This window comes from Metopolophium dirhodum, chromosome 5, assembly GCF_019925205.1.
Source record: "Metopolophium dirhodum isolate CAU chromosome 5, ASM1992520v1, whole genome shotgun sequence".
Taxonomy (NCBI): Eukaryota; Metazoa; Arthropoda; class Insecta; order Hemiptera; family Aphididae; genus Metopolophium; species Metopolophium dirhodum.
Window position 1 is genome coordinate 33,045,377 of NC_083564.1, and position 72,089 is coordinate 33,117,465.

A 72,089-nucleotide genomic window follows, 5' to 3' on the forward strand; every position below is an offset into this window, starting at 1 on the left:
GTTCTGAGCATATTGTTTACCTTTCTTTTAGTAACAGAATCCAATTGAGTGCGACAGCTTGTTAGCTCTTTTTCACATCGATTTGTATTTTTTATTTCCTCAGAAAAACGACTTCTTTCTTCTAGTAATTGTTTTCTGAAAAAAGATTCAACTAATTATTATTATTTTTAAATATAAATATACCTAAATTGTGTAGATCAAGCTTAGGCTTGATAAGGACAATTAAATGTTCAACTGGCTGAACTTGAATTGAAATAAGGCCTTCAGGGGGTGTAAAAAAACAAGCATTTAGAAAAATTTCAAATTTTATTTTTTTTGGTATACCTACGCATATTATAGTAAGCTACTAACTTTTTTAAAAAAAAAAAAACACCAATTTTTCTACAAATTCAGACTATATTGTTAAGTTTTTTTTTCAAGTTATAAAATTGTTAACTAAATTTCTACTTAATCTAAATTAAGTAGAAATTTAAAAATAACCGTTTTAAAACCATTATTTGTATTTTTAATTTTACGTTTTACGAGACAAAATTAAATTATTTGTAGGTAAATTATAATAATTATCACAAATTTGTTTATTTATATTTTGTTATTTGAACAGAATAAGTGTTTATTTATGTATTTTTTGTGTACAAGTAGTAATTTAACAATATCGGTAATATCTTAACTATAAAATGAACATTGATAACATTTTGTCAAAAATAGTAATAACCATAATCTATAGAAAAAATTAAATTTAAAGAAAGCAATTAGTATTGTGGATGAGTATACCAAAAGACAAAAGGGTGAAAACTAAAAAGTTTGAAAATATGTTAAAAGATGTATATTTTGGTACTCCGTTAAAAATCCTAACCTAAAAATACCCGATATATGTTTAAAAAGTTTTCTTCTTTTTTTTCTAATTAAGTTTTTTGCTAGAAATTTTCTAGAAATTTGATTGGGGATTAGGGAAGAAGTACAATATTTGAACCAGCGACAAGACATTAAAACACTGTTGCATTATCCCACTCTGCTATACTTTACCACTGTTTTTACATAAGCTATAAAATTAATTATAAATTATTATATATTTCTTTAACATGATATGAAAGCAGGGAAAGTTCTTGGGTCTAGAAAATTTCCAGGGGGGAAATGAGGCAGTAGTATTTTGCATTTACATATACATCTCACTTTTTTTCAGCTGATAGGTACATGAGAACTAATTATATGTGTTATAAACCTCTTCATACCTAAGACTTTATATGGAATAATTTTAATTTATTATAAAAGTAAAATGTTTTAGTCACGACCATGACTATTAGAGTCACTACATATTCACACATTTACATGGAGCAACCCGCCACTGTTTGGTAGTAAAATGTTAATGTTTTACATATTTTTTTTTTTTTTTCAGTAATTTAGTTAATATACATGTATACATTTTTCTATACATATTAAATACCAACAATGAACTCTGAATAAGTAATAAAAATATTAAATGTATACTATCGATTGTTATTGAATAGTATATGCTAAAATAATTTTAAATAATAAAAATACGTACTCAAGCAGAATCACTGTTGAATTCAGTCCTTGTATTTGGCTTTCAGAAATAGCTGTACTATTTTTTATTCTGTTAAATTCTTCTTCTATGGATTCTTTTACTATAGACATGGATATAAGTTCTTCATTACGTTTTAATAAATATTCTTGAAGTTCCTAAGTGAATCCAGCATATAACACATTTGATTAAAGAAAATATATTACTACCTATTTGCTTAAAAACTATACTAACCGCTACTGAACTGGGTAAATTAATTTCTTCATTTTGTAATTGTACAGAAAACTTCATGTGTTTCTCTTTTAAATTATGATTTTCTTCTTCTAAACTACAAACACAATTCATAAAATTATAAAAAATATTGTATATTTTCAATTTGTTTTAGTGTAACAATACTTCAATATACGTTGCTTCATTTTAGCACCATTTTCTGTACAGAGTTTAATTTCTTTCTGAAAATCTATCACTGTCTGTTCATATTGTAGTTTAAGATCACTAAGCACTTCGTGTGATTGATCTGAGAAACTTTTCAATTCTTGTACCTACAGAATCCATTAAAATTAGTAATCTAATATATTTATTATTTAACAATTATTAAATTTAAAGTTACCTTGTTTTTGTGTTCATCTAATTTTTCATTCCATTTTTCTTCCATCTCCTTTCGATAAATTGTCTCTTTATCATGTTCATCTTTAAGCTTGTCCATTGACAAAAGACGTTTATCCACTTCATTTATCCTTTCTTGCATTTCTTCTATGCGAACTTTGTATAATGAACATTGTTCACATTTTGCCATATTATTATCTACAACACAAATTAAAATATATAGTCATAAGTTATTCACAGCAATACAATAAATTATTAATATATACCAATTGATGTGTTTTGGGAGACAAAATCTCCAGTTGCTGAAGAATTAGACGATTCTTCTTGTAAATTACCTAAGAAAAAAAATTGTATGTATTAAATAATTTTGAATCTATATGGGTAATTTAGCAAATACTATAAGCAATAATACAGGACATTAGTAAACACAAATAAACAAATCATTTTTCGTCATAATAGCTTTGAGAAAATATTATAATAGTTTCCTATTTAACTCCTTATTATCATAATATGAACAAAATAGCAAAATATAAGCAAATAATAACAATTACTGAGGTCAATGAAAAAAATTTGTTTGTCACCCTTTTAGTACATATTAGTGTCACATATTATCATTTATCGTTAATAGTATTTGCTATTGGTTTACAAATACATACAAGCAGTCAGCTTTTCAACAACATTATCCTTTGATTCATTTAATTTAGTTTTATAGTAGCTGATATCTGTATCCATTTCACGAATTTTTTCTTTTAGTGCTTCAACTTCTTCTTTTAATGGATCCACTAGAGCTTTATACACATTATCTTCATCGTCCTGAGACTAGAATAAGTTGTTAAAAAAATAATTAAAATTTATCTATGTAATTTATTTGAAAAAAACATGTATGATTAACCTTTCTGTAATCGTCAGATTCAGTGCTAGAAGCAAGATTTGTCATTTTTCTAGCAATAGCAGAAAGAACTGTACCAGGTACATTACGTATTTGTTGCTGTGTTGATTCACTCAGTATATTATTTCCCTGCTGGCCAATTAGCATTTGATTGCGACAATTTTTTAGTTCATTTTCCAATTTTTCATTCATTGCTTTGTATATTTTAGTTTCATTTTCACGTCGCCTCGATTCTTCTAAAGTTTCTAAAAAAAGTAAATTTAAAAATAGTGAAAAATAAATTACTTTATTAAAAATATTACCAGCAACCACTTTATGCAATGATGAAATCTCTTCATTATATTTGCGGGTTTGTTCTTCAAACCGTCCTTCCATTTCAAGTTTAGTTACAGTATGCTGACTTTGTGATTCATCTAACTCGTCTTGTAACCTCTTCAATTCGGCTGAGAGAGTTGACATACGCTTGAGTTCCTCTAATAATTAAACTCATTACAAATATATCTTACAAACAATTATATATGAAATTAATGGAGAAATTAATGGCATATATACATATTATACAAAAATAAAGCAACAAAGCAATAACTGGTCACCTTCTTTTTGCAGTATAAACCCCTTCATTTTGGCGCGTTGCAAGCCAAACTCTTTTTTCTCCAATTTCAATTCGTCTATTTGTTTTAGAAGCAAGTCCAAAGTCAACGGACCTGTCGATATAAAGAGCGTGCAACACCAACATAAGCATTGATAACATTTATTTAAAAAAAAAAAAATTTAATTAAAAACAATAAAACCACCATAAAAATTAACACAAGTAGTAATTCAGTGTAAATGTGAAATTCTGTAGTTTAATACCTGTAAGTATTGAAAAATTAAACTAATGTGTACACACTGAATTGCTTGAACGATCGTGCAAAAAATGTGTCTGTAAAATATTGTAAAAATAACACACAGTGTGCAACAAACCAAAATATATAATACACATGGAAAGAGTTGTGTAGGTAGTTAGCAAATATGAAAAAAAAAGTACATACATATTATATAATATATATACATAATATGTATGTGTATAGGTGTAAACACATAAAAGAATGAACACAAAGAGGTAATAAGTCTGTGCGGCGTTAAAAAAATGTAGATTACCACAATTGTTGTCGTCGTCAACTGTTGGCTGCAATTCATGTCTCACGTCGTTCTCCATGGCTCAATGTACTGTATTCGGGCCTGACCAATCGTGCGGTGCACGTTAACTTAATGTGTTAACCGTGACGACTCACTCACGACAGTAGACTGAAAAAACATGGGGAAAAAAAACCGAAAATCAAATGAATGACGATCTGTTCAAACAAAACTGACTACCCACTGCACTCCACGTCCGTGTGCCATATGCCCACCTCATACCCTCCCCACCAAACAGCAAAGATGGTACTGTGGGACTACCAGGTGCCTAACTCACGACCATACATCATACTGCTTACCTGACAAAAATCGTTGGACAATCGTTTATGCTAAGGCGGCAGCGAACCGCATCCGACAGCGGAAGACATAATGTTGAGTTCGCACCGGTTGATCACCATGGGCGAGACAAAATTCCTGAAAATTAGAGAACCGTGTCGTGCGTGGGTCCAAAACCGATTGTCTCCTCGTCGGTTGAACGATAGAACTGTTCACGGTGAACGAAATTAAAAAATATGTAGCAAATAACAATACCTCAATTGTTATGTATTAAATGTAATACCGTATGTAAGTAAATACTATAGTAAGTATGTCGAGTTTTTTTTTTCAACAAGTTTGTATCACAGATTAACTTAATTTTCATTTAATCTGTGTTTGTAACGTGATAACTGCCTAACATGGTAAGCTGATAAGGCGCACTATATTATTATCATAGACCTATTAAGAGGCCGTTGTGGTAAAATTGAAACGTGTGCAACGCTCAAGAGATGGCGTCGTTCGCCGTATCGCCGCCGTCGTGTCAGACCGTAATATTACGCCCATTGTCTACGCGACGGTGTCCGCACGTTGTAATCGCGGGAAAGGTACATAATTATATGAAAAAACCCTGTTAAAAGCTGTGCAGTTTTGCACTCCACCCAAATGTTTGATACAAAAAAGAAATATTAATACCCGTGTCGACGAGTTAAAATATTACTTTTACAATAGACAATAGCCCCATTATATTTCGATTTTGGTTTTTGGTGTAACTCTAAAACAAATGACCGTAAAATAGCTTGAAAATTTAATACAAGGCTCCTAACATATTTGTACAATGACATTTGTAAAATCTAAAAAAAAACCATTCATCATTTTTTTTTAATCATTTAAAGTTCAAATCTTGACAAAATACTTAAATTTCACGAAAATATGCAAACATTTTAAAATGTAGTGCAAGATTCCTCATAAGTTTGTACCTATAACTTATTCAAAAAAAAAAAAAAATGTGCGAAGTGAAAAAAAATTGTTATGAGCGTTTGAAGTTCAAATTTTTACAACATTGGATATTCACTCGATTTCTCAAGTAGCTATTTTATTATTTTGTTATAATTCAAAAATGAAAAACCGTAGACACTTGTAATTTATATCATATGTTTATTTTATCAATTTCTATATTTTCAAAAATTTTCAAAATATTTCGATATTTTATTTCTATAATTGTCAATAAAATTTTATTTGTTGGATAAAAATGCATGAAAATTTAATACAAGGCTCCTGATATATTGTTATTATAGTAGGTAGTTGAAAAATATTAAAAATACATTATATAATAATTAATAATTACATACACAATTTTTTTTTATAAGCATTTAAAGTTCGAATCTTGACAACATTTTTAATTTAATAATTATTTTGTAGTTAGTAAGAATAACGTTCTTAGTTGCTATTAAGTTGAAATTTAAAAATATTATTATAATATTGGCTGACCGGCAGATCGTCTCCACTCAGAATTAATTTTGGTGTACACTATACAATGATATATCATTGAATTCAGGCGCTAGAAATGAAAAGGGGGGGGGGGCGAGCGGACTAAGGCGTCGGCCGCGACGCAGCTGACCCGAGTTCGATACCTCGGTCGCGGGCGGTATTTTTCTTGGAGCAAGTCACGGTGTCCGGAGAACAAGTGCCGCCATCCCCCACCCGGGCATGGCAGGTGCCCAAATTAAAAATTCTGCCAAAAAAATTAAAAGGGTGAGTGGCTAGATAAAAAAAAGTACGATCGTCAATCACTCCTGAATGTCAATAATCAATATAATATAATGTTTTAAGTATAGTATTGCTTCTCTATAACCTATAATTATTTTATTTAATAATCTAAAAAATAAGGTAAGATTTTAAATACCAGCTAAGGGCTTTGGGCGTGGGGGATTCAGCCTATCCGCAACCCACGCCTAATTTAATTCAAATTTAACACCTTTCAATGGCTTTCATTACAGTGACCCACCTTTTTTCCTTAGACATTTTAAAACTACCGTGAACTTAAATTTTGATCTCTCGAATGCACCAACAAGATTCACTCTCCTACCACTAAATTGCATTGAGTATGTCAATAGAAAGCAAAAGCTAAATATTTCATCTTTCAAATTATTTTCTTTAAATTTATCCATCTGAATAATTATTAAATCTAAAATAAATTAAAATGTATCTTTAAATGATTAATCTGCTAGAACTAGACTAGACTGATGTGTTACCTGTGACATGTTTCCAAAACTATTATACTACTTAGTAGGTACCAACCCATACATCACGTCCACAGCAACAACCACCCACTACCCAAAAAAATTGGTTGGGCGACGGCTCGACCTGTACCCCGTGTTCACTGTTCACCAGCTTTTGTTTTTTTCTGATTAATCTCTCCTGCTTCAGCTAATGCCATTCTAGCCCTATCCGTTACAACTTCCAGACAGTTTTTAGTGGCCAACATCTCTTAACTAGTACTTTATACTTTATACTTTAGTACTTTACTAGTACTTTACTAGTACTAGTTTTTTGCTCATTATAGAACAAAACAAATCATCAAACAATATTTTGGAGTTTCTTGTGTATAGTATATCAGATATATACAGTATTGTAGAGCAATTTTATCATTTCCTTTATTTAATTTTTAAATTTCCATAGATAAATATACGCATACAAGAAATAACTCAAAACACTACTGGATACAAAATATTATTGGTAGATACCATGAACTATCTACAAAAAAAGATTTGTAGACCCAATTAATATTATAAATAAAATAACAAGTACAGTGGAAAATATGGTTTTATTTAATCTGCAAGGGGGAGACTTTTTTTTTTACCAGGACATAAAAAACAGATGTTTATAGCTTTAAGTTTGATAATAGGTTAATTGGTTCTAATAAACGTACATTTGTTATCCATGTTAAGCATGAGTCAAAAACAAAACACAAAAGTGAAACCTACTATACAAAGAGCAACTCCCTGTTTCCTCTTCTTGCAATCAGTAGTTAGCACTCTTATAGACCTATGAAATATTTATATTTTATACTAATATATCTGATATAACTTTTAACCATTCATTTATTGTAGAAAAGTTAGTACAAGACAATAATGAGTGTTTGGTAAAGTTGCTGTGATTATCTATTTATTTTGTCATAGATATCTTAGAGAAAAATACATATTGTCATAATGTCTCTAGTTCTAATTCTTTATGAACAATAATTACACCCTAATTAAAAAAATAAAATAAATAATAGATATCAAATTATAATATTGTTTATTATAATTATCATTTTTTGTTTTTTAATTATAACTTACAATAAGCATACAAAAACTAAACATTCCTAAAAAAAATAACATTTCATTGACCTATAGATTTTGTATAATAATATATAACTAATGTAAAAAACAAACTTGTAAAGTACTGATTCTATATTTTAACATAAAAAGTACATTGTTTATAATAATTTTGCAACTACTCTTTCAATTTTCATAAATCAGTTATCTTAATTACATTAAACCTGAAAACAAATAACAACAATTAGTGTACTCATCATAAATTATTAAAAATTGACATTACGGTTAGCTTCCTTGCATTGACGAATAGCCTCGTTAAATCCAGAACACAAAGAAATATCATCATTGTTTTGTGCACACTGCAAAAACTGTTTGACTTCAAAAGCACATGCTCCACCTTGCTGGCTACTCTGCTCCATTGGCATTACCGATGGTTGTTGAACTTGAGGCTGTACCTCATCCCGGGAACCACCACCCCCGAACATTCCAGTAACTGCATGACCAACAGTGTGACCCTAAAAAAATACATAAATTATTGTTATTAATTATATTTTTCCTGTAAAACTATAAGTATTAATTATAATACATACAATGGCAGAACCAACAGCAACACCTCCAGCAGTGGCAGCCATTTGGGCAAATAATCCTGGTTGTTGAGGTTGAGCTTGTGGCGCTTGTGCTACTTGTGTTGGTTGAGCTTGTGGCGCTGGTGCACGCTGTTGTGTTCTAGCAGGGACTGATGACCTAAAAATGTAATGCTCATTTAAATAATTATAAACATTGTTGAACTTAAAAATGATTAAGTATCGGCTTCAGAATTGCATTGTATAATTATTTTGAAATAACTAAAATATTAGGTACTATACTCGGTAATATAGGACAACTTGTAATTTTATTTCATATTCAATTAAATTATCACAGTGTATATAATTAACTATTAAGTTAATTTTAGATTAAGATGAGGTGACCAAAGTAAACAAAACATTGATTTACTTCACGTAATTGTAAAAAAAATATATATAAATTATTTACTGAATTAATGTAGGTGCCCAACCAAAAATTTTAAATATGTAATAGAATCATATTTATAAAAGGTAATAGGTAAGTACTAAGTACCTATATGGCTATATCAGGTTTAAATAAATATAATTAAATGAAAATGAAAATATGACACCTATATATTATATGAATGACCTCATTTAAGTTGCACAATGCTGTGCAAATTCTTATAATATACCTATGATGCCCATAGGATATAAATAAGGAAATAAAATATTGCCAACTTTTTTTTTTGGGACATAAACAAGAATCTAAACTAGAAAATCAATGTAGGTAGATAATGAAATCTATAAAGTTTTATACTCACTAATTAGGTACTTAATTGTTTATTTAATAAAAAATTAGGTACCTACAATAAAAAAATATGAATGGGCAGTACCTATCAATTTTCCGAATGATTAATGGGATATAATTCAGAATTACAATTGGTACAAGAACTATTATTGTTGATTGATACACATAAGTAGGTATAATTATGCGTCCATGTATTAATGCGCATAATGAAATAAGTTTTCACGGTAACCATATTACATGATTAAATATTACCTAATGATTTTAAAAAAAAGTTTAAAAGAAATTTAAATTGTTTGTATAAATTATTAATGTGTTGTCATTATTAACATATTTTATATAATACCTACCTACTTAAATTATTTTAAGGTATTTCATTCCAAAACTTATAATATTATGTAGAAACGTCAATACCAGTCACCCAGTCTGGCCTTTTCTCTATATTGTCGTCGATAGACAGTGCGATATACGATACAGCAGTTATAGGTATACAACCAGTTGTAATTGGTTATAAAGTTTTTCATCCAAATATGATAGGTTTATAAACATATTCAATTTTTATTACTTTTTTATTTAGTACCTATTTATTTATAACTGTTGACATACATCATTATTAATATATTACCCGATATATTATTATTCCCAAGATTATTCTTATAAAGTACCTATTTATATTTCAATTTAAAGTGTCATTTTCATTATAGCCAGTCACACCCTTAAAAAATGTACCAATTAATTTTGTGTCATTGATTAATATACATATTTGTTTTACTGTTTGTACATTAGTTATATTTAAAAAATGTAGGTTATTATTTTTACATGTAAGAAGTGTACCACAGAATAGATTAAATACATTCTAAGCATACTAATTTGATTCATTTCATAGTGGATTTTTTTTCAACTACCTCCACGCAACACAGAAGCACCAATGTAATGTTATAGGGTTGGCTATATAGAACTAAAGAAAGGTTAAATTTTTAACAAGTCTGATAAGGATAGATATTTATGAAACAGTGAAATAAATTCAACACCGATATCAGTCTATCACGCAGTGTTGGGTAGATTACTTTTGAAAATCAATAAAATTATGTTACATGTTACATGAAATATTTTTATTTCAAACACATTTGAGTTGCCAGACATAATTTTTATCACGTTACTTCAACATTCAAAAAGTAGAGTGTTACAAATAAAATTACCTTTTTAAAAAATTATTTCAAAATCAGTCCATAACGACTAATAAGTAGTAAGTATACCATTAATTATTATATGAATTGTATATGTATAAAAGTGTATGACATTGATGATGTAGGTACATTGTTAATTGTTTAATGTTATACATGAACAAAACTTGTAAGTACTAATTCCTGGGATCATTAATTGTTGATTATTATCTAAAACTTTCGGAATCGTAAATATATATTTTTAATTTTAAATATTTATCGAATATCCTAGCCCCTAGTTTTTGTCACACAAATAACATTCATAACTTATATTTTAATAACGTGGAAAATAACACGTTTTTCAAGAGGAAATTACTTTTAATGTATAACGAAATTACTACGGCGTTACTCCAAAAGTAATTTCGTACCAGTAATTAGTAATTTTCGTTACGTTACTAACCAACAACGAATTCACGTACATAATAATATACGTTATGGGTAACCTTGCCGGCGGGACATCCGACAAAGTGCAAAGTACGCGAAGGACTTACCTTCTGGGTGCGGGTGATGGAGAACGTCCACGTCTGGCCATTTCGTCGTTTGGTTTACACGAAATACAAACAAATTTCACAAAAAAAAAACGATTTTATGACTTGGGATTTAAAAAATTAGCGTGATGGCGCGACTTGATGCAATGCTGTAATACGGAATCGTACTGAAAAATGAGAATGGTGATAGGTTGAATATGTATTTTGGTTATGAAAAATTGTAAAAACGACTAATGTAGACAGAAAAAAAGTTTACGACGCGATTTGGGTATATTGGTGGGGCAAAACAAACAGCTGTGACGCAGTGCTTTATTTTCTAGAAGTTTCTCGGCCGTGGTATGAGTTATTATTGTTCTGTGTTGTCAGCTGCAGACGTGGTACTGACGTTCGAAACCTCTTTGTGTACGGCTGTTCAGCCGGTAAAAGACGCGCGCGCTCGTTCGTTATCAACTTTCAATTCTTATCAGTTATCAGCCGCAAGTTGCAACCGACGACGACGGCTACAACTACGTCCGAGATTAAACTGATTAAAGTGCCGAGCTTTTTCAATTTTTCCGCTCTGGATTCCGAGTTTCCGCCGTTTTCCTCGTCGGATTCCTGCCTCTTCCCCCGGTCAACCGTCAGCCATCGGCTGACCGACGTAAACACATCGCATCATCAATATTGCTCGGGACGGGTCCAGTGATCAGCCATCCGTCGAGCACGTGCCCCGTCCACGCGAGATTAAACTACGACCGAGACCAGACGATGACGCGGTCCGTTCGCTGAGAAAATGCCGCCGTTGCGCGATCGCACCAATAACGAGCGTCGTCCGCCGCGAACTCCGCCACCACTGTTGAGTGTAGCAACAGACGCATTTTAACCTTGGCCCGAGTTGTTGTGCCGTAATCTTTGACCCGCCCCGAGACCCGACTACGACCAGACCGCAATACGCACTGCGATGGAGTGCGCCAACCTAGACGAGTGTGTCGAGAACTGGGATTCGATAGCTGGTGACTACAAGACTCTCGAGGTACGTCGTGTGATTATATTTTTATAAGTGTCCACCTTGCACTCGCAAAAACAACAGAGACTGTCCACGGCTTCTTATGCCAATCGAGTTTGCTACGATACCACTATCAGTCCTTTCTACCCATTTCTTTTTCCTCCATCAATAGGTACTAGGTTATAATGTCTTCTCTGTGCTCAAAGACCGAAACCAAAGTTTGAATTCTGTCTATCGACCATCTCATAGACTTGCACTTAAATACTTAGGTATACCTATTTAGTATGATACAGATATGATAAAATTACATTTTAGCAGATTAAAATTCATTTAAAATATTGAATTGATTGTTATTGTAATTAATAGGTAATAGACGAGGTAATAGATGTAATGTATCATAATATAATTGATGTGTTGCACAAAAACATGATTTGTGTAATGGACCTTAATTTAATGGACTGATCATAGGTCATACTTTAATGTTTTTGGAACTATAACATTTCTATAGATCCTAGTTATAATAAAATACTTTTCATACATTCTAGATCAAGTAGTTAAATTAGAAAATTTGTCAAAAATAACATTAAAAACTATTTTGCTAAGTATGTACCTACCTATAATTACGACTTCTGGATCAGTCATATTATCACTTTCAAATTATTCTTATTGAATTTCAGTAATTTTTCTTTTTACTAAGTATATTTTTTTGTTTTATTTCATATAGTTAGTTTTAATATAGGCACAACCAACAGTTGTCAATTTTACATTGAAATAAAATTTTATCACATCAGATCCTTTTAAATTGTAATATTTTATAAATATATAATTAGATATACAATATAATGTATTTGGTTATCATTATCTATAGAATAATAACTATTATAGTAGAGGTTTCCTATGATCATTATTAATTAGTATGTAATAAATTAGGTAGGTGCAGTAAAGCACCGTAAAACATTGTATAATAATTATTTATTTTTATTTTTAGAATGTCAATAAAGAATATTTAGCCAAGGTAGAAGAGGTTAGTGATCTTCAAGGTCAATGTATGAAACAAGTCAGTCACCAAAAATATCGATTAAATTTTATTGCCAAATCTTTAAAAAAGTAATTGTAATTAAATTCTGTAATTTTCACAATAGTTAGTCTTATTTATTCTGGGTTATGATTGTTTAGTTTTGAAAATGATGAACGTCAAGACATCATACAACGGCTTTGGAAAGATATTAACCATCGTCGCCACCAACTGTCAGATATTGAACAATCACTACCCAAGCCCAACGGAACATACTTGAAAATTATACTGGGCAACGTAAATGTATCAATTTTGAATAAAGAAGACAAGTGCGATTATTTCAATTGAAAAATTCAATCATAGTTTGACAAATAAAATGTGTTACAGGTTTCGATATAAAGATGAATATGAAAAATTCAAATTGGTTCTTAGCATTATTGGCTTCTTTTTATCTCTATTGAATTTGGTGACTCATAGGCGTGGAATCGAATTGACCTTTTTGTTTCTTTTGGTCTGGTATTATTGTACATTGACAATACGCGAAAGCATATTGAAAGTAAATGGCTCTAAAATCAAAGGATGGTGGCGGGTACATCATTTTATATCTACTGTGGCTTCAGCCGTACTTCTTGTTTGGCCAAATTCCGAAACGTGGTTCATATTTAGGCCACAGTTCATGATTTTTAATGTAGTCATTAGTAAGTATTATATTCTTATTACATTTTTAGTAAATCCTAATTTTAATGTATTTCCAGGCGTAGTTCAATCATTCCAATTTGTATACCAGCAAGGAGTTCTATATAGACTAAAAGCATTAGGCGAACGTCATAACATGGATATTACCATTGAAGGATTCCATTCTTGGATGTGGCGTGGTCTTAGCTTTCTACTACCATTCTTGTATGTAGGATATATTTTCCAACTGTACAACGCATATACATTATATAAATTGTGTTATCATCCACATGCCACTTGGCAGGTTAGTAAAAACAATTAAATAACATTTTATATTCATCAGTTTAAATAATATCCTATAATAATCGATCTCTAACACAAATTTGTACACAATGTCTACCTTTTTTTTTCCTGTTTGAACTGACGACGCAGCGGGGACTGCTTTTGCATTCATCCGCGACGCCGCCATCGTTTATTTGAACAAAACACAATGTCCTCTTAAATCATATAACAGTATAACATTAATTAAGAAATTTTAAATTAAGTAAAATAAATATTATTAAAAAAAATTATAAAATAATATTTAATACCTAAATAAAAGAATTATTTTTATGACTCACTTAAAATGTAGTGTTTCATAATATTGACATACATTTTTTTTTATTAGATATTTTAGCATGATAAAATGTGACTAAGTATGAATACTATACGAGAGCTTGTCATAAAAATACCTATCTAAAAACAAATATTTATTTAACTGAGTATTTATCCATACAAAAGTGAAGTCAACAATAAAAAAATGTCTGATTAAATAATTTTTGAAATGCAAATATATTTTATAGGTTGTTGTTTATTATTTTTAAATATTACAAGTTGAAATTATAGGGCCTGTAAGCTCATGCATTTACATATCAATCTTCCTAAGTTGTATTTAATACCAGATGACAAAGAAATTAATTTCAAGGTGCCGTGGTTATATATGTGAAGTTTTATTTTGCATATTTAGAGGTCTTTCATTTTGTTCATTTGGCATAACTATGCATTTTTCTATTTTATTGGGCATATTCATAATTTTGATATTCCTATACCAATACGATTATATTAACGTGCATTTATATTTTTACTGAAATACTATGGAGAAAACAAAATTTGATGAAAATGCAATAATTTCTATTTTTTTAACTTTATAAAATGTATGGTAATTGTCTTAACGTAAAATAATAAAAAATATGTTTCAAAAATTGCTTATGGTTTCTTCTTTTTTTATTCTGCATTGATTTAGATTTGTAGTTTTTAAGTTCATATTTTTTCTGGTAAGTTTTAGAACATCTAAACTCCAAAGTAAGATACAAATTTGCTCCACACTTCCCTAATATCATATACATTTTTTTTTGCAAATTTTGCATATAATAGAGTTTTGTGCTATTTTGTTAACTCAAAATTGTAAAAAAAATACAGATGGCACAAAAGGTTCTATTTTCAATATTATTCTATCAATGTTGTATGATAAAAAAAAATTATCACCTGAACATTTGTATATTCTTTTTAGGTTCCTGTTTTGTCGGGACTATTTTTTATATTGTTCTTGGGAAACGCGGTTACTACTTCAATGGTCATTCCAGAAAAACTAAGAGAAGTAAAAATTAGACGAATTATTAAGGTAGTATTAAAAATATATTATACCAATATTCATGTCATATAATTAAATAATTATTTGCAGACGTATACTCGAAAAATGTCTGGCAATCGACTTGGAGCTGACCCCAAAAAAAGTGACTGAAAAATTAAGTAAGAATTATAATTTAAATCAATGTTTTCTTAGTCTCTTTTTTTTTTAATAGTTGTATTATTATTAATAAATAAATAATTTATAGGAATACATGGTGTAACATTTAGAATTTAGATTTTTTATTTAATACACCATCACACGTTACGTTTTAATGTTATGTATTTGTTTTAATATACCAATTTAATTTTTTATTCAAGGCGTTATTAAAAATCTATTATCAGAGTCCTTGTTATTCATTGTACACTAATAGAAGAGATTCCTTTGAAGCAGACGAGAACAAATTTGTACAAAGTATAATAAAAAATATTGAACAAGTTATTTCATTATAAGAAATTATATTGTTTATTAATTTAAATGTTAGAAAAAACTAACATTTTACTTCTTTTTGGGATCTTTCAAACCAGCTCCGGCATTAAATTTGAAAAATATAATATCCCCATCTTCAACGACGTAATTTCGGCCTTGTTGTCTATATTTTCCTGCAGCCTGAAATGAATAATGTAACATTGTATTTAGGTGTTAGTAGGTATATATAAATAAACATTTCATTAATTACTTTGCAAGCAGCTTCAGTTCCTTCATTTTTGAAATCTTCAAATTTCATTACTTCGGCCATAATGAATCCTTTCTCAAAATCTGTATGAATTCTTCCAGCTGCCTGGGGTGCTTTAAAACCTTTCTATAATCAGTAAAAAAAATTAAATAAAACTTAATTCTATGAATATTTTTTTATTTTGAATTTACTTGAATAGTCCAAGCTTTGACTTCGTCATGTCCAGCAGTGAAAAAATACTGTAATTGCAATGCTTTGTAACCTTGGATAATAATTTTGTCCAAAGCACTAATTAAAAAAATATTTATATAAAAATTAGTAAAAATAACTTTTTCAGAGATAGGTCTAACTTAATTTTATTTTTAAACTCAGAGAAAATATTAAAAATTTAAACATAACGAATAAGTAAAAATGAAAATTGTAGTATACACTTTTCACTAAAAAAATTATTTCCTGTCTCTTACTCAAACATTTTGATTTTGATTATGTATGAGTTTGATTTAAACCGCAATTTTTTTTTTTTAACTAACCTGGTAGCCTGAACTTCTTCCATGTATTTTTTGCGTTCTGGTTCTTCCATTTCAATAATTTTATTTTCAAAAACTCCACTAAATGGTATAATAATTGCACCAGGATCATTTTTATCAACCCATTCTTTAATTTTTATCAACCACTTGTTCTTTTTTCGAATATAATCTTTTTCAGATAGATTTACCAAATAAATGACTGGCTTTGTCGTGATGAACATATGTTTATTGAGAAATTCTATCTGAAAATAATAAAATTTATCAGTATTTTAAGTTATCCAAATTCTGGTTAATTGATAATTACATCAAGAGCGCTCCAATCACCAAACCTTATATGTTTCTTTTCATCGACTAGAATAGTTTTGATTTTTAGAAAGGTGTCCTGCAAATATAATTAAAGTGTTAAAATCATTTAAAACTGTGGCTGACTAGTTGCAAAAAATATACATATTCTGGTTTGAGTTTTTTATCTCCACCGCGTATAGCTAATTTTTCAAGTTTTTCCAAGTTGGCATGAAAATATTCCTCGTCTTTTAAACGTAACTCTTCATTGATAACTTCCATATCTTTAATAGGATTAACTTCACCCTCGATGTGAATTACATCCTCGGCTTCAAATGCACCTAGATATAACAACATATATTATTATTTAATAGCTTTTATGAGAAAAATTTTAATAACTATTACAATTTTTTCAGTATAAAAGATAACAAAGAATTGCAACTTGAAGACTTTTACAATTGTTAAAATGTATAGATGAAGAAACATGTTAAAATATTTTCATATAACAAAAAAAAAAAAATCAAATTAATATAGGTAATTAACATTGCACAATAATATACTTATATTTTATTTATTAATTGTTGATAGATACTATATAAAATAATAAATGTATGTTTAACAAAAATAATCATAGAAAAGAAATATATAAAAAAAAAACAATATTTTATATTTTGTTCTTGTAAAAATATTAAAAACTCATATCAATCATAATATTAAAATATGAACACAGTTCTAACATAGTAGGTATACAGTGTTTAAAAACAAATATATTCTTACTCTATACTGCATTCAAATCATAATCATGTATTTACTACTTAGTAAAATATTATACTTTAAAATGAATATCATGTTTTGTTTTATTTCAATTCTTTAAAAATGGTATTCTTTGTATCGTGAAATAGTAACAAGGAGTATACACTTTATTGGTAAGCTATAAGTTTCTAATTTTTAAGTAAGAAATTTACTATAACCAATAAATTATGCTAAATTTTTCTCTGTTATATCTATTATATTATTTGTATGAGTTTTAATTTTTTAAGAATTAAAATATACTGGTTAACAAAAATAACCTTAAATCTAAAACAAAAGCGAGTTTACAAAATTAAAAATTATTGATTGCGACGTGCAATACCATCATTTTTAGTTTCAGTCTAATTAGTATACAAATGTAAAATTGTAGGATTTAAAATTAAAATATGATTTTATTATTTAGATATTACCATGCTAATACTCATTTCCCTATTATTATTTGTATAACTTCCAATCATTGCTAAGATACCTCACAATAACCACCTAAATTATCAACACCTTTCGAAATAAACTTAGTTTAGAGCACTGGTTCTAGATCGTCTTACAATATTTTTAATTAAAATTAAACTTACGGCACAAATGGAATAGAGCATCGCACGCTTTTATGTGGGATAAAAAGGCGTTCCCAAGACCTTGGCCTTCCGCAGCTCCTTTGACTAGCCCAGCTATGTCTACAATGTTCAAAAATGCTGGGACTTTGCTGGAAAAAAATATAATATACAATCAAACATTTTGACAAGGCTAGGAAATTAATGACCTAGAAAAAGTGAATTTAAAAACTGGCCAAGAAAAAATCTAAACTTGATATGTAGATAAGATAAACCTATACAATACAATAGCTGGTGTCGAATATTGATGACAAGAAGGCCAACAGGTATTTAAGAAAGGAAACAACAAAAATGCACTTGAAATAATACTGTCAGAAAAAAAAAAATATTCAAATAGATTTTGAAATCCTGATGGTTGAATCCAATTTTGTACTAGGAATGATGTCCGAGAGGCTAGAAATCAAAAAGAAAAAAATTCTATCACTGTATATTATAATATAATGTTGTAAACTTATAATAAGTGTAACAAGTAGGATTCTGGGTAGTATACATCATTATGTTTATGTATATGGATAATGACGTCGTCTCTCGGGTGTATATTATAACGAGGAGAGTTGTTTAAAAGTATAAAACTAAATTAAAAACATAGTGGTATAGTTGTGTACCTACGACCTACCGGCTATTACGCGCCCGAAATTAAAATCCCGTTAACCCAAAGGGTGAATTACGAGGGGAAAATTTTTAAATTACAAAGCCCACCGGGAACGACCGTTGATTGGATTTTTTTCGTCCTCTGGAATTACACGTCAACGTTACGCGGATGGGGGTGGGTACAACCACAGCTACCGACCGAGATTTCCTCCCAATAAATCAGTGTAATACCCGACGGCAGCGGTGGTTGTGGGAACTGGGAAGCCATTCCGAAGGTATAGGACATAGGTATACATAGGTACACTTATTGCGCGATGTGAATGAAAACGAAGATTTTTCGACCTCATATTATATTAATATATCTTGCTGACCTTATTAATAGCCAAGTCACATTACGGGGGCCGGGGCTCGGTTTTTAGATTTTTACCCGGTCCGCCGTCCCCGCGGGCTTTAGTCCGGACTGCAGGGTACTTACGACCTACATATAGAAGGAGGTATAGGTACCTACGACCTGCCTGCCAGCCTCATATAATAATATTACAGAATGCTTTATTATAGCGCCGACAATATTTTTGGCACCGCCGTACCTACAGTAATTTGTAAACATGATTTAATGGGCTATTAAAGTTAATTGCGAGTGATCCGCCGGCTTCTGTTATGGATTGTAAGAACCGTAATTATTTTTATATAATTTAACCAACGAAAAATCGTACGCGCTTTTCGATAAATTTTACAAATATATGATTTACATTAACATTGTTTCAAACAATATCAAATATCCCAAACCATTAAAAAACTGATTTTAATTTATATTTTACCTACTATAAAAAAAAAATAGTCACTACCTAATGGTTACAGACTTTAACAGTGTTGCGCGTAAACAACTTTATTTGAATACTTCTTTTTTTTTGTTTTTACATTTAAATTCTAAACACAATTTAGTTAAAACATTTTATACATTTAAAAATTACAATATTTAATGGATTTTTGGTTAATGATTTGATATGGCTGGCCCTATATTAAATTAAAAGATTGTAATTTCAACTTAAAATGTAAGTACCTAGTTATGAATTTATTTTATTTCAGATATCTTACACAAAAATATTTAATAAGATTTAAATCATTAAAGAGGATGTCAGCGCACTATAAGCAAAACAGATTTGCGCAGAATTATTTTTTTTTTTTATGTTTTTAAGTAATCTTTGAGTAAAATCACCCATTACAAAAACGATAGAGAGTAATATTTTTGTCGGTATGACATATCGATTTGTCTAAATATTGTCTCAGAACAATTTAAACATAATTTAAATTTATAATACATTTTTTGTTTATTTTGAAAGTCAAAAAACAATAAAAAAAAATATATAAATGTGGCAGCTCGTGGTTTGGGCGGGACGATTGCACCCCCCACTAAAATTAATTAAATATTATTCTTAATAATTGTACATTTTTTTTATTAAAAATGCTCATTTTTAGACAGTAAAATAGTTATAAATTAAATAAATATGCGGTGTGCGAACATTAAATTTGTTTCTCTCAGATACCGGCTAGGAGCGTAATATTGGTACGCATGTACAGACGAGCGACGACGAGCCGTGTTTGGAAGCGTCGTCCGAGCAATATTCTGTACATCAGTATCGTTGCAATCGTGTGCGTGCGGGTACGTTAAACGTTTCAGATGCGTTCTTTTATGGCGATTGGCGGGTATTGGACGACCGGCAGCGTCGTAAAAGCAATAATATTCTGAATACGTATATAATAACTTATAAGCGAGGCACAGGTGGCGCAGCAATCGTACTGTGCGTGCGTGTTGTTTAAACTGCGATGTTGTAATATACGGGGGGGGGGGGGGTTGGACGACCGGCAACGTCGTCCATGCTCCATGCAGTAAAATATATTGATCATTGATCATAAATACTATAGTGTTATGATATAACTATATTGGTTAATTTATTTTTTAAATTAACAGCGTTGTCGGATGCTTATCGCTATTACTATTATTTTCATTATCATTTTCTTTATAGTAAGATGTATATTTTCATCATACACTCGTACGTCTTGTAAGTATAAAATATATTGTTCTTAATTTTAATTAGTTAAACATGTCGAATTCTGTTCATAATTTAATAAATATTAAATTTTCTTCATTATCGTTTGAACAAAAACTAACCATAAAAAACGATGGCAGGCCTTTGCCGGAATTAAAAGATTTAAAGACTAAATATAAAAAAGGAAAAAATGAATATTTTCGGAATTGTAATCCAGCATTATATCTCAAAAATGAATGGTTATGTGGATGTGAAATAAAACAAGCTCTTTTCTGTTTTCCTTGTTTACTTTTTGGTGGTGAAACAGCTTGGACTAAAATAGGAGTCACTGATTTGCAACATCTAAATGCAAAAATTGTTAAGCATGAAAATTCATTCAAACATATTCACAATGCGACAAACTTAAATTTGTTAGGCAAAGTTGATAAAAGACATCAAATTGATATTGGTTATAAAATAGGTATTCAACGCCATAACGAGTTAGTAGATAAAAATCGCTACGTTCTAGATAAAATTCTAAATTGTATTAAATGTTGTGGGAAACACGAATTACCAATACAAGATCACGATGAAAAACTATCTTCAAAAAATCAGGGCGTTTTTCGTGGAATTCTCGACCTTTGTACTGATTTAGACTCTAGTTTGAGTGATCATTTTAAAAAATCTACTGTTTTTAAAGGAACTTGCAAAACAATTCAAAATGATCTATTGGATTCTATTCTATCGGTATGTCGAAATAAAATAGTAAATGAAATTCAACAGTCAGAATTTATTTCCATAATTGTTAATGAAACCACTGATATTTCAAATATCTTTCAGTTGGTTTTTGTACTTAGATACGAAGTACAAGGTCGACCTGTTGAGCGTTTTTGGGGCTTTGAGAATCCAAATGGACATAATGCCGAAGCATTATCACAAACTATTTTTGGTTTAATTGATCCACTTATAGAAAAATCACCTAATAAATTGATTGCTCAGTCATACGATGGTGCAGCAGTTATGAGTGGCCAAGAAGCTGGTGTTAATGTGAAGATAAAAGAAAAGTACCCATTCGCCTATTTTATTCACTGCCACGCTCACCAATTGAATCTCATAATGATACAATCAATTTCAAAAAATAAGCAAATTCATATATTTTTTTCAAATTTATCTGAAATACCAGTATTTTTTTCTCATTCACCACAGAGGGTATCAGTGTTAGATGAAGTAGTCGGTGTTCATTTGTCAAGAGTAGTACAAACTCAATTGAATTTTAATTCAAGAACCGTTAATATTGTTTTTGAACACAGAGAAGACTTGATAATTTGTATGGATAAAATAATTGGAGCATCTTTACAAGCTAAAACAATTAATCAAGCCACTGGTATTAAAAGGCTTCTAGAAGATACTGACTTTATATTTTGGCTGAATATTTTTCATAAAATTATGCCACATGTTGACTGTTTATATAATTCAGTCCAAGCCAGAAAAACAGATCCTGCCCAAGTAAATAACTCAGTAAAATTATTTATAAATGAAATAAATAAAATACGTAATAATATGTCATCAATTTGTTCAACAGTTTTAAACCAATCAAACATAATACATTCAAATAAAAGAAAAACTATCGAAGACCCAAATATAACGAAAAGAGTTATTGCTTTAGAAGTGTGTGATGTTTTAATAACTCAAGCAAAAAGTCGTTTTAGTTTTAATGATCATCTAACTACAGTGTTGCTTTTTAAAAACAAATATTACCAAAAATTTAACAACGAATTCCCAATTGATTATTTACAAAAAACTATGAATTGCTATCCTTTCTTTACAAAAGAACGTTTAAGAACTGAACTTGAGGTTATTTATAGCCGTGATGATTTTCGCTTATTAAAAGGAATTATTCCTACAATTAACTATATAATATCAAATGATATGAACAATTTATTTAAGGAAGTAGTTAAATTACTAAAACTATTAATCGTCATTCCAATGACATTGTCGGAAGCTGAACACGAATTTTCAAAGTTTAAAAGAATTAAAACTTGTTTACGAAGTACCATGGGAGAAGACAGACTAAACGCTTTATCTATTCTTAATATTGAAAGTGAAATGATTGCAGAAGATATAGAATTCAATAAAAAGGTCATCGAACAGTTTTCATCAACAGAAAACAGGCAGATGGATTTTATTCATAAAAAAACTCCATAAATTAGTTACTTTTAAATTTTGTAATCATACATACACATGCTATAATAATTTTATGAATAAAATATTAAGTTTATAAAATAAATAATAATAATAATTAATGTGTGTATTGTGTTTCATTTTATTATATTTACATGTATCCATTACGAATGGGTTAAATTTGAATTCAATGATAAATCATTGAACTTTTATTTCCTAGATTTCTAAGGATATCTTAGAATTGAGTGGTCCAGTGCAAGAATAGACTATCTCCACATTATTCGAAATGCATGTTTTATGTTATCTGATAAAGATAAATTTTGTCTACATTTCAATGCAATAACTATGTATTATTTAATGCCGCCTGAACAATTAAAAAATATTGATAAAGTCAGTTCTCACACTACACCTTACAATTTATTTCTATTTCTATTAGTAATTTATTTTTTACAAGTAATATCTACAGTGTGTTGTCTGTTGAACTACTTTTTACCAAAATCATTGCTACTTCTTAGACACATGATATTAATAAAATATTATATCATATTATACTCTAATTTGTATTAACTTATCAATACCGTATACCAAAGAACATTGTGGATAGGTTTGTAATGTAAATAGCTTAACATTAATTTAAATATTTTGAATATTTCAATTTTTAGTTCACTATAAATAAATTGGTAGAAATTATAAATTACATTTGTTAACAGATTATTAATAGCAGTTTTAAATAATTATAGTAAGCACTAACCTGGTTGGTTTGAAATATTCAACTAAATAATCAAATCGTTGATCCGGCACCGGTACACGACTTGCTGGAAGGAAATAAAAAAAAATCCTATAATTAATTTATATTTTATAATAATTAAACACAGTGGTCCAAATCTAATGTAGGTATTTGAAATTTGAACTATATAAATTAAACCACTGGTAAAATGGATAGATGGATATATAACTACCTAACTATATTATAAGGCATTATCATTATAAATTTTAAAAAAAATACTTATTTTCATTCGGATCGATGGTACAAAATGGAAAATTTTCAGCTGCAGCTTCACTCTTGGTGAGGACATTGAAAAATGTCGACTTACCGACATTCGGTATACCAACGATTCCAACCTTCAGATTTGTGCCTACACGTCCAATGAGTGGTTTTTTCTCAGGTTCTTCAACTTTTTTGGGTGGCATGATGACCACAGGCCTAATTAATCAACATTACATTTAAATAATAATGTACTAATCACCTACATAATAATTATGACATAAAATGATTCGTCCGTACTACAAACTGCATGCATAGTTATTACAGAACATTTTTAAGTATATACAACGAATATATTAAGCCATTTTAATACTTACACACAATTGGTATAGTGTTTATTATTAAGACTTAACTTCTAGAGTTATATTTAATATTAGACTTTAGAACTAAAACCTAAAACTACCGACAAATATTGAACTTCAAAATGTGCTTCAATCGATGTCTATGAAGTTAGCACCCAGACGTTTAGCACTTATCAATTCTGATAAGGTAGGTAACCGCAGTCCTGCCTACTGTATTGCCTATTCATGTCTTACAAGGGATTTTAATAAAAATATTTATTTTTCAGATATAATTTGCTGGATTCAAGATGAATGAATAAAAATTAATATTATTGATATTATATTATTAAATGTTATTTAGCCCGATTTAGGTATATTATTACAATTAAAACAATGAGAATCTATCATGCATGTTATGTAACAACCTAATTTAAAAAACCGTTATTATCATCAGAAAATATAACATGATGAAACATTTTAAAGTATTTTACTATTCTGAACTACCAGCTAGTAGTAGATATGAGTATGATTTCATAAGAAATGATTATAATATAAATACAAGTTTACACATATCAACAATTTTGGAGATTATCATAACTATTTTTACATTTTTGAGTAATATAACGATCATACAATGCATGCATGAAAACTAAAAACATTATCATTGCACGGGGTATCCACCTTATAATGTTAATTCAAGCATCAAACATGTGCTATAAGACCGAGGTGGTTAAAATATTATAAAAATACGATATTAAAAATTATATAATAAAAACAAAATACTAATCCCTATACAATCATTAAGCAAGGTGTATTACAGACAGTTAATTCAATATTCAGCTATGAGAACAAAGTTTATACTATTCGGCAATAACCAGCCATCAACGTCCAATGATCGTATAATATTCTATAAAATTAAATTAAATTTTGGTAAAACGGGGTCACCGTTGAAAAATGAATTAAAAATATAATATGTTTGAAATGTCATTCGAAAAAATACAGAACCCAATCAAATTTAATTATACAACAAATAACAATAATTTTGATTCTATTTTATCTGTTAAAGACCTCGCAATTCGCATTATGATCATATATTATTAAAGTTTTCTGGATCTTTAAAATAACTTTATACGACACTAATTATTAGATATTTAGATCTATAATATAGTAAAGCTTCATAATGGAGACCATATTTATAGGTTCTACGGTTCTACCATAAAAAGTAAATTGATCGAAAAAGTACAAAATTATAATATTGAAAAAGAAGCTTTACTATTGCCCATACATTTACCAATTGAACCAAACAATAACAAACCTTTTTGAATACAATTTGATTTGCTTATACTGATTTTCACGTAAAGTGGCGGATATATCATTAATTGTTCATTATCTCATTAGTGGACATTACAAATAGCAATCCTCCTTAATTGATAGCATACATAATATGGGCATAAAACACTGTAATATAATAATATAATTTACAGATTAGAATAAATTAATAACATATTATAGATAAAGTCATAAAGACTTATAATAGTTAGGTATAACTGTGTTATTTTATAATCAAAATATATTTATACTTATAATTTTTATTTAATTTTATAATTTTTGAAACTAATTAAATTAATATTTAGTAGATAAGGTACAGAGATTAAAAGCAATCATAAGGAGTGTAGTATACTGAGGTTCTAAGCATTTTTATATTTGTATAATAAGTATTTCATATATATCTACATAAAATACATGATAAATTAAATTGATTTGCTTATTAAATTTATTTATTTGTTGTAATTCGTTCTTATTATTATCTTTTTAACTATAAAGAGCAATAATACTAGAGTTATATAACACGTTTACGTTTTGCTTATAATTAAAATTAAATTAAATTTTAGTTACTACATTGCGCCTATTGCTCCTAATAAATTTAGCAAATGCAACTTAATATAACTGGTATCAACCATTCTCTTATCAGTTCTATAGGAGCTAACTAGGCCGGAGCTATCTTCATAGACATACAATTTATATTTTACCAACTGTAACATGAGGTACAGCATCATTTTCTATGGAATTTCATTCGTATCAAGAAGACGTGTCCGTCAAAGATGAAGGAGAAGAAATCAAAAATATTACTGGTTTTTATCCATTTTAATTGTGTACCCATAGTGTTAAATAAAATAAAAATTGTTGTTTTGTATTGATAAAAATGTATTTCATATATTTATATCAGTCATCTAACACTAACACAACAACACATCATAAGATATATTTATTTATTATTGATTAATATGAAATTCATTAGATGAACAATTTATAGTTTTTACAAAAGTAAATGGTACTTAGGTTTTACACAATAAACAATTTACACTAAACATAATGGTCCAAATTAGAGTTTTGGTACGTAAATATAAATCATACCTTAAAAACAAAACAACTTCAAGCGACTATATAATAATATTATGACTGAGTCTTCAAAATAGTCCTTATTAATTAGGTAGTTATTATTTTCCCAGTTACGTCATAAGTCCAAATTCAATGCTCCCAATAAAACGTTCATCTAATTTTATTTGTAAGTTCATCGATTTTTCCATATTATAATTCGGGGATCTGTTAAAAAAAAGTTTTTTTGGGTAGGTACCTACCTAAGTATTTTAATATATTTTAATCCTTAGTTAATAATTTACACAAACATTACTATTTACTATAGATAATAAAGAAATCAAAAAGTTGCGGTGATGTAAATACTGTCTAGACTAGACCTGTAAACCAAGTAATAAATAAATGGTTAGGTAGGTATACCGAGTAACAAATCGTTACCTATTGACTATTATACATTTGAACGTTCAATTTCCCGCGTTTTTGCAGACTAGAACCATTGAGACATAGAGTATACTGTATACTCTATGAGTAGAACAAAACAAAAGCTTCTACTGCTTCTAGTTTTTAAAAAGAATTGCAAAATTATCCATCGGTTAGGTTATAATTATTAATAATCTATTGCAAATGAGTAATGATAATCGTCTGAGACTAACAACGATTCCAATACATTATATACTCGCATATTTCGTTCGATTCTGGTTATTACTGTTTTAACAATTTACTGTCATTAATTAATTAATCTCAATTCTCAATACCTACTTCCATATTGCAATTTTGGATCGGAAACGAAGACGTGCACTGCATTTCCCTTTGCTGAGAAGCGCTGCTCTGACACTATAAGCAATATATAAACTCGTAAGTCGTAGCCCGTAGGGTACCTGGTACGTCGGAAGAATTAATATTTTACGTACATTTTTTCCTTCTACCTACTCTTTTAACGCGGTACTATCTACCTTCAACCGTTCATTGTTATAGTAGAATGATTTTTAAAATTTGAGATCAATGCGATTATAGGCAATACCTACAAATAAAAAGGTAAAAAGGTACCTAATATTAGTATTTTATTTTAGAATAGATCAATAGGTTCCCTGTATTACATTATTTATTTCAATTCCAGTAGTCAAATTTTGGACAAGTACCTACATAATTTATAATTCGTAGGTACTTATAATTTATTCAATTACCAGAGAAATATATGACTATTATGACTTCCACGCCACTGTGTCTAGCGGCACATTTGGGAGAATTGTATTAGAATGTCTTTAAACTTGTGGACTATATAGTTCGTATCACGTATGGTTAAATTAGGCTTGCGAAAAACGTGTAACAACCAAAATAGAAAACAAGAATAGGTCGAAACATTGTAAAGATTTCTGTAAAAGAACATACGATTTATCAATAGCCGCGTATTATAGGTACTAAGTTTATTATATAAGTTCTATGGATTTATCATATTAAATAATATTTTTATATTATTATCTATGGCATTTGCCAATTGTCGACATTCGTCCGAAATAAATAAATTAATAAATTCTAATAATTTCAGTGAACATAAAAATTAAATAAGTCAACAATAGACGGACAGTTCGTTAATCGGTAAATATTATACTAACACAAATTCACACATTTCGTTACGTTCAGGTTAAATTTCATAAAATATTCCGATACATTAAATTTTCAGTTTGGAGCGAGATGAAGACGGATGTGTTTCTTCGGTGACGTCACGTACTGCACGTTGAACTCAAGCATATCTAGACAGCTATGTTTCACCAGAAGAGTCGATGTCTATGCGTAAGTTTGTTTTGATATTATTTTGTTGGATTTTTAGACCTAAATTAAATATTTATTGCTACGGACAATCTGTTAATTGGGTGACGTAGAAGCATATATACCTTTACAACGCACAAAAGCGTAATTTATAAAATACGCGAGCCCGAATAGTGCAAAGGCCGTCTTCATTTCACCACGATAAGTTTAATGCGTACCTTTTTTGCATATAGGTACCTACTATACGCCCGGTAACACCTTAGGTTTGCGCAAAGTATTTAAAACAATATAATAATATTATAATCTTTATATTTTATATACCTACATTATACACCTCACCTATTTTAGTGCAATTTATACCCTAGATATAGGTATAAAATATTTTTCAATTAGGTATATATTTTACTGTAATTATTATTTTTGATTAGGTATAATATATTAAGATAATTTAATATAATATAATATATAATTAAAGTGTATTAAATGATTATTCAGAGGTCAGTCTGATAAATGACAAATGTAAGTTAAACTAAGAATTTCTATACTGGATATTGAATTAAAAAAGTTGAACATAAACTAAAAAATCTCAAAATTTTTTTGAGCTAATATTACTGATAACAGGACATTATATAAAAATAACTTTTTTTAAAGAAAAATAGTGGACCTGGTTTTTATGATTGATGAACGATTATTGTTGGTTTTTAAATTACAGGACAATGGTTTGCAGTGGCGTGACGAAGGACTTTATTTGAGGCACGTGCCTCAGCTTTAAGGGTGGTGGGTATCCTGGAGATTAGGAGCATTTAAAATATAGTAAATAATTTATTATAAGTACACACTAAGACAGTGAGACTGAGCCAATCATTCTCAGTTACCATTTACGTAAATAAGTAATTATTTATATATAAGTATTTATAATTACTAATATAAATTATTGTGCCTCATAAGTTAATGAAGTTCGCCACGCCACTGATGGTTTGCGTCACGCCGTCACTGATGCAAATGATTGGTTTTGTATAGAAATTGTTCTTTAAGTCCTGAACATTTTTACAATTACATGTTATAAGAGTAAAAAAATGACGTATGTGTGACCGTTCTTAATTGCCAATTAATTAAATAACTAAATAACAAATAATTCTATGAGTAATATTTAATAGCAAAAAGAATATTCATTTTAAATAACTACTTTTTCCATTTGTTTGCACTTTTCTACCGTTCATACTTTATCCTCATCTGCAGTACCTACTCACTTTTACGAATGCATAATATTTCATACATGATAGATTAAGACCCTACAAAGCAATAGACATTTGGCCGATTTCGTTCATTAGCGAGTGGGATTGCCCGAAAGTGCCATCTGTTGGCTGGTTTGGAGTTCAGAGCAGTCCCGCAGAGCGAGCTGTCGGTACCGATGCCTCGGATGTCTGATCCTTCACCTACAGCATGACTTAAAAGTGGTTTCAACCCCACCCCCGTTCATATCGGGCCACACGCTTTCGTATTGTTGTTTTATTATATTACATTATTTAATTATACATATACTGTTTAGAACTTTAAGTACATAATATTATTAAGGGCAATGTATACATTCACGACACATGTTATGCTGAAAATAATGCATTTTAAACTAGGTAGTTATTAGTATCTGCAGTTATCGACTATTATAGGTTAAGCATGTGAATAGTTTGCGTGAGAAAAAAGTTACGGAAGGCCAAAGGGTTAGTTTTATTAGTTGAATTCAATTCCATACCATAGGTACAAATAAGATTAAATTATGGTATCTATATAGATAGAAAAACAACATTGATTCCCAATAGGTAATAATTAAAAAAAAATCTGGAAATAAGTACTTAGGTATAAAACAATAATCGTTTTATCTTTCAAGGATGCAAGCTTTATATTTCATCATACTTGTATACGGCCAAGATACTGACTGTTTTAGTAGTACCTACTTAGATATTATAGTCGTTAAATATAATGATATTAACACAAATACACAATATTCCTATACCTAATAGTGTCCTAGTCTATACCTATTTGGCCACTTCGTTATTGGAATTGCATATGTACCTAGCTGTAGGTGTAGAATGGTAAATACAAAAATTATTATTAGGTAGGTATTATATAATTTAATACGTTTTATACATTTCAAACTGATCTATTGATGTAAACAAAACTTATATATTTATACAGTGTCATCAATTTAACAGGTAGATACATCATTATCATTTTCAAATTTATATTAATATTACAACTGCACAAGTACCTTTAATATAGTGTCTGATTAAAATATAAAACTGAACCTAACCTAACCATAACATAAACGCATACTTCATCATTAACATATTATTTTACAAACTTATATCGTTCAACATTTAGAAATGGAGGCTGATGATGACTGATGATTTACCTGGCCTCGAGACGTAAATCATGAGACGTATTATAATAAATAGAGTCAATAATTCAATATGTATATTATATTGTATAATATATGGATAAAACACAAACGCGATATCTTTTGGTAATGATTGAATTAACATTTTAATGCTTTTAAATAATACATTTTCGTTAATATCATTAGAAATTTGTTACTTCAGTTCAGGTTCTTGTCGTTTGGTATCGACTTTGCTACTACTTGTTGGTATCTCTGAGATATCAGGTCCAGGGTATGATTTACTGTTAACTTTAGATATTAAAACATCGACCAGGTATGTAAGATGTCTTAATTCAGCAGTGTGTTGTTCGGTCATTAAATCCAAACCCCTTACGGTATTGGTTAAATCTTTTTGTTCTTGTAAACGTACTTCTTCTTTGGATTGTTCTTTACGTACTCACCTATTATATTCCAATAATAGTAATGCAGCAGCGACAACAAATACAATACCTTGATCTGGTAAATTGGATCCAAGTTCGATAGCCATAGTTACATGTAAAGGTTTGACCTTTCCTGCGGTACCAATATTCATTTTAACTTCACACAAATTGTAAAACTGAGCAAGTGGCATGCATACATACGATCGAAATACTAGAGATTGAGATTGTTTCGCTCTTTCTTTAACAAAATTAGCAATTGGTTTACTTACTTGGCGCAGTAAAGCGCCAAGCATGGCGGCCGGAAGAGCACTGTGTGCTACCATTGTTGATTAAAACTTCTCAATATTTTTTGATGAAGTTTCGTTCAAAGACATACATTTATAATGCGAAAATTAAAAGTTTAAACATATTTAGAATCAAACTGACATTGTTTTTTGAATAAAAATAAAAAATGATATCTGATTGATAAGTGATGAAGTTTATTATCAGTTATATGAGGACAAGAAGTTGGAAAAGAAAATGCAGCTGTCAAAATATTGTATAGACACAATCACGAATCACGATTAAAAAATAGCAAATACTATTTCTACATTTATTATATTACTAGCCCTGCGGTCTAGCTATGGGAGACCCCCCAGTGTTAGTTGTAAGCATAGACCTTATACTAGTATGCGGTGGATTGCAGATACGACGCCTAGCGGCTATAAGTGAAAACCCTATCACACAACCATAGACCTATAAAACTATCTTTTATAGGTCTATGAGTTTGATCTACATTCGTAGTTGTATATTATAATCGGAGAACTTGTATTCGTAGCATTCGTAACAATATGTTCGGAGCATTATTTTATCGTGGCAATGGATTATCGTAGCAGTTGTAGTATAGCAACCCGCATGTACCTATCAACATTCAATATACAGTATACACTCTTGTCTCATAATCACGGATATCTAGGTAACCGTGCTCTTTTATAGTTAGGTATTATAACGTCATGTCGCCATATGTCTTAATTATAAAATTTCAAGAATTTTAGTGTAATGATTAGGTATATAATGATACCATTATACTTATACTAATGTGCAATGTCTATACTATACTATACTATAGATAATAGATATACTATAAGGTATATCTTAAACCGTGGTCTATACTATAATTAAACCAGGTTTTGGACACTAAAAATAAATTTAAATTATTGTTATAACGTTTAAGTTTGAACTACCTACCTACATTTATTACTTAAATACCCTATACTTAACCGTTTCTGCCGTATTCCGAATACCGCCTATAATATTTTAAGCATGTATAATAATACCATTAATCATTAATCACCAAATCAATTAGTAAGATAAAAATAATCATCCATTCAATTTAAATATTTTGTAATAATTACCTAAGTATCAGTAAGAATTATACTGGCTATTTTATATTATATTTTGGATATGAGGAACACTCATGGACACCTACATTCACCCTTTTTAGAAGTGATACATATCTGCGAGCTAATAATATAGGTATAGTAGGTACGATATAATAGGTAATGATAGTCAATAGTAATGTAATATAGTTTATATACTTTCATACAGTAATAATATTTCACATAATATATAGCCTTCAATATACTTATAAGTTATTACCTATACGACTGTACTATACCATTGAGTAGGTACCTATATTTTATAATATACAATATTGTAATAACTTTACCTACACAATATATAATATACTCAGTGGCTACTGGCTGTATATTGATTAATTAGTGATTATTAACTTGCTGATGTCTAATAGTTAATACCATTTATTATACTATGTTTAATCAATGTTAATACTTGATACGCATGTGGTATTTTATCCATTTAATGGAAAAATTCTAGGACTATAATATTACAATAATTAACGATACATACTATATAATAGGTATATATTTATATAGGTATACCTAATAATGGTGATATAGGTAAATATTTTTTCAAATATCTATTAAACACGAATAAAATTGTTTTTTTTTTCATTAATACCATGGCACCATTTATATATATTAGCATTAAGTACCTATGTCCTATACATAATAATATATACACTTAATGATATTATACAAATATGAAATAATGTATATAATAGGTATAGCTTATAAATTTTAATATAGTAACAGCAATCAGGAAGAAGTAAAAAAAATAAATCGTCGAGCAGATAATGGCGGAAGAATGAAGTACTTACTGCAAATTTCGAAGTCGGCTGCCTGCACATACATTCGCATAGGTATTCTCGTATAGCTGAATATTCCGCACATAAAAATTGTTGGAATATTTTTCGTTATATTATTATTACCTATCATTATTAGTCTATTGAGATGCGTTTAATATAATATGCATATAATATATTATTGTGTATACGGTATTTGAATGGGGTCACTACACACATACACATATATCATACATATATCTATAACAACTTCTGCCCTCCCCGCACACATATACACCGGCAGCCGGTCTTATGATGTGCTAGCTGAGTCGCTGAGATTGGCCGCCCCGACGATGTATATTTTATTTTATTCGTACAATATATTATTTATTCGATCCACTTGCATATATATATAATAATAATATATATTATACTAAGTCGTTCGACATCGCGCGGAGACCAGTGCGATGTAATCGGTCAAATGACTATGAAACGGCGTTAACCCCGTGTAGCATAGGTACGACCTATGTAATTTGTCTGCCGACGTTTATATTGTGCGTATACATTATAATAATGCGCTATTCGTGAAATTTCCCCACCATACTGCATCCCTATATAGTGATAGTATATAATATACACACACACACATATATATTATATCGGTTGAGACGTTGACCATCATTAAACCTAAGACGATATTATTATATTATTATATACTGCGCGTGTATATAATATAATGTTATATGTGCTGCGGCGTTTGTATAATTATTGTAATTTTTGGTTTTTACGTCTCCGAAAAAATACACGGCTCAACGAGGTACACACCCAACCTATGTGTTTATAAATATTATTTTAATGCGACGGACGCAGTGCAGCGCAAGTATATGGTTAAACGACGAACATAATATATAATATTATTATAATATATAGATAGGCGTACCTATATAATATAAATATATAATACATACGCGCGCGACGCACCGGAGTCGCACCTCCTTCGCAGCAGCGGCCGGCCGGGGTACGACCGCGCGCGAGGAATCAGCTATCGCAGCAAATGGTAATAACAGTGATTTTTCTGTTATTTGAATCGGTTCCACCTTCAATTTCCCGAATTAACATTACCATCACCTGTGATTATTGTTATATATATGAACAAAAAAACATTTTAAAAAATACCCGCGGATGGATAGATATAGAGGTACCCTACGCGTATAATATCATATCTAAGTAAAAGGAAGAAAAACTCTGCCCGCGGGACATCCGTCCGAATAGAATATAATATGTAAACGTGTGTATAGTTAAAATATTATCGCGACTTGGAGATATTTAAATGCCGTGGATAATGCAACAGACATCGTGTAAGTACATATATATAATATAATGGCATACCTACTTGTTGTAAGAACAACGACTAAAAAAAAAAAATAATAATAATAATAATAAAAAAATATATAGATAGGTCGTCGATATGGGAATCAAAATTGATATCTTTTTCCTTTACCACACATTTATTACTGTTATTTTCGAATGTTTTTTTCCTTTTTATTTTTAATGTCAGGTTACAAGCGGCAGAGATAAAGTTCTCTGATCATTTTATTGGCGTCAGACGTTAGTTTTTGTGTGTAATAACTGGTCAATTTAATTTTTTTATTTAACAGTCTTCCCCGACTGGGGTTCCTGGGAAAATCTATTTGTGTTCTCGTTATTTTTTTTCTTATAGTTTTGACATTCATGTACGTTTTATGTTTCCGACAATTCTGTATAGATATAATTGTATAAATAATATATATTACTAAATTGGAAAAAAAAATACATTTGTCTTTGTTTTTGTATCGTACCATATATTGTGACTATATATAATGGTTTGGCTTTAGGGAGTAGACCAACTATATAATTTTTGTGTGTAACTGTATAATATAAAACTTTTGTTTTTTGATAGTAAATAAATAAAAATATTAAAAAATATTAATAATCACATAAATATTTCAAATTTATTATTTCGATTACTAACGTTTGTTTATTGTTAAAATATTGATACACAGTATAATATAGGCAGTGTTCGGATTAGATAAGTATTTTTTTATCTAGATAAAGATAAAGATAATGCAACTCAAATGTATCTAGATAGATATAAAAGATAACTTAACTCATATTTATCTAGATAAAGGTAAAGATAAAAAAAAGATACAATTTTTTTTAAATGGGTTTTAAATTTAGGTATATTTTAGTTGGGTACTAGGAACATGATAATAATAATGATATAAATAAAAATAATTACATTATTTATAAACCATAAACTTGGTTTGAGAATCTGTATAAATATTTAAAATGCGTTTGTACGATTTTGCGATTTTTATCAATAAAAAAAGTATCTAGATGAATTTATTTACATTACTAAAAAAATTATCTTAAATGAACGTTTAGATACCTTGTAACTATTTATCTAGATAAGATAAAAGATGAACAAATATTTATCTAGATAAGTCCGAACACTGAATATAGGTACACCCTTTTATGTACATTAAGTTGTATCAGTGTGAGTTTGTGACAGTACCAATATATATATCATTTTTTAGGGCCTCCATACGAGTTTTTCTCAGTGAGACCCAGTAATCTTTCGATATTAATTTAAATAAAAAAATAAATATATATATAATATAATATGTGGGCGTATAGCCATGTAAATATACTCAGATTATTCGGGTATAATTATTTTGAAATACATTAATTTCGAAATTAGTTATTGATATGTGTATTACGAATTTCAATAAATCCGAAACTGTGTAGAAATATGACCAACAGATTCCCACGATATAGTTACGATCAATGAAAAATACTAAGTACGTTTTGGACCCTATAATTTTGATAGGGATGTTTCTAGGTCAATTCGGTCACTATTCTCATTTCACAAGAGTTGTAATTTAGTTTTCCTAAAAGGTAAGATTTACAAAGCACGGTGAGAAATTAAATGTACCTAAATCTTATTATCCTATATATAGCATATAACATTTTAAAAATATCCAAAATACAATTCGGTGATGTTATTTTTATCCAAAAATTCACTTCACGAGAATAATAATAGTAATATTAATATAGGCAAATGGCGTGAATGTGTTTATTTTAAATTATCAAATTCAAATATAACATCTTAATTATTGAAATATATATATTTTCCAATATTAAAATTTTTTAAGTACTTTAATGCAAATCTTAAAACTATAAACTAAAGTGATTTTTTGACAGAGTTTATTTTAAGTACCAAAACTAAAATTAAATTAAAATTTGGATGACACTGCCTGTAATAAAAAAAAAAATTGTTGAATGGGGGAATAAGGTATTCCAATTCCCATAACCCCTGTATTATAGTAATTTTCTACCGACTACTATCGTTAGGACAATTGAAATAATTTTAATTTTGTCTCTTAATAAATTTGTATTATTATTTATATAATATACTATAAGACCCATCGAGCATTAATGAGTGTCGTACTTTAAAGGCATCATGTATAAGATGAAATCACGCCGCGCCTAAAATTGTAGGCTATTGGTACCTTGTATAGTTGTATATAATATAATATGTATAATATGAAATTACTCCAAACTTTACACCTGCAGCTGCATAAGTTGCAACGGTCTTACTTCCTATACTGGCGTGAAATATGTATAGGTACGTATTTATAATATTATACGCCTATACATAATATAATATGTATAACATACGTTATAGTAATGACGATTTGATATCGCCGATTGTTAGAATAATATGATAATATGTATAATATTATATGGAACGACCGCGTGTTCCGTCAAAAATCGTCAAAGACCTCTGCAGCAGCGGGTAATATATAATATAATATAATATAGGTACACGTGTATAATACCAGCAATAATAATATGTTTCGTGAAAAATATATAGGTAGACAGGTAGTTATATATATTATATAGTACAAAAGTGACCCCAGCGCGAATCGCCTTTTACGCGTAATAAAACGCGGTCAATTTTCTATATCTACGTACGACCGGCTATTGGCTATTATTGTAATAATAATAATATAATAATATATAATATATTATAATAGTGCCTCGTAAGCGTTTCAATAAAGACATATCGTTCGCCGCGGCTTCTTTGTACTCGGCACATAAACCCACTGATATTCGCAGTGCAACAATATTATCATTGTCACCGTATAAAATGTAAAGAAAATCGGTGGTGACGAAAACGGTATAAAGGGGTTGTTGCGCAGTCGCCAGTCTTTGGTACACGCCGTCGCATACAGCCACGAGAGTAATCGCATCTATATATTAATATGTATACGTATTTTATTGTTATTGTTATTATACATAGCTACGCAAAAACTGGCACATTGCGTACTCATATACATATTAAAATTGTTGAAATCGTATATTCATTTGTATATAACATACCTATAAATAAACATATGTGTTAGGTTGTAGGTTAGACGTGAAAAAACTTGAAAATTAAGTCATGTATAAATATAGCTCAAAACATTTTGAAAATTATATCTTGTTTAGACAATTTTTGTGAAAATTGCAAGTTATACATAAGTATAGGTAAGTACGTATTTGTTACATAGATACTAAAGTTAAATACATCTAGATATTTAAAAGCATGGTTATTTCTTTTTGAATTACAACCAAAAACATTTGCTAAAAAGTCGGTGTTGCGTAATATATTTTTTTAGAGTTTCTCCCGAATTATTTTGAAAAATCCTGGAAATATTTTCATTTGATCATATTAGATCAATTCGCCACCAGAAACCACACTCAATGCTGAAAATTGAATTATTTTTATACTGCTCCTAAAGGTGACCGACAGACACACGAACAAAATTCGATCAGAAACTGGAATAATACCTATTGAAGATCTAGCCGATTTGGGCGTACTAAAATATATAATAAAATGTAAGGTATACCTATATAATATTGATATAAACGCACTATCTACGGTCCTTTCACAGCGTCCCCAATATGCAACAATACTGTTATAAGACCTATAGGTACGAGGTACCTACCTACAAAATATAATAAATACACCTAATATTTCTTCGATTTATTGGCATTCTGGGTACATTTTATCAAATACCTATTGGTCTCTATATATTATATCATATACGAAAAGTCGGCTCGTCTCGGAGATGTCTGCGGTTCGCTAACGCCCGTAATCGTATAATTTATATATACCTATAGACTATACAATATTATATATATATACAAACACAATTTCGATCGTTCTGTACATTATAGCGATAGAAATAAATTATATCGGTCGTACCGTTGACAGATCCGGTCCAGGGTGCCCCGGTAAAAACGTTTGGTGTGTGTCATTGTGCGATGCCGCAGCCGTCTGTTGAAAGGGACCGCCGAAGAATAAAGTGAGTTTCTCACACAGCGCCGCCGCCACCGCCTTGGTAAGGAGACTGTATATATATGTATAGAGAGAGAGAGAAAATAAAAGCCTCGATCATTGGTGTGTGTGTGTGTATATATATAGTTACGGTAGCCTTTTATTGTCTGCAGTTAGAATACCGTTCCCCTCATCGTGTATATACTATATATATATATATTAGTACATAATATATATGAGCGCATATGCGCAGGGTATATGATATTATAAAAAGGCGCACATTATATTATTATATTGCGCGTGTATTTCGCCCAACAAGTGCAAATCTCCTCGCCGCGTCTGTTCTCGGCCAATTTGTTCGATTTATATTTGTTCGGCATATTCGTTTATATACATATTGCGTTTGTATATATAATGTATATAGGTATATACTCAATAATGTAGCATTACATATTATATGTATATGTATATACGCATTTTCATATTTTACTTGACGTTTATTTTACAAGGCGTGTATGTATCGTAAATCATATATTATATATTATCTGGACATCGAGTTCTTCTTTTACAGAACTACAGAAGTATTTCTAATTCTTTTTTCACCTCTTCAACACACATATTGTCTTACCGTATTCGCGTCCTGTGGCGTGCAAGAGTGTTAACACATTGTTAGTGAACTGTATATTATATTCTCACGTATATTATACGAACAGAGCAAATATAAATGTATTTCTGTGCAGTCATTATAAAATGATGATAATTTTTTTATACCATCGTTCAATGATATAGTTAGGTAGGTATTTATTCTATATACTTACCACAAAATTAAAAAAATATATAATTGTATTAAATGTGTATTATACATCTTTAATGCATAGAAAAAAAGATCCATTTTGTTGGTAATTACTAATTAACCAATTTATAATTTATGGTCCAAGAAGTTTTAGTTCTATATAGGCCCTGGAACGCGTTGATACATAGTAAATAATTAATTTAACCATATAGGCATATGCCATATCCTTAATAATAATTTTTACTGGACTTTTTGCTTATAATGGTAGGTATAATAGGTATCTATATATTATAATACTTAACTATCTATTATTTCTTGGAAAAAATATTATATTAAAATGTATTATAAATGTTGTGTATAATACTTTGTAAACTATATAATAATTTATACATTATTATTAATTGTATATAAATAGCTAGGTACTCTATTTTAAATATACCTACTAATATTATTTCTTGATTATGCTTTTGTATTCTGGCTAATAATGTTTTTACCTACTTGGCAAATATTTAATTCATACATTAATGGATATAATTATTTTCTGAAGATTGAGTATATCAATGCCGATGGATTTATTTTATAAGATGGATGATAAAAATGAATAATGATTCAGACCAGCTATTATGAATTTTGAATTTTTGAAATTATATTAAAGTAGACGCTGGCGTAATAAAATTAAATATTTTGAACAATTTAAGTTTTTAATCGAACGTTTAACCTTGGGTAGTTAGGTACTCCATAATGGTTTTTGCGTTATATACATCTCCTGTATAAAAATTAATAGTTTTGCAAATATACACGTATCAAAGATAAATTTAGTTCACCTAAACAATTAAAAAAAGTATTTCTTTTCTACAATAAGTCGGTGTTTGTACAGCGTTTATGCGGCACCGCAGCAAAACGCCAAAACCTTGGATATTGTGCCGAAATAATACCTATATAACAATCTTAACGTCATCTCGGGCTGCACCCTGGGCGGTCACAAATTAGTTATGGCCTATTACAATACTCGGAGACCAACCGCATTGAATGTATATAAATCTAACATACGAGCATAATATACTCACATATAATAGTAGCGATGAAGACAATTTTTTTTTCATAGTCGGCTATATACTTGAAATATGTATATAGTATATATATTAATATACACATAACACTGCACATACAACGAGCGTTATCGAACGGTGGTTGCAATCGTGGTATTCGCGGTAGGCATATATACGTTATACAAGCAGTAATCTTTTACTCTTTTAGCAGACTTCTATAAATTTTATAAACAAACATATTATGATATGTGATAAGCAAGCCCGGATTAAGAGGGGGTAAGGGGGGCATGGTCCCGGGGCCCATTGATTTTGGGGGCCCATCTTTATCCCCAAAATATATTTTTTTAACGCGTCCAATAGTTTTAAAAAAAGATTATTTAGCTCTTGTAAATTAGGTATTTCAGTTAAAAGTATTAATGCATATTACTATATACTAAACTTTAGAGGACCATATTTAATAACCTAGCGAACCAAAATTGATTATTTGACTGTCAAAATGTTCAGAGAAAAAGCTTTACCGGAATCCATCAAAAAATATAGTGGTTACCATTTGAAAAAATAAAGTCAATTTTATTATTGGTACAACTGTGTGTTTAAAAATGTTTAAAATGTTATAAAAAAATTGCCTGTTAAAAATAAAGAAACACGCGTCTTTTTTTATTTTAACGAAACTCTATATCATCGATCGATAATTGTTAAAAAAAAAAACCCGCGTACAATGACATAGGATACACTCTGTATATTTTTTGTATAGTAAAAAGTTATACAATAATATAAAGACGTTAATATGTAATGATACAATTGTTTTGAAGTTAAAGTTGAAAGGGGCCCCACTAAGTGTATGGTGTCCCAGGGCCCAATTGATCTAAAATCCGGGCTTGGTGATATAAGTGATAATAACATGAAAGAGAATAAATAATAGGGCCCTCACAAGGCTAGAATTTAATAGCACTAAAAAGTACTATGAAATACACACAAATCAAATCGAATTTAATGCATATTATTCATAAGAAATGGCACTAAATTACTAATTTTAGTAGTACTACGGAATTTAAAAACGATTAATAGTTTATTTAAAATATAACAAATTAATTATTGCTTAAGTATGTTTACTTCCCGTAAATTGTATTTTTATTTTACTTTTTATTAATATTCTAACGTAAGTAAGTACATTAATAATTGTTATCAATTATGATAATTGTTTATTTCTGGATATGAAAACTCAATCCCATAATTTACAAGCTTTGATTTTTGGTTGGGTTTTGCAATTTAATTTTTCTGTTATATTTATGATATTATATTGTATTGTACTGCAAGAAATAAAGCCATATTATTGTTATGATGATCAATGAACATGTATGATGTACTGTACAGTAGTAATATTGTACAACAATTGTTGACTTAATAATTAATATAATTGTATATAATCTTTAGACAAATTATCTAAGTTAACTGAAAATTGAGATAACAAATTATTCATATATTCATTAAGTATAATCTTAATATGAACACAAATATGGTAAAAAATTAAATTACCATGAGCAAACGAATTTATGATAGGTAGTCGATAACTAGATAGGTAGATCAAAAGGAAAATTGAGTACCTATATGGCTATAAATGTATATAAAATATAAAAATAATTATCTCGGCTTTCTGAAAATAATATAGATCTATATTATATGTATATCTACAAATACCTAACGTCCTAACTATAAGTTATAAGTAGAATGAATATAGTTAAGTGGAATATGAAATAAGAAAATTTAGTAGAATAAATAAATCACCTATAATAATATTGAATCATATTAGGTATACCATACATTATGTAATATGTTATACAGAAATAATGTGAGTAATTTTATAAACAAAAGCCTACTATAATATGCATAACCCATAATACGATGGTCGACGAGCACGACGAAGAACCGTATATGAACGTATCGTATATAGTATGTATAAGTTTAACAGTTGTATATAAATATAATATAGCTATACAATCGTTTATTAAAATTACAAGCTTTCGAAAATTTTCCAAATTATTGGGTTGTTTTAAGTCTATAATAATATACAGTTTGCACTCTGCAGTGTCCATCATAATATAGGTATATAATGTTGTATTATATATTATCGACGTGGTGATTTAAACTGAAACATAGTAATCCGTTCTAAATTTAAAACAGCTGTTTCCTTCGAATATAAATCGTTTTGTATCTATATATCTCTAATATTATAAAATATAACATACGAGTGTATATATTCAATGATTACATGTATTTAAAATAATACGGTGTGTACTTGTGTGTGTGTGTGTCTTTCTGTATATATAATATTGCCTATGTCTATGACGACGACTACGACGACCTGCGTTTCTGCTCCGTTGTATTATATTATTATCCGTATAGCGAGACGATGAACACAGTAATATGGTGTGTATTATACTATTATATAAATATATTTGCTTTCAGACAGCAGGGTGGGCGTCTGTAATGTTATTTAGGTGCCCGTATATATGTAGCCATATAATACCTACTTATACTGTATAGGTATATATCCATTATATTATACTGCACATAAGTCTGATCTAACGTTCAGCAGCTTGTGCCTATAACAATAATATGACTGCAGTGTTTGCGTTATCTACTTGTAAAAAATACTAATATTAGGGAAGACTCTCGACCTAACACCATTGATCAAAAATGTAAAGATTTTATACGAATTCTTCGTATATGAGCCAGTGTCGTATACTGGCTTGCGCTACACGTGGGTAGCAGAAGGAGCGAAATTCGTATCAGAAACTCTGTTTTTGTCGTCGGGAGGAGGGCGTCAACACTATCACGCAGGATTATAAGGAATGGAGGACAATAATTGTGTTCAGCACCTTTTTGGTGCATTTAGCGGTAAATTGATTTCAAATTATCCCAATTCGAAATGTTCGCGGTCAAACGTGCTCCTTATAGGCATTTGGTGGTATAAGTATTAATCTTTAACTTAACATATTTAAATATTAATCATAAATAAGTATAATATAGTTGACAACAATTAATACCGCCGTTTAATGAAGTACCGTTTTCTTGTAATTATAGTCGGAATCATCGCACACACTTCTGATAACGAGACTCCTGGCGAAAACCACGATATAAGATATCTTATAAACTATGGGCCGTGGCATAAACATAATAATATATGGATCACACACTTTCTATAGGTATATTATATATTTCCATTTATACGTTGGTTGTAAGCGTGTTCATGGTATAAGCCACTGTATACTCCACGAGTAGGCAAACAAGAAAAAGCCCAATTATGTCCCCACGAAGACCATTATTTTTTCGGGGCTCAATTTTTTATTTTTTATACATTTCCAATAAAATATGTTTCCAACATTAAATGTTAGGTGCCATACTGTCAATAATATTATATAATATACCTATTTAGTATAAACATTTTATATATTAAAACTGTTCTTCAAATACATAACCTGGCTTAGAATTTACCGTATACACATATGTACGTTATTATTTATTGCTGTATCATGTTCGATTATGATTGTTTTATGATAGTTAAAATTATCCAACCGCAACAAACTCGTTCAAATGGATAAGATTACGTATAAATATCGACAATAATAAACTTTTGAACACTTGACTAATATAATACTGCCAATACGTATTTATAATAAATAAATATATTATATAGCATCTATATAGTATAAATATACCACCTATATATATTATATAGGCATATTGCGTCTTAAATTCCTCATATTTGTCATGTTGATCAAAATAATTGACCGCAAATGAGACTATAAAAGTACCAACCACATCGGTATACCAACATATCCTTATAAGAACTTGGGATGTCATTTTTGTTCTAATAATAATTACTATTTACTTTATAATATAATATGCCACGGCATAATCTCATAAAGTCATAACAGATTAATAATTGTATGTTTTACGTGTCTAAATTAAGTCTTGAACATGAAAGATAGTTCTACGCGGTATAGGTTTTGGATCGACTCCAGTGAGAAAGATCTGAAATACCGTCACTGAAATCACGCTGCACCCGATCGATGTAATAATATAAATTATAATAATTAAATAGTCAACAATCGACAATATTTACATCGAGTGGTGTATTTGTAGGTGGAGGTTTATTGTATATACAATATAATATACAAGCGGACAGCGGAGCCCCGACCGCAAATGCTGCAGTATAGGAGGGGGCGTCCAAATTTCACGTTACAAACAGCAGTGTTGTAACAGTGCTTACGGTTTCGATAATAATAACTAATAACCATTAGTTTTGAAAGCGCGAAATTACGACGACTACGTATAGTTCTTATACCTATATAGAGGTCGTAGCGAATACATATATACAGCACACTGGTGCGCTGCAGTCCAGCTATATGGTACGTATCATTGTTTGCCGGGTGCGCACAAACAATAATATTATATAATAATATGTTCGTCGGGGAGGGCGCGCGCGCCGGAAATTTCGACGGAAAATAAAGCGTGGAAAATGAAAGAAAAAAAATCACTCGCACACGCCCCGCTCACGGGTTAAATATTATTATATATAGGTATATTTTGCACAGCTCGCGCGTCTGTTGTATGCGATTTTTCTGCTGCTGCCCCGGAACCTCATACATATATATATATATACGATTGATACGGTGGTAAACGTGGTAGGCCCGCAGGGTCCGCGTGCGCTCCTTTTGTCCCCTAGAAAAATATGTAAAAAAAAAAATCCCTTTAATCACATTATGCGGGGACACGGTGTGTATACCTATATACATGCGACGACGTATTATACGTACTTATATATACTATATAATACATATAATATAATATAATGTGCGCGTGCGTGTGTACGTCGCCTCCACAGCGTTTGTGTATATAGGAAAATAATGGAGGGTTCCGCACCGGTTCACGGGGAACAGCCCCTGTCCGCCCTGGGGGACGGTGCGGACTCCTCCCTCGGAGATTTCCATATAACGATATATACGCACGTACACACGCTGCACACCTCAGACGTGGCCTCCCCTCTTTACACGGTATTATAATAATAATATGTACACATACATAGACGAGCGCATATTCGCGGTCGTACATTGTACGTATAAATAATACTGTATTGTAGAATATAATATATTATATTATAAATATAGGCTTATTTATTATAATATTATGTTTTTATGAGGGCCGCATGTCCGGAGCCGACACGTCTGTTGCGCAGGACGACGACGACGATGACCAGCTGGTGCGAAGGGCCGACGAGCACGAGCTTCGGCTGCAACCACGGGATTATGGAGGTTATATATTCGGCATAGCAGTGTCATCGGTTATATTATTACTAGGTATATAATATTATCAGTGATTATCTGATATGAACACACGTCATTGTCTATTATGTAGATAACAGTGCAGGTTATATTATAATCAACGGTGTTATATAATATTATTATGATTCGTAACTACCTGATATCTGTATCTGCATAGGTGGAATTTGCGGGGGCATGGGGGTACATAGCCCACTCTGGTATTATTCGGAGGGGAAAAACGATACTTTTGTCCCTGCCAACACCAGGAAACTGCAGTAGGGTGTGATGTGGTAAGAGAATAATTAGTGTTTCATGAGTGTACCTATATTGGCTATATTATATTCTATTCCAGTGTAATTTTTTTTACCGACTCGAGTTTTTCCAATGTGCACTCCTATTCTTAACATATTTAATTTCTGCACCCCGTAGTATGTATATCAGCTGGTGCCACCTATGTGTGCCTACCTATACTTGCATCTCAAACATGGTTCTTGTTAATCATGTTTATATATAATATGTCATCCGAAGACATAATAGTTTTCATGTTTATTTGTATATTCGAAAAAAGGTAAGTAATAATAGTACCTTCATATTGTATTATATAGATGAGCTCGTTAAAAATAATTTTCTTGTAATTATTGTACAAAAATATCGAGTGTATAGGAACAAATCAGTGTTAACTTAGCTCATTATTTTCACCTAGAATAATCATTTTCAATAGGTCGATTTAATTCAAGATACAAATATCTTAACTAGGCCCCGGAACTTGCAGCTAATGTCAAAATATATTTACTATAAAATATACCTAATAAAATAAAAACCAAAAATTGTAAAATCACAGTTACACCTAGTAACGTTATTTCAAGTGTTTTCGTATTGGTGATGATGAAGGGGGCAACCCCATATAGAATAAGAACTTTGGGATTGATTTCTAAAACTTTCGAATAATTACATGAAACCTATTTTTTTACCGATACAAATACAACGGGATAATTAACAATTACAATATATATTATATGCTTTATATAGGACAGATAAGTACCGTAATCAACGTATATATTTTCAATATTATAACTGCATTCTTTAAAGATTAACTATATACGCATAGTCATTAAAGGTGTATAATACGTAATATTGTTCAATGAATAGGTCTTACTATTCACATGCAGTTCAATTTTAGTGTAATTATATTGCACAATAGATTAAAATATTTTGAAAAATTATCTTACAGATCGATAAAAACAAATATCATTGTATTTTTGTAACAATCATTATTCATTTTTCTATGTGGTTTATTATGTAAGAGAATGCTTTATAATTATACTATATATATATTATATTATATATATAGGTATAGTCATATATAGACGTATATGGTATATAGTTGCTACCTACTACAAACATTTTCAAGATCTTATTTCATAATAAAACTCTGTAGGTACACACATTGTTCTGGTATAATATAGCTTATAAGTATAGCATATAATGTTTAAGTTGCTTCACTTTTAATAAATTGGCTTATTACATAGTTGTGCAACATATTATAATATAAATTATAATTAGGTGTATCTACAACAATGTGAATATTGGAGTACCAGCGTATTGTATATATATATTTATCAACTGAAAAATTGTGTTGTACCTATCATCCACAACTCACAAGTTATAAAAACAAATCAATAAAACAAAAATAGGTTATATTGTTTTTATACGACCCGTTTAGAATACTGGAAGAACCTATATAGGTATAATATATACAAGGTGATTCGCCAAACATGCTCAACTTTTTGTAAAACCATTTTATAGAGAAAAACGTTGGTTCTCATTTGAAAAAAAGAAGTTGGTGCAAAAAATTATAGTAAGTACCTATGCAAAAATATGGCACTTATGTATACTTAAAAATTCAAAAAGTCAAAATTTGAATAAATTCATTATCAAAAGAAAAAATGGGGGTGAGCATGATGCTTGTTGAATCACCCTGCGTATACAGGGTTCGCTAATGCCTGAATAATATATTACTGGTAATATTTTATCTGGGGAAACTATTTTGTATGTAGGTGTATATAGGTACTGGTACTGGTACTTATAAATTCATCTACATAAACTTCAATGTTAAACATAATAAATTTATTTATTTAAGGTAGTTAAATTTATAATAATGAAAAATTATGTCTGTGACAAAATCAAAGTAGGTACTATGAAAGTTGCTTGAAGTTTGGAACAATGGTGTTTATGTAAATAGGACATAGGTATATATATATATAATATATACGTCGTAAAACAGTTTCATGCAGATCCACGCGCGTATATACTCTGAAGGGAGACGTGTGTCTTTAAATGTACGCCCGTTTCCGCCCTTTTTCGGTGTAACAATATCGCGGGGGCTGAACCGAAATTTTGTTACATAATAGTCGGTACGCACAACCGTGTGCCGGTTGTACGGTCAGAATTCAACAAAAAAATATAATAATAATGCATTTTTTTTCCACATAATGTCATTCATTGACGACTTCGTTACATCGTGTTTCAATTTGCCACCGGGCATTTCCGGCCTTTACAACAACAGGAAAAAAATAGCATCTCGACGTGTGTTTGTGGGCATCGCCGCTATTATTTTGGACGACAGACTAAATTACTGGCGGGGCTGGCTGTATAGTATGTATTTGGTCCACACGACGGAGCTGGTTCGACAGTAATAGGCTTTTTTTTATGAATACAAATGATGATAATAATAATAATAATAATCATAATAAAAAAACCGAACGAATGATAATTATATGCTTCTGAAAATCCCAGTGACACGTACACGTGCTCAAAAATATGAACATAAAAGACGATTTGTTATATAGAATCGTATACACGTTTGGCTTTTTATTACAATCGACATGTTTACGACTATACGAGTATAATACGACTTCATAGTGGGTTTGATATGTATATTGTTGTAACCATTTGAGGTATATTCGGAGCTTATTCGACTTATTTATAGCTAACCTATAACTATTAACGTATGTACGAGTAAAAATAAAAAACTCCCAAGTCTTATTAACACATTTTCATAAGTTTGCGACGCGAAGTATTGTGTCAATATATTGCCATGCGCGAATATGTTTGTGTAATATTAATTACTATGCATATTAATATACTTACTGTTATAATCGTAACATAATAATATATTGAAGTGTGTCGCAAAAAAATGATTCCAGCTATTAACAATAGGCACTGTTACTAAAAAAATATTAATTGAAAAGTTTAAGCTCTTTTAGGTACATAATCGTACATATTTATATAGTATATTATCGACAGGGATATGCAAAATACTTAAAAATGAGCATTGCGATAATATAAATAGATCCTAGATACTTGTTTTTGAAGTACATGTCCATGGAGTATCGTCGTTTTTTTAATAACTAAATACTGGATACTAGCCTTACTTACCATATACCTAAAGTAAGTATAAACTCGTAAATATAATGAAAAAAAATAATTACGATCATATGGAATAAAAAATGAACAATAACTAAATAAGAGATAAATAACAGTTGCTTAGTAAAATAAAATAAAATATTACTATTTAAGAAGTCAATAATATAATACAAGGTAGAACATCCATTTTTTTAAATAAAATATCTTTTATATAAAAAAAGTGTTGGCATTTTTTATGTTTCAACGAATATATAATTACCATGGCAACTGAAAAATAAAAATAAAATATTATTAATAATGATACAAATTACGGCTATGACTTATGACATAATATGAGTTAAAAGTTAATTGGTATAAAGCAAGTATCATCTGGTCAGATTTAGAAAGCAACCTAGTACATTATACCTATATTATTCTAATTATTATACATACCTAATTAATAAATGTATATTTTTTTTAAAAAACGAAAGTTTAGTTCTAAGTATCTTTTTAGTATTGAGTATCGGCTATTAAAATACTCAATATGCAGATTAAATATTAATCTCGATACAAGATATTCGATTCTTTGCACGGTTTAATCTGAAATTCATGTAGGTATAATGAGAAAGGGGTGAGTTATCAACTATATTTTGGCTATGATGAAGATGGTCAGGTACCTGGATAAAAATTTTGAAATTTCAAAAATAACCACCCAAATATATAGTTATGTATAATATGTAACATTATGTATTTATGTATCTTCGACTACTGCCCATCTTCGTATAATACCGGTCACAATAAAGACGCTTATACACTGGTAAATCAATACTAGGGATATAGCAGGTGTAGAAATACCTAAATATTATAATATACCTAATGATAAGTTGACGAGTATAAATAAAAATACAAAATGTCCCTAAAATGTGGGTATATATTATTCATTTTATACTGGTATTTTTTTTTTAAAATTTATACACGCTATAATATATTTAGGTACTACCTACTTCAGTCAGTAGTGTAATATATTCTACAAAATATAAAAAAGGGTCAAAGAATATGTATCTTATAAATTATATTCGTGTTGTTAACAGCAATATGAAACTATTCCCACAATTATAATGCATAAATAATATAGTTACAGTACCTCGTATACCTTATACCGATATATGTTGCTCATGCTTCAAATAACTATACCACAATTATTATTTTTCTATTGTTCGTTATATTCTATTATATATATATGTATACATTTTTATGGCTACATATTATTAACTGAATATTTTTGCTTCGTCTAATCGTCTTATTTTCCTAAAAATCTTTTACGTTACATGTACCTATACCTACCTACCTAATTATTTATAAATAAACTACCTACATTTATTATATATATATTTTTTTTAACTATGCATTTCGGATTACAGTTGAGCTTAAAGTTTAAACTAATATTGTATAAAATATCAATATTATGATATTCAAATCATCAGTCAAATTGTAAAAATATCATAATATAGTACTTTTAGTATAGATAACCAAATAACGTTTTTTTTAACAGTATTAAAAACACATTAATGATCATTAAACATTTATGATAGGTATTTTAGTAATAATTAATAATAAACTATACACATAAGGGGCAGCACAAAAGATTTGTAGTTATTAAAATTTAAATAATGTTACATTATAAATATTATTTTTCACTAGACTTTAAATTTGATAAATGTATATTAAGTGACGTTGGGTAATTTAATGTATTATGTATTTTGATGTAATGTTTTGAATAAATATTAAATTATGAGTGTGTATAATAAATATTTAGGAATATATTACACTATACCGTTCAATACGTATCATGTTTATGGTATACACTATATATACGTCATATTATAATATGAGGTGTTTTTTTATAGAATTAAAATTAAAATTCATGCTTTTAAAATATGTAGCCAACACGTTTTAAAAAATAATATTTATAGTTAGGTCTCGGTGTAAAAAGAAACTCAAAGGAAAATAACATGAAAATATTGGGTGTGGCAGAAACTGAATATTATATTTACCGTATAATTATTATTACAAATGGAACATTTTGCTATTTAGCCATTGCCGTTTCATACATATTATTTTTTTTCTTCATTTTAATATTATACTATACTTACCTCATACCATGGAATTAAAATCAACGCCATTAAAGTTTTTTTTTTTCGTTTCGCATTTTTACTGGCCATTTGGATTTTCCGGTCTCTAGTGGCTCTCGTGGCGAAAGGTCAACTAATTTGAATGCGAATTTCCATGCAACTTAATCACGATTAGCCTGTGGAAACAAATTTTCGTCATAGTCTTTTATATATAATTTGCATGAGACTAAAAACCACTTCTACGAAAGGGCGTGCCGAATAAAAAACTCTACGCATATTATATTTAATATTACTTAATATATATATAACTAATTTCAAAATGAATTTCATGTAAATTTTAAACATTATTCTACGTATAGCATATTATTATAGTTCTAAGTGAATATATCAAGAGAAATATATTTTTTTATACGAAGTGTTTGTATTAATATGATGTTATTTTAAATTCATGAACTGATTGGATAAATCTCCAGTTATTTTTTAATCTAAAGAAATTATTTTACTTCAAATTATTATACTTTCAATATATTATACGCTTAAAAATTACAATCTATAAGGCTATATAAGCTATTAAAGATATATGTTTTAATATCGTTTGAACGAATATTAGTTCACGAATTTTGATAACGATAAAAATTATACATATAGGTACAATACCTACTACACGTTTATTGTACGCGTTGTGTATAGAAATTAATACGAACTAGAAGAAATCTTTATAACTTTATAAGCATTATAATATGAAATCTTCAACTTTAAAAAACATTATAAAATAAACAATTTTATCTTACATAAACGTACATTTTTATAAACTTACACAAGTAAAACTTTACAGACGTGACCAAATTTATAAAATATATAGGTACATAGTTTTTGGTTTGACAGATAACTTCACAGAATCGTTTGTAATCATTTAAAAGTAAATACAAAACATTATGGGGAATGTAAGGGATGAATTAAATAATAATATTTAACCATGAGCAAAGCATTCACGGTTACCTATAGTTTATTAATTTATATTGTTGATTATATTTTATTTATTATTAATATTGTTTTGTATAGTGACTATAACATTAAATTAAAGATTTTTATATGGTTTAGATTTTTTTTTATTTTGAAGTTTATTGAATTGGAAATCCTTAGTTATAAATTAAGAATAATATGGCATTGCAAAATATATAAAATACGTAATTTCGTGTTATTTTAATTGTAAAAATAATAGGAAAAATGAACATAAAAAATACAATTTGATAGTATACACTTATTGTATTGTACCTATGTAATATGATGTATATGGTATAAAACCTAAATTGAAATAATATAATAAACCAGCTACAACTGCATGTTCCAACCACGTCTTTCCAATACTTTTTATTCATATAAAACGGCGGCACACTTCCGGTTTAAGTATGTGTACGTTTTTTCTTTAAAATTGTTCTATTTAATCAACGGTTTTTAGGTATTAAGCCTTTAAAAACCGTATGTAATAAGCCCCCTGCAGGCCCCGGGTTACACCCCTTTGGACGGCTTATAAAATAAAAGGGTAACCGGAAACGCCAGTCCGAATTTTTCCTGAACGCCATTTTTCCAACGAGAAAGAAATATAAAAAAGAACGGTTAGAACCCAAACGGTGTAGTTTTACCCCAAGGGCGTGGCCATTTGATAAAAAAAAAATTGTACTATTTCTCCATTATCATTAATATCATTGTATTACTGTATAATACAAGTATTATTGTGTTTATTATATATAATGTATGGGGGATCCGGTTCCCCCGGTACGAAAACGGAGAACCACATTATGCAACGGGGCAATAATAATAAATATATAGTTGTGACAAATATGCAGCCATCTGGTCGGAAAAGACGTAAAGATTTTTGTTCGGCCGTATGGGTGCAGCAAGGTGACGAACATTCGAGCTGAACAAACGTATACTGCCGAATCATCAAATGATGATAAGACGTTTGCAGTATATTGCATTATTATTGCTACAGGTAAAGGCGTGCCGCGTAAACCGCGTTCAAATCATTGTTATTATTGTGTTTGTGTATGGAAGTTTACAGGGTTTTGCACAAGTAATATTGCGTTATAGATATATGTAGGTATATACGTATACTGTATAGCACCGGAGGGTACAAAACCATAATATGGATATTGTTCCAAAAATCAAAATGTAAATGGATTTAAATAAGATATATGACGCTTATATATATTTGCAATTCTCACGAATGATCATAATAAGTTCGTTCATCTGAAATGATATTTCAGCCGACTGATGAGTAAAGTATCGAATAACTATATATATATTATATATATATAGGTATTGTATCATATACATACACCTAACTTTATTATATCATTGTTGTACCTATGAAAATACGATTTGCTTTGCCACCTTTCCGTGTACCTATATATATACTCGGCGTTGAGTACAATAATATCATAGTGTGACAGGTGGTTTTATATGATTTTCAAATTGATAAAATTAATTTCTGCAGCAGAATAGTAGGATCAAATAGAAGAATTTTATTAAGGACTAAGGCATACATAAAGTATTGGCAATACATTTGGAAGATTGTAGGTTGCAATTCAACCCCATAATACCATAATATTAACCGGTATAGGTACGCTGCACTATCACATTATATATGATAAAAACTAAATTATTAAACGAATGAAGTATGAACTTATATATGTATCCCTAAAAAGTATATAGGTTTACAAGACATAATGGTATCATATATTTTATATAACATCAGTTGAAGATATCTATACGAGATTAAATGGGTACGATTTTGTTGAACCGGAAGTTTGAGACGATAAAAAATAAAATAAAAATACTACAGCCCCTATACGTTTCCACGCTCACCCTTGGCGCGTGTCTCTTCTGACATGAAAATATATATAGAAATAGAAAAATATTTTTTATTTTACGTTTAGGATATCTCTGTATTATACACAGCTATTCTATAATTCTAGATAAAGAAGCATCATTTGTAACGTATAACAAACGAATCTAAACACTTCTATCCGCCAGATATATATTTTGTCAACATGTTATGTACCTAGTACATTAATATGATCACTCAAAATACGAAACATATACTACATAGAATATGTCAACGGTATGGGGTTTATAATATGTTCACTTAAAAAAATGATAATTGGCTCGTAAAAAATTATTTTTAAAGTCATAAATAATAAGATCGTACAAAATAACACGCGTCATCGCCGAAAAATTAATGACGAGTAAAAACATGAAAGGGATTCTGAAACATATTTTTAATAATAATAATAATAATAACCTAATTCATATCCGTATAATAGAACATTCATAACTAAAATTATTTTTGTTGGATTTAAACTAGGCGTTAAATTATGAACTTAAAAAATATTACTTGACGCGCCGTACAAAATAGATTCCCATAATATAATAATATACTGACAAATTATGTCAATTTAAAAACACGTATGTTGTAATTAATAGTATTAATTACATATTTTATTTTTTCTCTACCAAAAATCAGTTAATTTACAATATACGATTACCAAACATTTTAATGTTTACTAAATGTGAACACTCGTGTGAAGAAAGTCCATCGACACCACTTCATGAGGTGTTTCAGGAATAATTATATCTATGATGGAAAATCGAATATTTGAAGGTAAGTTCGTAAACAAAAATGAAAAGTGATAATATAATAAATTATATTATGATATCTATATTTAAAAAAAAAATTCATGCGAGTTTTTTTCTTAACATATTACATATTACATATTTTAATTTATACTTATTTATTTAAATTTGACTCCCCAAAGTGGTAATGAAATTATTATCTCAATGCGCAAATATATATAATAATATTATACCATTACTATGTCATTGAATATTCATGTATAAATCGTATGCATGTCGTCGTATATATAGGTGTAGTAATGATGCAGTGTTTATATATTTTGAAGGCGTCCAAGTTTTGATTTTAAGATATAGCAGCGTTTCCCAATCAATGAGTTGACGGCTGCAGTCACAGTGAACTCATATCATACTTATTGTACATAGTATATACCTAATAAATAATAACGATATCTGCATCAATTTATCAAGCTAACAATGTACACGACGATGGTGTAATAATGCATTGAATTTGAACAACACGATAAGTACCGTGAACTGCACGATTCGCGTATGTTAGGTAGATATCATATTATATACGTGTATATAATTATTGTCAATCGACTGCACTGCGCAGTTAAATAAATATATATCGGAAAAAAATTATTTCGCTTATATGTAGGTATTTTTGTACTGAAATAAATTCTGAGTTTGATTTTGTTGCCAATTAGGTATTTTTGCGTAACGATATCTGCAGTAATATACATTTTATGTTTTGGGTAGAGTTCATATAGGTACCTGCGCAGAATATAAAAGCCAATAATATATACTTTTAGATTTGGCCGAGAACGGAAAAAATCAGAGTGGAGAAAGAAAAACGAAAAACGTACAACAAAGAAATCTGACATTATACCGTGAATTAATAATGAAGGCATAGTGTGGATGTATGTACATATTATGCATATAATAATAATATTATACACACGCGCGGGCCCATGACAGAACTGGTCGCGTAGCCATCACGGAATATCTCGGACTCCTCCTATTATAATTATAATGTATAATCGGCGCAGACGTATACATTATATCAAAAATATAATGTGCATATAAAACCTAGCCGGAGATACAGTGAAAACAACCGTGCATAATAATAACGTGGAGGTTTCGACGCGGAGTTAATAAAAAAATAATATGCGCATGCGATATAAAAATATCGGAACGGTTTTGAATATATTATATTAGATATGTATAAGTATGACGTATTTTACACGTTTATCAAAAAGAAAAAAATTAATAATAAACAAGATTGTTTTCCACTCGAACACAATTTTTAGTTTAATTTAATTTAATATATATAGGTTTGCATCATCAAAAAGTTATAGGTAATAATCGGGACTGCAGGAGACGCTATATATATACGCACATCATGTTGATGGTCAAAGTTCAGCTACAATATAATATAATATATACATGCAAGTACTGTGAATTTAAATGTAAATTGTGATATAAATGCATAATATATTACTTAGTTTACCCCGACTTATAACGTCCACTTGACCAGTGCGTGTATATGATGGGCGTACATAGGGCGTATGAGATGGCGAATTTGAAATTATTAGTTTTTAGGTAATTGAGTCGTCTTGAATGATAAATTGATCGTCACTTAAACTATATTATTACCAGCTGCGTTATTCTTTGTTTAATCACATGAGGAGTTGTATACAAAATATGTATATACTAATACAAGGTATTATATCCTTCGATAATTAATGATTTAAAAATTATTTTAAGTTTGTCAACTTTCCACATTATTTCCTGTATAATGATATATAGTGTAATATTATGGAATACTGCTGCTAATAGTATAAATAATCAATGATAATGTACTATACATTATTAAATATATCCCATACCTAATATTATAGCTGTTGTGTATAGCGTTTGATACTTCGGTAAAAACTTGTCATGAAATGTTTTAACTTTTTATTGATTTGTGAGGAAAGTTTACCTACATTTTGTAATAATACTTATCGTGTTTATCTTCATTGTTTCCCTTTTTTAACTATGTGTCCATATTTTTTACCGTGTAATTTATCAATAAATTATTTAGTAATATAGGTATTTTATTGAATATATTTTGTTTGTATAGTAGTTATAGTTCTGTTTCTGTTATATACTAACCAGAAGACAATACAAATGTAACTTATCATTCCTATCGGTTTTTACAGTTTGTTATGTATAATATATGTATATAATAGGTCTTCCGATATATCATAAAATAAAACAATCAATTATAAAATAAAAATTGTATATTTCTTATGAAATATTTCAGGCTTTTAGGTTTTAAACACTTTACGCATATTGCAATATTGGAAACATTCTAAGAGTTGCGACAGTACCTACCTATATATAATACGTTCAAGGTTTTGAAATTAAAAAAGATACAATAATCTAATAAAAGAGCATTTTAGAGGTCATATATATTATGTATAAAGTATACTGTAAACATATAAAGGTAATTAGTGATTAAAAAATTATTAAACTTGGTACTTATACCATGGTTTGTCTGTATAATATGTACGCATATAAGTATATAAGAAACGTAATTATAATTCCAGGGTTCTTAGGTAGGATAATGACATTTCCGTTTGATATAAAAATAAAATTATACCGCACTATAATGGGTAACAATGAGAAAAGAATACGCGAGAATCAGAAATTATAGATTGTTATTATATTATTATCATTTTTTTTATTTCATCTACATCCGTGAATATAGCCGGTAATAGGGTTACTTTTTGCTAAGAGAAATTATAACTAAAATATAACATGCATGCACTAAGTTTACACTTTTATACTGAAGTAGGTATCCTACAAGTGTTTATTCCATATTTTGTTAAATTATATTATGTACATTATTGTTGCGACTTGCGAAGATATAATATACACTTTATTAATATGCAGAACACGTATTCACAATTATGGCCTCTATATTATATATCGTGAGAGTTTTCGTCATCGAAACGAAATTGTTTAGGAATTGTACTCGAGTAATCGGGTTAATGTCATTAACTATAATATATTGTATTGTCTGCTGGAATCTGAAACTATAATATGGTGAATTGTAATTGGTAATTTCGTATTGTTTTCTACAATGGAAAATTATTTAGCACAACACGTTTTTAACAAACTGTAACTTATTGTTTATCATATTTGAAATAAATATACATCTAAATTCCTAAGTACGCCTATATGACGTGTTATATATGTATTATCTGTATAACAATTTGTTATGAAGATGTCTGATGATCATAATACAGATAATAAAAATATGATTTTAATACTAATGTTAAACCATAATCGATTTTATTGGCAATGCATGTCTGTAATATTGTGTTTATTCTGAATTATCTGATAGCCGATAGGTAGTAGGTTGTTACGTGTTATAATTGTAATTTATTGTTGAAATAATATTGTACTTGATCAATATTTGCAGTCTTTATTTGTTTAGCCATTTAGTATTGACGTATATTATATTATGGACATTTACATAGGCGCAACTAGCCCTATATTTTTGAGGGTGCACAAATTATAAAGAATTCCCAGACTCACACTCTATATACAGGGTATAATAGAAAGATCTGACAAAAAAAAAAAATTACGCTACTTAAACTAAACGAATGACAAAAATTGTGAATATCTTAAAATATTCTAAAAAATTAACTACTTGACTTAGATAAATGTTTTAACCATTAAAATTATTCTTATAATTAGATTTACAAATTGCCTATTTTGAATTTTTCCAAAAAATTTAAATTAAATTTGAAATTTTTTATTTTCATTATAAAATAAAAATATTAATTTCATATATATAAAAAAAAATTAATATTGATTAGAATAAAAGTTATATTTAAATCTGGAAAATCTAGATTGTCAATTTCTTGTATTTTCTTTTTTTAAAAATAATATAGGTTCTTTAGGTCTTATTATTTGTTTAATATTATAAATAATTGAATAAACATTGATATATTTAATTTTCATAAAATAACACCATAACAGTTTTTTGAACAACATAATTTAACTGAAATATTGTTGGCTATTTAACGCGCTCCCGCTTGTTTTATAAATTATAACAAATTATAAACAAGTAAACAACATAAACGCGCTTACATTCATGAATCATGGGCAGTATTTTATTTTGCCAAAGATAAAGAGAAATATCGTTATCCTGTTTTCTAATTTATTTTGTTAATTTATAAGAAAATATTATTAGGTACTATGATCATTGTTACACAAATAAGTAATAACGACGTAACTGCGACCTGTTCTATACAACATAAAATACCTACCTAAGCTAAAGGTTATTTCATAATATTATGTTTTACTGTTATAACTGGGAATGTCGAAACATAATAGTGAAGTATCCACTTATTATATTCCTCAATATACAGTATGGTACAACATTTTTGTATTTATTGATAATTTTCACTTCAAAATAATAAAAATATAATAGATTAAGTCTTTTATATTTTGGGGGTGCACATTTTAAACTCAGGGGTGCACAAGTCCTCTGTGCACCCCCCTAGTTGCGCCAATGGACATTTACAAGTTCTGCATTAAAATTTAATTACATTATGAATTTTTTTTTTTTTTTTGTATTTAGTTTTATTCTAATAATAATTGCTTTTTTAATGTTCACATTGAGTTTGGAACTGAAATAATTTTTATTGAACTTTCTAATTTGCATAATTACAACATATTTTGTAGGTTTTTCATGCGGAGACATGGCTGCGTTGATTAAAAAATAATATTTTCATTATTGACGACCTCTAAAATACATTAATATCTATACTATCAAAGACTCAACTGTTTGAGGGCTATAATATAGTCTAACCTAATTCCATGGATAATTTAACGTATTTTTCATTTATGATTCAATAATGCAAGTACGTCATAGCTGTAATGAAGAGTATATTATGGTATGATTATATAATAATATATTCTGTGCATATGACGCACTTCCATAAAAAACAAACATGCAAACATGTAGGTATTATAGCTTATAGGTTAAGTATGGTTTATAATATCATGTACGACAAAACTGATTATAAACGATGAACCTCGAATACAAATTATTCCTGCGATTTAATAATATATTAGTTGTGTTAAATTATCAATTTACAAATTAAAATATATAAAAATGTATGTTTCTTTATTTGTCTTCTACAGACTCGAAAACTATATTAGACCATTTTCATTAAAAGTTGTACATATCAATAGATTCCTCGAAACTCGGAGGGTGTTCATTGCTTTTTTTCCAACCCCTATAGGTTGCTATAGGGTAACTCATGAATGCATTTATAGTTTTGGCTCACGATAATCGAATATTTTTTAAATGATTGTCATTGCGGTTACAGATTAAATATTACTATTATAAATTATACTAATTAATAGAAGCAAAAATAAATTGTACATAAAAATGTTTACAAATATATATTGGGGGACGGAGTGGCCGAGCGATCTAAGGCGTCGGTTGCGACACAGCCGGCGCCGGTTCGATTCCTTGGTCACGGGCGGCATTTTTCTTCAGGCAAGTTACGGTGTCCGGAGAACAAGTGCCGCCATTCCCCACCCGGGCATGGCAGATACCTACGGGTGCCCAATCAAAAATTCTGCCAAACACAAACACTCACGTGTAAAAACCCACCTCTTCAAAATCATATCACCACCACTTCAAAATCCTATCACCACCACAATACAACCCTACTAACAGCTAATGGCCATAGATGCCGGGCTTGAGGATCAATAAAAAATATATATATATATATTTTTTTAAATAGAACTTAAAATCAAAGACTTATGAACAAAATAACAATGATTACTTTTATATAATATATTAATAGTAACCCATCATCTTTTTAGTATTTTATATTTGTATATATATTTATTTGTTGTTTTATGTATCTTATAAGTTATAATATGTTATTGTTTATATTTCTGTGTAATTTATTGGGTTCAGCCCATATTGTTTAAAAATATATTCTGGACATATTTTGTGTGTAAGCTCCTTTAAAGACAAATACCAATCTTAACGATATCGCAGGAATACATTAAGTCGCCTTTTAAACATTCGTTAAATCTGTCTCTAGTCTCTTGTGTTTACATCAAAAAAATATGTCCAGGATTAAGAAGTGGAAAATCATTAAATTGATCATTGTATAATATTGTGCTTGTGTTAGGTATACATATTTCAACTGAAGGAAAACGGAAAACGGTAGATGATAGAGTGATTTTAACCCGTCCGAAGAATATATTGTATTCTTATATTAAAAAATACCGTTGCAGTTCTTGTGGGTATTAATATATATTATAACATACTCACTACTCAGTCGTAATCACTACGAATAAAGGTCGTTAAAAATTAATAAATTATATTAAATATGTTCAACACAATATGAATATTATTATATCATATACTTGTTCGGTGTTTTTTTCTCCTATTTATTTATTATTATTATTATTATTATTATTTATTCATCAGCCGGTGGCACGGGTTGGTGGCGCTGCAGCAGCAGTGTCCGTCGCTGGGAGAGGGGCTGTAATATATTATAAACTGTAGCTATAAAACATATATACATAATATAATATATCCGGTACACGAACCGTTCCAGTAAATAATATATAAGTATGCATATATACACGAGCATACAAATATATATACGTTTATATAACCGAACATATTATATACGGTGGTGTGTACAACGAACTGGACGGCGTGGAATAAAAACAAAAGGGGAATGTGTACATATATATATTTATATATCATATTATACACGCAGTGACTGCGGCGGCCAGACGTGTATAATAATAATAATAATGTTACATTATATCGTGCGTGTATCATTAAACAGTAGGTGGACCTTATGCCGTCCAATCCGCGGCCAAACGGACGGTCTGGTTATAATATACATATAATATAATATACATATATGTACATAAACTCGTATATTATATATATATACCTATACTTACTTATACCTATACCTATATACACGCTGTCGGTTCCCGCGACTCGCCCGCTGCACCGCCGCTCTCACTAAATAGACGCCCGTCCACAGGCACCTATATATTATAATTTATACCTCAATACCAGTGTGTGTGTGTGTGTGTGTGTGTGTGTGTGTGTGTATATTTATAGATTAGGTCATAATCCACGAGCTGGGTCGTATTCTATAACACATATAAACCCGATAAATGTACTATGTAATGAAATGTATTTGATATAACATATATATGGACAAACGTATATATAATATAGGTATATACGAACCGAGATAATAATTCCTGCACGACCGATTAATCGATTTCTCGTGTATTTTTTTTATATTTTTTTTCTTAGTATCGAATAGGTAATTACATATATATATAATATACCATGTATTATATTTTAGTTAGTGTATCGCTGCCATTGGCTACAGTGACGGTCGATGATACACTCGCCCGAAACGCCATCGTTCCGGTGGACTTTGTCGAGTCATCAATATCAGTCTCGGAGATATTATTATTACATTTCTTGATGTAATAGGTGTATAATAAAACAATATATTTTATGTATGCGTACTGCAGACATGATATTTCAGCCACGTTTACAAGGATATTATATAGGTGCCCATTTTATATATTGTGTACGTATACAAAAAAATTATAACCGATAGCATTGTACAAAATAAATGTAGAAGGTTTTGACCAGTATATGTAATTAAGTATGTAAAAAATCCAATAAATTTTTCTTATACGTGGTAATACGTCTACACGTAAAACAAAACAAATTTTTAACATAATAAATTTAATTGCATCACGATACAAAAAATAAAACAAATAAATATAACAACTGTAAAATTATGTAATGCATTATAGGTACGTACACACGGTATTAAACTTTAAAAATGCTTACAGAAACCTACTTGAAGATTTTAAATTTAATTTAATTATGGAAAATAAATATAATGTTAGATTGTGATTTTGATTCAATTAACATAAGTTTGTATTAAATCATTTTATGTACATACAATAAATAATTAGTATCGGAAATACTTCAATAGCTACATGAATTATACAATAGTTATAGAAATAAATATTTTAATATTTAAGTTTTCACGGAAATAACAAACTTTCAAACGTCGAATTTGTAGAAAATTTTTATTTTTTTAAGAATACCTATTATTCTATAGGTACGTAAATAATTTAAAACAAATACGTTATCCTATTTTTAACTTCCCATAAAAATGAAAAAAACAAGGTGTACTTTAGGGTGGTATAATATATTGATCATTATTAAATTAATAAATATAAATTTTGAAATTTTGAACAGGATACACACAATAATAAAATATATTCTATACACAACAGTACACATACAGGCTAACAATGCTTAAGTAAGGTATAAATTATAATATTTTATATGCTAAAAATTTGGTCATAACTTGACATTTGAACGTCTATAATTATATAAAACAAGTATAATTTATTAATTAAGAGGACTCTACACATTCATTTTTTGTCTCCGTCTTATTACAAGTGCATAACATAGACCATTTACGCTTAACAGATCAATTTTAAAATAGACCTACTACGAAACTTGTTGGTTAGAATAACAACTGTGTTTATATGTGGGTTTTTTACTATAGTTCAGTTTTTAAGTGATTTATGAGCATTTTTAATTTATACGCTATATTATATATTATAATACGCACAACTTACTAAAAATTGAACTATTGTAAAAAATCCACATGCCAACACAGATAATACTTACCATCAAGTTTCATAATAGGTCGATTCACTCTAATTTTTAAACTAACGGAGCTAAACGCGTTCTCCTGAGCGTAAATTTGCTGTTATTCACGTCTTGTAAGATGAAGACAACAAATAGCTGTGTATAGCGTTCTCTTAATACTGTAAAAATCGTCAATTTTAAATGTGTTTGTTTTTCTTTAAAAACAATATAGTCTAATTATAGTTAACTAAGTAGTAGGTATTATATTTCAACAACTCTCTCGTTTGCAAATTTACTAAGTTAGTTTTCAGACTATTATATCATAGAATGTTTGCTAAACTATACATCGCTAAATTAACTGTAACCTAAAAACAAACAGTCGTATTATTGTACTTTGAATACAAATTTCCAATTTTTAATTATATGTAATTAGTGTATAGGTACATAACAGTTACTTTGTACTCAACACTTTCTTAGTTCTTTTAAAAAACATCTCGCGTAGTTTTATAATTTTTATGAATTATACCTGATGGGTTCAACTACTGTTTTCCTTTATAATCCGCAAAGATAAAAGAAAACGAGAAGTCCGGCCACAATAATGGTTCAGTATAGACAAAAGATTAAATAGGTATAGTCTATGACATATAGTATGTTCAGCATATCATTATGTTTATAATCTACGACTTACAAGTGAATTTTGGCTTTCATATATCAGCAAATCAAAATATACAACACTCGTGTTTTCGCACCAAACACGCGGCGGCGGTCCCCAAATAATATTATGGAATAAAATCGGGGTTTTTTTTAACAGGATATAATAATTTCGCGATGTACAAAAAAAAGAGGGTGTAATATATTATGTTTTCCATGAAAAGATGTAGACCTATATAGCGGATGTATACGCACTGGATTAACATGTTACCCGCTGTTTGGCACGCGTTTGGTGGGCATTTATTTTTTACTCCTTGGCTTACAAGCTCCAAGCCCCTATGTAGTAGTTACTAGTAACAATAATAATATTATATTAAATATATATATGTGTGTGTGTGTGTGTGTGTGTGTGTGTGTGTGTGTGTGTGTGTGTGTGTGTGTGTGTGTGTGTGTGTGTGTGTGTGTGTTTAATGCTTAGCTTTTGTGCGTGTTAACTGAACGAAAAGTCATTAGAATAATCGATTGCCTGCACATTCGTTGTGCCCATATTGTTACAAAAACGGTTTTCAATAACTTTATACTGCCATAAATATTGTATACTTACTAAATCACGGACTTGAAACGTAATTTCGGGATGCTGTTAAAATTCTGATTGAAAAGTTGTGTACATGTATATATATATATACACCAAGATACTCGTGGACTTATTAGAGCGTGTTAAATTATATATGAAGGGTTGATAAGTCGCGTTTAATCAGCTCATTAAGACGGCGTTGTGTTACACGCGGTGAAATATTGCATTACAAAAAGGGTTGACCCAATTAGTGTCACTTTTGTTGTTCAAAGCACAACACCTTTAATTTCAAAACTGCCATGGCTCGTATGAAATTTACGAGACCATATATTTATCACGAACGATTATATTTATACTTTTAACTCCTACGCATAAAATACGACGAATTTACCAAAACGATACTATATAGGTGCCTTTAAAGTATATAGGAAAATCTATTGATAATAATAAAATCGACCGTGCTATTTATACCTATACATATAATTTATAGTCTCGTCGCTATATAGGTACTTGTGTAGTGTCGTAAAAAAACGTAAGAAAAAAAAATGAAGAAAAAAAGAGGTTCGTCGCGCGAACGACACATAATAGGCTTAATAAAATGTCTTATTAGGTCGTCTATACATACGACGTTTGGATAAATATTCTTTCGCGGAATATCGAGAGTATATTTTTTTCCTCTCATTCATCGTATCAATTGGTCGTGTAGAGTTACACGGACGTCGCGTAGGCGTGGGAAGCAACACGATACTCTTTTCAAAAAAACCCCTTTTCCAACCGACCGAAGTGCATAAAGCGAACACAGGTGCAAATAAAATAACATTTTTTTTTTTTTTTTATATTATATATACACATTTTAAACAATATATTTTGTTTCCGTTTTGTGTTTTTTCCAGACAGTTGGGCGCAGTTCTCACAATAATAATATGGTCCAAACACAAGTATATAATATACAATATGTGTTTATAAAATAACACGACACGAATCTATCGACGTAGCTGGTATCATTATTACGACTGAGAAATTGTTATCGATTGTGCTTACAGATTTTCTACCCGAGAAAATTGAAGTATGCGTTGACAAAAGTTATATACAATATTATGCATGATTGCAGTAAGCTGTGTGGACAAATCGTATTTCTAATAATAGTAAAAAGTATTTAAAAAATAATAATAATAATACCTTTGGAGCACCGACATAATATAGCCGATTATGTGCAAGTATGTATAATATTATTTTTAATTTTAATTCTGAACATGATAAATGATAATTATCGAACTCGAAAAATGCTTTTACAGTGTTCGATGAGCTCGGATTATCCGAAACGTTAAAATATTCGTTCATATATTTTAAACTTCTATACCGACTTTTGTTTGCAGCTATTTCTCGATTTCGATTAAACATATTGAAATCTTTATATACATTCTATAAATTATTATCCACATTCAACTTACTGTATATACACTATGACTATATTATTGATTATATTATACTGTAAGGTGTTGAAAGAAAGTTTAGAAACTGTGTATAATATGGACGCATTTTACAATCAAAATTTTTTACACTGATTTCACTGTAGGTACATGTTAGTAATCATTATCTTTTTTTATAGTGTCTAATAAACAATAATATATAATGTTCGTACTATACTACTATAATATATTGTAGTCCATAATAATTTGAAATTGGCTAAATTTGTCTCTCTTAGTTGGACACGGTTTTTTTTTTACGGTTTATATAAATCATAATAAATAACATTTTTTTTTTTAAAAAATCATCCCTGTTGGATGCATTGTAGACCAGTGTAAAAGTAGTGTGCCTAATTGTTCGCACAATTGAATGTCCTGCAGCAACTATATACATTCGATTTGTCTTTTTAGTCCTGACATTATTTATTGGCACACATTTACAAAAACTTCCTGTTGCGAAACGTGTGCATTGGTTTCCAAAACCAATTTCTGAGGTATTCACTCGAAAAATATATAATATACAATATAATAGTATATAGATGAACGTATAAAATTAAATTTTATTAACTCAAATTCGTCTTACAATAGTAATGTTACTTTGTATATATATAAGCCACAGGGCACAGGCATAAAAACAAAATTAGTAATTATGTTTTGCCGTTTTAAGCATTCATTTCAACGATGGAAGTATAAAAACCATGTAAATCCACCGTAATTGCGATTGACATGATTTATTTTTTTTTGGCACCCCTGGGCCATATTTATGTAGGAGCAGATGCGCGGACTACCAGGAGGTGATTTTTCCAAGTACCCGTGACTGATCGAGGACACACACACAATGCCTCCTCCATGACCAATCTTATTAGTTCCGTTCTAAGCACTTGACCTCAGCATACACCCTATTGACTTTTTTTTTGTCACTCGGCGCGATAGGGAATACTACCGAAAAATTGCATTTAGTGTTGTACGAAACCGTTTTGTACATAAGCGCGGCCTGCTGCTGTCCGTAAACCATTAGCCGTAACGAATTTGCAGCGAACTCTTATGTTATCCCAATACTGTTATATACAGTTCTACAAACTGTTGAGGATCTTTTAAATTTTGCATGGTTCAATTTCTCGGAAATGGTAAAATATCACATTATTTCACATTTTATGTATATGTATACGTAATATTATTATATATATCTATATAATATATGTATTATGTAATATATAAAAACGAATTTGGAATTTTATATAGACGCTGTATTTTTATTAGAAATATCAATTCATCTTTCATCATAAATAGTTAAGTCGAAATAAAAATATAACCAAATTGTACAACTATTTAACAAAAAAAAAAAATTTGTAATTAATGGATTAAAGGCAGTCGTCAATGTTAATATTAAGAGCATTAAAAATAAATAAAAATATATTTAATACAAGCTAATCATAAATAAGTTTTTTATAAAGAAAATATTAAATGTTAAATACAGGAAAAAAACTTTGATGGAAATTTTGCCAGCTACGTACACTTATGACCTAGTTATTATATTATGTTAAGCCAAAAAACTCTTGTGAGAGTTGGAAAACGTGAAAAACAGAAATGATAATTTGGAAAAAATTGTTGAAATAAAAGTAGTTATACATACAAAACTTGAATACATAAAAAAAAAATGACGGAAAACTGTTCTGTGGTTGTATGATTTACGTCTTCACTCCTCGGTGTATAGTATATCAACCTATCTTAATGTTATTTCTTAATAAGCAACACACGGTCTAGTAACTCTTTTGGTATTGTATTATATTGTAATGGCGCAACAATGAAAATTAAAGTAAATATTATTATAAACGCAATACACGCCGTACTAAGTATACCATACATCTACTATTATGTATATTGTACATGAAACAATTGTAATTATAGTACTTACGGGTTTAATTTTCTTGTTTTTAATTAGTATCAATTTTTCTCACAACTTGGAGCGACTTCCTTTTCTAGGGTACACAGTATACTGTGGACATATTATGGCAGGCTGCAGGTAATATAAATATATTTTAATATATATTATAAGCACCCACGGATTTATATATCTTAAACAACTTTCCGTAGTTAAGTTCACTTCGGCGCGCCCGACCGTCTCTTATAATATATTGCAATATTATATACGATGTACGCGTTTCGGCATAAGCACAATCGACACACCGATCAACCGATAGACGTCAAACAAAATACTCGAATGATCGGCATCAGTCGTAGATATTCAAGTACCTTTGTATATAATATAGAGGTACCCCTCGTATACAGCAGTATTATAGTATACTTATATCGTACAATGATATCATATTAAGTGTGTGTTTTCTATTTATTATTGTTTTGTTCTTATTACCTCTCTCCAAGCCATATATTATACCTGTACATATAGACTATCGTCTAATCACCATTGACAAACGATATAATTTGGGGCTGTTATTGTTGGTACCTATATAATACATACATATATATAATATATATATATAGGAATGCCGCTCCAAAACCTACAATTCCACTGGTACATATCAGACCCTGCACAACGAAATGTCCTGCGATAACTGACATTACATACCGATATAATAATATTATACACCCAATATAGAAGATACTGTGAGAGCAGGTGCCGTCGGAATGGGACGTATAGGTACGTATTACATTCGAGTATAGGTTTACTAGGCATATATATATATCGCCCTCGGGTTGAGACTTTGAGAGCAGTATACAGACACCGATATCTATGTGTTATGTATATAATATGGATATAGCATTATATAGGTAATAACTATGTGTTATGTACATGCGCTGCACGTGTGTGTACGTGGCAACAAACACAATAGGACGTCATGTCGTTGACATTATATTATATTATGGAGAAAATTCGGCGGCCGATTTATTGTGCTCGCCATATCGTATCGGCAAAACGGCACACGTGCCCCCAATTATCGTTAATGACCATTGCCCAGTCCCGTGCAGCATTTCCAGTAATTAACGGACACACGTTATAATGCGATGTCCGGTTTGGGTGTGTGTGTGATGTGAGTGTGTGTGGGTGCTGTGGGTGTGCGTTTGTGCTCGCGCTCGCAAAGACCCTCCATGCGGTCGATTCCGGTAATCAATCAATGTAAGACCTCGAAAGTGTCATGTTTACCCGGCCGATGTATATTTTTATATCTCGGAATTCAACTCGGAACGTACCAGAAGAGCGGCGGCGGTAATACTTTACTGCAGGACTTGGTCAAAATTATTATTTACGACGAAATTGAAAGGAAAACACGTTTTCGAATATAATAATAATAATATGGCCTCCGACTTCTATAATTTCCAAACATAGTCCAGGCCCTAATTTGGTGTTGTGTATAAAGTAGATAACATAGTGTGCATTAGCAGATTTAAATGTGAAACACGATGCGTTGTGACTCGTAGGGTACAGGGGATTAAGCTATATATGGTATTTGTAACTTGCCGATAACACTTTTGCGGACCAAATATGTTATTATGTTGTTTAATGTATCTTTAGTGTTTTGAGATTCAAATATTAAAATATACAAATGTTTTAGTTTCAGCGATAAGGGTTATATTTTTCGTGTTTAAGAGGACGCCACACCCACACGTGTTGTCTATACGTCTTACACACGTACGTCATATAGACAAAACGCGTTTAAGTAGTCTGACTAAAACTCGCTGAATTTTGATTTTAGAATACAAATACATATAATGAAATGATATATAATTCAGTGTGCAAGACGGTGCATTTTTTAATAATAAAATATTTTTTAAAAAGTTATAGATTGTTTAAACATGTTGAAATAGTCGTTATTTCTACAAACAATATATTGAGTATTATATTCGAAATGATAAAAAAAACGTCTTGCTCTTCGAAATATTTCATTTTAAAACAGTTATTTTTACTCTAGAACCAAAATTGAGCGAGTTCTACTCTGACTGCATAAACGCGTTTTGTCTATAAAAAAAAATAAAAAATAGGTCGTACGTGTGTTAGACGGAGACCACAGGGGTGGCGCCCTCTTAATGATCGAAAATATATAATGTTATGTTTTATCTTACCGATGATTATTCTGTAAAAGCCTGTTCAATATTATAAATTTAATATATATATAAATTATATTAACATAATATTATGAATTTGGAAATTTTATTTGTAATTATTATATTATATGATAGAAATAAAGAGCCCAATATGACGATAAAAATAGTGTCTTGAACACTTTTGGTGTAAGATATTAGGTGCCTTTACTTAGTGTTTTGGCTTTGGTATAGTTTCTAAATTGGCATTTATAGTACAATATATAAATAAGTTAAATCAATATGGAATATTAATATTAGGTACCTACCTATATATTATTTCAAATTTAAGTAAAAAAATATCACTTCAATTTAGTTTAGCAGTTTTTTATAAGGCGAAGCAAATCGAGGAAACATAATTGAATTATTGAAAAATAAAAATGTCCAAATCTAAATTATAGATAATTTTGCGATATGCGTTGACTGTTTCGTATAAAATTAACAATATTTTGACCAATAATGTTATGCAAAAATGTTCACCTACTCTGCAATAAACAAGAATAAATGATAAATAACAATTTTCAAACTAAGAATGATAATTGTATACAATAATAATAATTCACATTGTTGATATATTCACCATTATTACCTTGAAATACTCATGACCTCTTGTTATTACAGTGTATACAATTGTTAATACGAAAACGGTACGTACCTAGGTAATAAAATGGAATTTTCATGCATAAAATATTAATTTTAAAAACTATCATTAAAACATCCCATGGGATATTTTATGCAGCTAAAATGTACACTTATATTCAAATATAATAGATGGTATAATACGCATCTACCTACAATTTATACTCTATGATCCTTTTAATACAAATTAAACATTCATATGACTAACGTGTTAATAACAATTTGTTGTATTTACTGCTCAATGGTAATTACTTATTTTATTATCTTCTATATAAATTATTATAGGTACTAGGTAGGTATACTTATTATATTGGTTTAAAGTTTTTGTGTTTTTATTATTAAGGATACATCAATCAGTTAAAAATATTTAGAAATAAATATATAAATACAGTTTCAATTAATATATTTGTTTTGTTAAACAATTATTGTCAAACATTTATTTTTAGTCTTTCTTTGTAATTGTTTTGATTTACATAAGTTTATTTCAACCATATGTTGTTGCTTGAACATCTAATAGCATAATATTTCAATAGTTTTCGTCTTTTATAGAATTTAAGATTGTACATAACATACGAAAGAGAAACATCGTTATATTTGTAATACATACACTATAGGATCATTAATCATTATAATAGATGACAGCTGCTGTATTTCAAATGACTATCGATTCTTATTTTGGATTCACCATGAAAATTTTAAATTATCATATGAAAAGAATCGTGGAAATCATCTCGACTCACAGCATAATATATTTTTAACAACATATTAATATATTATTGTTGTATAGGTAATATATAATATTATATATTATTATTATGTGCACACAATATGATAGTACCTACCAACGCGTGCAGAC

General features: G+C 29.4%; 5 protein-coding genes and 1 pseudogene across 9 annotated transcripts in view; 2 read left to right on the plus strand and 4 right to left on the minus strand.

Moving 5' to 3' along the window:
- LOC132944433 (early endosome antigen 1-like) overlaps nucleotides 1–4,841 on the minus strand; it is a 6,802-nt gene extending 1,961 nt beyond the window's left edge. The window contains exons 1-12 of one of the 4 annotated variants that reach the window (XM_061013757.1): nucleotides 4,511–4,841; nucleotides 4,176–4,322; nucleotides 3,629–3,739; nucleotides 3,338–3,508; nucleotides 3,039–3,271; nucleotides 2,803–2,965; nucleotides 2,413–2,481; nucleotides 2,151–2,344; nucleotides 1,937–2,082; nucleotides 1,775–1,868; nucleotides 1,544–1,698; nucleotides 21–135 (exon numbers count right to left, since the gene is read on the minus strand). In XM_061013757.1, coding sequence (XP_060869740.1) covers nucleotides 21–135; nucleotides 1,544–1,698; nucleotides 1,775–1,868; nucleotides 1,937–2,082; nucleotides 2,151–2,344; nucleotides 2,413–2,481; nucleotides 2,803–2,965; nucleotides 3,039–3,271; nucleotides 3,338–3,508; nucleotides 3,629–3,739; nucleotides 4,176–4,233 — 1,509 coding nt within the window. In that variant the 5' untranslated portion in view covers nucleotides 4,234–4,322; nucleotides 4,511–4,841. Of the gene's footprint in view, nucleotides 1–20; nucleotides 136–1,543; nucleotides 1,699–1,774; nucleotides 1,869–1,936; nucleotides 2,083–2,150; nucleotides 2,345–2,412; nucleotides 2,482–2,802; nucleotides 2,966–3,038; nucleotides 3,281–3,337; nucleotides 3,509–3,628; nucleotides 3,740–3,887; nucleotides 3,958–4,175; nucleotides 4,323–4,510 lie in introns of those variants that run through there. The other 3 variants (XM_061013756.1, XM_061013759.1, XM_061013758.1) reach the window with 3 other exon arrangements.
- Nucleotides 4,842–7,746: 2,905 nt separating this feature from the next.
- On the minus strand, nucleotides 7,747–11,062 carry LOC132944438 (coiled-coil-helix-coiled-coil-helix domain-containing protein 2). The gene is made up of 4 exons (XM_061013764.1): nucleotides 10,848–11,062; nucleotides 8,374–8,527; nucleotides 8,067–8,298; nucleotides 7,747–8,007 (listed from the first exon to the last, which is right to left on the minus strand). The coding sequence occupies exons 1-4, from the start codon at nucleotides 10,886–10,888 to the stop codon at nucleotides 7,997–7,999; spliced, it is 438 nt and encodes a 145-aa protein (XP_060869747.1). The 5' UTR covers nucleotides 10,889–11,062; the 3' UTR covers nucleotides 7,747–7,996.
- Nucleotides 11,063–11,289: 227 nt separating this feature from the next.
- On the plus strand, nucleotides 11,290–17,332 carry LOC132944437 (transmembrane protein 120 homolog). 2 transcript variants are annotated; one of them, XM_061013762.1, is made up of 8 exons: nucleotides 11,290–11,856; nucleotides 12,818–12,936; nucleotides 13,006–13,173; nucleotides 13,232–13,542; nucleotides 13,600–13,823; nucleotides 15,069–15,179; nucleotides 15,240–15,307; nucleotides 17,087–17,332. In XM_061013762.1, exons 1-7 carry the CDS (start codon nucleotides 11,785–11,787, stop codon nucleotides 15,297–15,299), a joined length of 1,065 nt encoding a protein of 354 aa, XP_060869745.1. In that variant the 5' UTR covers nucleotides 11,290–11,784; the 3' UTR covers nucleotides 15,300–15,307; nucleotides 17,087–17,332. The 2 variants fall into 2 exon arrangements, with proteins under 2 accessions (XP_060869745.1, XP_060869746.1); XM_061013763.1 differs by lacking the exon at nucleotides 17,087–17,332 and adding an exon at nucleotides 15,506–15,641.
- LOC132944435 (obg-like ATPase 1) lies at nucleotides 15,406–24,405 on the minus strand. The gene is made up of 10 exons (XM_061013761.1): nucleotides 24,250–24,405; nucleotides 23,898–24,091; nucleotides 23,639–23,699; nucleotides 18,053–18,180; nucleotides 16,836–17,011; nucleotides 16,693–16,770; nucleotides 16,392–16,630; nucleotides 16,053–16,149; nucleotides 15,865–15,987; nucleotides 15,406–15,794 (listed from the first exon to the last, which is right to left on the minus strand). The coding sequence occupies exons 2-10, from the start codon at nucleotides 24,076–24,078 to the stop codon at nucleotides 15,684–15,686; spliced, it is 1,194 nt and encodes a 397-aa protein (XP_060869744.1). The 5' UTR covers nucleotides 24,079–24,091; nucleotides 24,250–24,405; the 3' UTR covers nucleotides 15,406–15,683.
- On the plus strand, nucleotides 19,911–22,403 carry LOC132944434 (uncharacterized). Its single transcript, XM_061013760.1, has 2 exons — nucleotides 19,911–22,212; nucleotides 22,289–22,403. The coding sequence occupies exons 1-2, from the start codon at nucleotides 20,782–20,784 to the stop codon at nucleotides 22,292–22,294; spliced, it is 1,437 nt and encodes a 478-aa protein (XP_060869743.1). The 5' UTR covers nucleotides 19,911–20,781; the 3' UTR covers nucleotides 22,295–22,403.
- A 4,981-nt stretch (nucleotides 24,406–29,386) lies between the features above and the next one.
- LOC132945700 (putative OPA3-like protein CG13603) lies at nucleotides 29,387–31,493 on the minus strand (annotated as a pseudogene).
- Nucleotides 31,494–72,089: the final 40,596 nt, after the last annotated feature.

Excerpts from the sequence above, each read along its gene's own strand:
- LOC132944438 (XM_061013764.1), bottom strand. The coding sequence starts at position 10,888 with ATGGCCAGACGTGGACGTTCTCCATCACCCGCACCCAGAAG. Across the intron at positions 8,528-10,847 it reads CCATCACCCGCACCCAGAAG|GTCATCAGTCCCTGCTAGAA; the intron begins GTAAGTCCTTCG and ends TTACATTTTTAG. Across the intron at positions 8,299-8,373 it reads TTGCTGTTGGTTCTGCCATT|GGTCACACTGTTGGTCATGC; the intron begins GTATGTATTATA and ends GTATTTTTTTAG.
- LOC132944437 (XM_061013762.1), top strand. The coding sequence starts at position 11,785 with ATGGAGTGCGCCAACCTAGACGAGTGTGTCGAGAACTGGGATTCGATA. Across the intron at positions 13,543-13,599 it reads GATTTTTAATGTAGTCATTA|GCGTAGTTCAATCATTCCAA; the intron begins GTAAGTATTATA and ends ATGTATTTCCAG. Across the intron at positions 13,824-15,068 it reads ATCCACATGCCACTTGGCAG|GTTCCTGTTTTGTCGGGACT; the intron begins GTTAGTAAAAAC and ends TATTCTTTTTAG.
- LOC132944434 (XM_061013760.1), top strand. The coding sequence starts at position 20,782 with ATGTCGAATTCTGTTCATAATTTAATAAATATTAAATTTTCTTCATTA.
- LOC132944435 (XM_061013761.1), bottom strand. The coding sequence starts at position 24,078 with ATGCCACCCAAAAAAGTTGAAGAACCTGAGAAAAAACCACTCATTGGA. Across the intron at positions 15,988-16,052 it reads TCAAAGCTTGGACTATTCAA|AAAGGTTTTAAAGCACCCCA; the intron begins GTAAATTCAAAA and ends TACTGATTATAG. Across the intron at positions 15,795-15,864 it reads GAACTGAAGCTGCTTGCAAA|GCTGCAGGAAAATATAGACA; the intron begins GTAATTAATGAA and ends TATTCATTTCAG.